The sequence below is a fragment of the Portunus trituberculatus genome, chromosome 44 (assembly GCF_017591435.1).
Source record: "Portunus trituberculatus isolate SZX2019 chromosome 44, ASM1759143v1, whole genome shotgun sequence".
Taxonomy (NCBI): domain Eukaryota; kingdom Metazoa; phylum Arthropoda; class Malacostraca; order Decapoda; family Portunidae; genus Portunus; species Portunus trituberculatus.
In genome coordinates, this window is record NC_059298.1 from 1382501 (window position 1) to 1437500 (window position 55000).

General features: G+C 40.8%; 5 protein-coding genes and 1 long non-coding RNA gene across 10 annotated transcripts in view; 5 read left to right on the forward strand and 1 right to left on the reverse strand.

Annotated features, from left to right (window-relative positions):
• The window catches only part of LOC123518638 (lysosomal cobalamin transporter ABCD4-like), a 15099-nt gene extending 9548 nt beyond the window's left edge, over positions 1 to 5551 (forward strand). For 4 of the 5 annotated variants that reach the window (XM_045279554.1, XM_045279556.1, XM_045279557.1 and 1 more), the window contains 8 exons: positions 457 to 589; positions 1016 to 1144; positions 1287 to 1442; positions 1948 to 2024; positions 2309 to 2445; positions 3414 to 3616; positions 4047 to 4189; positions 5049 to 5551. In XM_045279554.1, the coding sequence (XP_045135489.1) occupies positions 457 to 589; positions 1016 to 1144; positions 1287 to 1442; positions 1948 to 2024; positions 2309 to 2445; positions 3414 to 3616; positions 4047 to 4189; positions 5049 to 5331 (1261 nt within the window). In that variant the 3' untranslated portion in view covers positions 5332 to 5551. The remainder of the gene's footprint in view (positions 1 to 456; positions 590 to 1015; positions 1145 to 1286; positions 1443 to 1947; positions 2025 to 2308; positions 2446 to 3413; positions 3617 to 4046; positions 4190 to 5048) is intronic. The other variant, XM_045279559.1, reaches the window with a different exon arrangement.
• Positions 5552 to 9165: 3614 nt separating this feature from the next.
• On the reverse strand, positions 9166 to 10477 carry LOC123518639 (RNA-binding protein 48-like). The gene has a single exon (XM_045279560.1). It carries the CDS (start codon positions 10128 to 10130, stop codon positions 9336 to 9338), a length of 795 nt encoding a protein of 264 aa, XP_045135495.1. The 5' UTR covers positions 10131 to 10477; the 3' UTR covers positions 9166 to 9335.
• A 3313-nt stretch (positions 10478 to 13790) lies between these two features.
• LOC123518640 (c-Myc-binding protein-like) lies at positions 13791 to 22621 on the forward strand. The gene is made up of 3 exons (XM_045279561.1): positions 13791 to 13928; positions 18684 to 18872; positions 20185 to 22621. The coding sequence occupies exons 1-3, from the start codon at positions 13905 to 13907 to the stop codon at positions 20332 to 20334; spliced, it is 363 nt and encodes a 120-aa protein (XP_045135496.1). The 5' UTR covers positions 13791 to 13904; the 3' UTR covers positions 20335 to 22621.
• A 4750-nt stretch (positions 22622 to 27371) lies between these two features.
• LOC123519076 (fibroin heavy chain-like) lies at positions 27372 to 38246 on the forward strand. The gene is made up of 6 exons (XM_045280263.1): positions 27372 to 28287; positions 33961 to 34018; positions 34904 to 34996; positions 35162 to 36084; positions 36626 to 37311; positions 38121 to 38246. The coding sequence occupies exons 1-6, from the start codon at positions 27372 to 27374 to the stop codon at positions 38244 to 38246; spliced, it is 2802 nt and encodes a 933-aa protein (XP_045136198.1).
• A 1732-nt stretch (positions 38247 to 39978) lies between these two features.
• On the forward strand, positions 39979 to 40653 carry LOC123518641. The gene is made up of 2 exons (XR_006678851.1): positions 39979 to 40146; positions 40302 to 40653. It is a non-coding gene; the product is annotated as an uncharacterized LOC123518641 (long non-coding RNA).
• Positions 40654 to 47812: 7159 nt separating this feature from the next.
• On the forward strand, positions 47813 to 54560 carry LOC123518642 (transmembrane protease serine 12-like). Its single transcript, XM_045279562.1, has 6 exons — positions 47813 to 47996; positions 49204 to 49260; positions 49785 to 50016; positions 51554 to 51681; positions 53404 to 53585; positions 53984 to 54560. Exons 1-6 carry the CDS (start codon positions 47954 to 47956, stop codon positions 54176 to 54178), a joined length of 837 nt encoding a protein of 278 aa, XP_045135497.1. The 5' UTR covers positions 47813 to 47953; the 3' UTR covers positions 54179 to 54560.
• Positions 54561 to 55000: the final 440 nt, after the last annotated feature.

Consider the following 55000-nt stretch of genomic DNA (forward strand, 5'->3'; position numbering starts at 1 on the left):
TGCTATACTTCCACTGTAATATTTTTCATGATCTTAAGTCCTCTTACTTACTTGGAATCTACCAGTAGTCAGCAGATGAAAGAGTTACAGATTAAATATGAAACAGTGGGAGTGAGTTTGTATAGACTACTTAACTAGTGTTGTGACTGTATCAAATAATTAATATAATTACTTCCTAGTTGTACTGGTTGTACAATAGTAATGGTTGTAGTGGTTGTTTGCTTGCTCCTTAGTGAGTTGTGGCCCTCCCAAGACTAAGGAATTGTGAAGAGAATGCTTTTTCTGCACCATTATTACATCTCATCATTCTTTCCATAGATGTCTTACTTTTGAATAATGTGCTGACGGGTTTTTAGTGTGTGTATTTTTATAATTGGTTTTACTTCTTTGAATTGATCTGTCTTGTTCTCATTTCATCACCACTACCAAAGGTCATGCTCCTTTCCCTCCCCACAGGTTCAAACACATGCAGGTGCGGGTGGATGCCGAGTCCATTGCTTTCCAGGCATCTAGTGCTGTGGAATCCTTCAAGACCAACAACTCTCTGGACAGACTGATATTAGCACAGCAAAACTTGTTTGACAGGCAGGTGTGTGTGACTCTACATTCATATTTTTATAGGATTGATTCAAGCTCATAATGTCCCCTTTTTGTAAACCATCACATTTTTCTTTAAATTTTATGTAATGTTTTGTTAGTTTACAGTATCCTTGCTTATTACTCTATTGAGAAAATGTCCACTGTGTCTTCTGTGTCTTCTCAATGTTCCATCTCTGTATTGATGCAGGTCTGCAGGTCTTCCATACCCATTTTTCGTTTTCTTTTTGTATACCATAATCTGTGTATATGTATTAATGTGTATAGATTTGTGCTGATGCTAGATCAATTTATAAATCTTGATAGCCTGATAATTACAAAGACATAATTTGTTATATGTGTCTGTTGTAATGATTGAAACATGGTAATGCATTACAATGTTGAAGCCTCAAACTATAGGAATACTTTCATCTTGCAGATATTGTTGAACCTGATTGGCAAGTTTTTTGATTATCTGGGCTCCATAGTGTCTTACTTGGCAATTGCTGTACCTATCTTAGGTGGGCAATTTGGTTCAGATGAGGATGTCTCTCCCATCATCAGTGCAGTGAGTGATCAGATATCCATTGTCAATAAACTTAACTTTGTAAGTCATGGATCATTATGAATGTTGTGAGTGTGAGAGAGTGTTTATACACTCCTGCTTGTGTAAAACCAGGCAGAACAGGCTAATCAGAGTTTTGTTCCAGTATTCGTTTGTGTGCATGTACTTGGTATTCAGCCTCACCTCCCTGATGGACCTCAGTAACCAGGTTGTCCTTCTGTCTGGAGTAACCCACCGTGTTGCCCAGCTGGCAGAACATCTGATGCAACTGCAGTGTGACTGGGACACTTCTAGCATACAGGTGATGTGCTTTGTTAGCTATTCTTTTAGATCAGCAGTTACTTTAAGAAAAGGCCTCTTCATATTCTTACAAGGCATTAAAAACCATAAGGGCAAATGTGTGAAGACATAGTTATAAGGCTTTAAAATTTCATAACAGCATCTTTTCATTATAAATTGCATTATGTAATCATGTTATGTACTAGATAATGTTTTATATATTTTATAAAATGTTTACATTGTATGACATGATGAAACAGCATTGCAAAACTTTTGTTTCTTGCATATTGCTGCAGTACATAAAGAAGTTTTAGGTAAAGAGCATTTCAGTATTATTGCTAAAAGTATCTAGACTTTGGATTGTATTAAGTAAAAAAAGAGTTAGCTGTAAAAAGAACAGTCAAAATTGAGTATGTGGATGTAACTTTGATCATATTTTTCAACATTTTATTATAGTGTTAACCTTCCCAACACTTTGTGAAATTTTCAGATAAAAGGTTCTCAACTATATCATATCTCCCACACAGGCATGTTCCTCCTTCACTAACATCATCCACAGCATGCGCCGCCATCCGGGTTGCAGATCCTCAACTAGTGAGGCAAGGTGAGGCACTACTTTGATCTACACAACTTGTTCATATATAACTTGTTAAGTCAGAAGGTACTGTGTAATTATTCTTTGTGTAGGTAGATCATTTTCATGCAAAGATATAATGGGACTATTAATGTGATAAGTCAGATTTTGTCATCCATGAATAAGAATTGTTTTGAGACTATGACTAACTTCAGATTATGGTAATATGATGTTTATATACCACAGGAATAGTCTGTATGTATAACTGTTCAGCTTTAATGTGCAGAAAAATATTATGTTATGTGACTGCACAGCAAGCATCTGTTGGAGTCACCTGAGAATGAAAGTGAAGTCACCACAATTGATGGGGATCAGACATCGCTGAGTGTTGCCTTCATCTTGCGTGATGTTGACATCTGTCCCCCAGGGTCCAATCAGCCTCTTGTGACTAGTGAGTATTAGAAGGGAATATAAGAAACATATATAGTACTAAGTCTTCATTCTCTATGAAAATTACATTAAGAATATATCTATGAAATTGAGCAAAAGATTATTAGAACAGTTCATCAGTGTAGTATTTCATTTATAAATATAATCTATCCTGATATCTCTTTTTTGAAAGGCTCATGAGAATAGGTAGACAAGAAAGAGTTTCCACTTGCTCTTGTCCATGAGCTTTAGATTTGCACACTCCATCCCCCTCAGTCTACTGCACCTTCCATCTTTTTCAAGTACATTCTAATAATTTGTCTCCCTATTTTGTACATGTCTTGCGTACACTAGAGAGGCGGTGGTGTTGTGGATAAGGTGGTGAGCATGGGATTGGGCAGACATCCATGTGTAGGTTCAAATCCCACCGTGTGCCGTCTTGAAACTATGTTATTTGTCAAGTGGTTTAAAGTTATCTACATGTCACCATGATACCCAGGTTCTAGGTGGTTACACCATAGATGCACTTGGGTGGTGATATGGGCCTTGATATGGGTACCACTATAAATAAAATTGCCTGCGCCGCTAATGGGTGGAAGCTAAATAGTGCTTCCCATACTGTTCAAGTATATCTACAGGCACTATAAGCCATAACATAAAGAAAATATAAAAAAAAAACACAGCATCCTCATTTCTCTTATTTCTTCACACTTACTGAAACCAGCAGAGTGCTGCATTTTATATACTCTTTTCTTTTCTTAATCTAAATTCTTTTGAATGTAGATTAAGTAATTACAAATAAATGTTGTTCCATGAACCTAGTCTTTTGAAATATACATCTATAGATGGCTGTGTAACTCACTGAGTGGCTATTTTAGAATTATCGGAGAATTTTATGCTGTACTGGGGAATTTTTTCTTATGGTGTACAATATTTTAATGAAATGGGAAGTAATGATGAGCATCTTATATTTCTTCATCCTTTGGTCAGACTTGGATCTGGATGTAGTGAGGGGAGAGAACCTGCTCATCATGGGTCCTAGCTCTTCAGGCAAGTCCAGTCTACTGCGGGTCTTGCGTGGTCTATGGCCAGCCACCCGAGGAACAGTTGCCCACGATTTCCCTCCTGGACCCAAGACTGTTCTATTCCTACCACAGAAGCCTCTCCTCACCAATGGCTCTTTGATAGAGCAGGTGAGTGACTGCCCCTCCATCAATATGATGTTGCATAAAGATGGACAGGCATTCTTATTTGTGAAAGACACAGTTCATTGATTAAGAAAAAAAGTTTTCTAATGCTGTGAAACAATGTCTAATAGAGTAGTTCTTTGTTCAATATTGTGTTTATGGCACTAACATTGTTCCATACTCTGAAATTATTTATTTTGTTCTCATATATATGAAATTAAACTTATATGAAGGATTGTTGGTATAGATCTAATAATATGAATGTTCCATAATATGTGATGTGCAAACTGAAAATCAATAAATGGTGTATTACTTCAGGATATCAGTATTGATAGTTTATGTGTGGATTACTGGAAAACTCTTGATTCATTTACCTTTAGTGACTGATATGTGTGCATGAATTACTAAAAAGATCTCTTCATATATTATCCATCAGGTGATCTACCCACTGAGGCTGGATCCACATCATCCCTTGACAAGGGAAGCCTGTGATGAGATTACAGAACTATTGAATACACTTCACCTGCAGGGACTTCTCAGTCGTACAGGAGACCTTTACACTGACCCCAACTGGAACTGGTGAGGATTTCTTGTCTTAATCCACTGCTTAGTATATATATATATATATATATATATATATATATATATATATATATATATATATATATATATATATATATATATATATATATATATATATATATATATATATATATATATATATATATATATATATATATATATATATATATATATATATATATATATATATATATATATATATATATATATATATATATATATATATATATATATATATATATATGATAGACTGAATACTTCTGTAAAAATTGAGACATATTTGGGGATTATGAATTTTTTATGCCTTTATTAAGATGCATATTATATCAAAGCAATAGAATTCAATTGAAAGGTATGGTATTGAAGAGAGAGAGAGATAAAGATTTTGGTTATGAATGTTTTGGCATGCTGAAATTATTGCAGAATAAACTACATTGGGCAGTCTGAAAACTAGATATCAGGTAAAAAGATGTTACTTTCTCCTGGGAAGTTACTTCTCAAATCTTTAATAGTAAAGCATATTAAGAAATAGGAAATGAGTCTTCAGAGTAATTGAAAAGGAAATATAAAAGTTACGAGATTTAAAGTAAGTTTTATTCTGTGAGAACTCACGTGTATTAGCCATGGGCTACTCTCTCTCTCTCTCTCTCTCTCTCTCTCTCTCTCTCTCTCTCTCTCTCTCTCTCTCTCTCTCTCTCTCTCTCTCTATATATATATATATATATATATATATATATATATATATATATATATATATATATATATATATATATATATATATATATTTGTGAGTAGTGATGAATTATTTGGTAAGCATGAAGGTGAAGGTAAGAGACTAAGTATTTCTTTGTGGCAGGAATGATGCATTGTCGCCCGGGGAAATGCAACGAGTGTCTTTTCTTCGGCTTTTGTACCACTGTCCACAGTTTGCTCTGCTAGATGAGGCTACCAGTGCTTTGAGCTTGGATGTTGAGGAACAGCTGTACAATGCCTGCTTGGCTCGTAATATTACTCTGGTCAGTGTGGGCCACAGGCACTCACTTTTCAAGTATCACACCACCCTGCTCACCCTGGATGGCACTGGGGGATGGAGTAAAGAACCCATCACAAAGTGTGCTGCTGATGAATCTGTTCAGTGATTATTTCATAGATTTTTCTTTTAATAATCAGGATGTATGTATTGATTAATCTCAAGAACATAATTATCACACACAGGTGCTATGTCACTACTCACAGCCTTTGTAGGATGTGCCTTAGTAGTACCAAAAGAATGATTTAACAAGCTCCTCAACAGGATCCTTTTAGCTTACAACATGTGCTGTATGGGCACATGGTGCCATATGAATAGTGTAGTGTATACATAGTAAATAGATGTGATTTTACTCATAAGGGAGACACTTGTGTATGTGACAATAAGAATGAATATGTACATGTGGCTGCACTTAGTGGACCATGTCAGTATGGTGTGTAGATGTAATGATTGGTCAGGTCAGTTCCTTCATGTATATTTAAACTTGCCTAAATGTATTTGCATTAATTATTTATTAATTTTCTCCCTCAGAGTTAAACTTTTCAACTAGTAAATTTCTGTAGTATTAACAGGTTGATATGTAGAAATTTAAGATGAATATGTTTGCTAGTGGTTCTTTTTATTCTTCTTTTACTTATTAAAAAAAAAAAAAAAAAAAATATATATATATATATATATATATATATATATATATATATATATATATATATATATATATATATATATATATATATATATATATATATATATATATATATATATATATATATATATATATATATATATATATATATATATATATATATATATATATATATATATATATATAATATATATATTGATATATTCTTACTTTGATAGAGTGATGAAGGGGATCAAGCCAAGAAGTACTTACTTGAAACAGAATTTATCGGTCACAACTTAAGATCTATTACATTATGTATTATTAATTAAATTAAAGTTACTGTGATGTAATATTTGTACAGGAAATGACAAACTAATTTGCATCTGAAATTTACTTTTTGTTCTTGTGAGACTGTATGCAGAGATCCAGCACCATATGATGATAGTCAGTTATGTAGTACAGCAGCTGTCTTATCCTGACTAGTTCTTCTGAGGGAGATCTCTTATGTTATATTGACAAATAATTTGAGACAAACCTGCTTTTCAGATGGAATTATATTTTTTAGAATCTGTATTGCCAAAGACACGTTCATACCTGTGAAGATTTTTATGTATATTTAAGCATAAACCAGAATGTTTGAATATGTCATTCTGTTTTCAGATATTTTGCTCATCCAAAACTAGTCTATCCTGAAGAATAACTTTGTTTTCACATTTATAAGTAACTTGAAATGCCAGTGATGCTTATGATTTCATGCAATTTTTAGTTTAATTTGTAAACATGAGTAATACTGAATGGTGCACTATGAAGGCTTTTATTGTTGTTGCTTTATTTCTTTATCTTACTTAATACATTATTTATTTATCAATAGTGGAAGTAACTGTACAGAGCTGGTGCAGGGAGCTACTTTTTCATGGACCAAGGTCAAGACTTTATGAAAATGCACAAATAGATATATTATAGACTGTGTTAGCTCTTCTGTAAGTCATTCCACAAATCATTTCATATATTTTCAATCACTTTATATATATATATATATATATATATATATATATATATATATATATATATATATATATATATATATATATATATATATATATATATATAAAGTTCATAACTCATGTATAGACACTTTTTGTGTGTATGTAACTGAACCAGTGTAAATAGTGAACCTTTCTACATGAAATATATTTTACTATATATTTTTACATTTCAAGGAAGATGATTTTTAGACTAAACTTTTATTAATCTATTTATCTATTTTTTGTGACAAATACCCAAGATATCCATTTGTATTAATTCAATTGCATTGTACAAAAAAAAATATAAATGTGTTTATGTCTTGTCAAAATTGACAATAAAATTTAGGTAATTTGAAAGAAGGAACAAATATGTAATGGCAGGTTGAATATTGATGCACAGAATTATGAAGGAACAGTTTCATGTGTGATTTCTAAGCTCTGGATTGGCTTGGAGGGCTTCATTCTATCTTTAATTTGTCATTTTATCAAATTTACTTTATTTTTAAGAACTTTTATGAAATTATTTACCTATTTATTGATTTTATTATTGTTAGTCAGGGGTTCACCAGAAAAGGCAGGCACTGTCCAGGGATTCAAACCCAGGACCTTCCACTTGTGGGGTGGATGTGCTACCCATTACACCACAGTCGTCTCCTGGTGACAACCCTCACATCTCCCCCCTAAGGCCTCCAGGCAGGCCAGTCTGAGGAATGTGAATCACTTAATAGGTGGATCATACTCATTGTGCCATATAGCAAGGGTGAGTGATACCAGTATGTGCTTGTTGTCTTTACTGAGGTTTCATCTCAACTGACAATACTGGATGCAGCGTGCTGCCTGTCCGGTTGCCCAACATATCCTACATTTATTTATTTATATTTTTTTTTACAGTTTCTGAAACATTTTGAGTAGGTGTATCTCTTCTGCATGTTTTTGTGTGTGTACCTTGTTCATCATGGAGATGGAGATCAATAGTTTGAGGAGTTTAAGAAATTTGTAGTTGTAGTTTCCAGTATTCATGCTTAATGTTCAAAAACCTCTGAAGACAGAAAAATCAATCTCTTCAGTGATTCCACTGAACTGAACGAAGATACAGTATAAATGAGGATGAGATTATTTGTAGTTTCATTAAAGTATTTCAGAACAGGAGGTATCAAAAAGATTTAAAAACGGAGGAATGAGTGATAGATGTGAATACAAAATGTTTAGAATAAGGAATCATGTACACACATTAATGTAAGTGAAAGTGGATTTTAATTGAGATAATTTTATGTTGTCAAGAACAGTGGGACGGCAGTACTGCACAGCTAGTATATACTGCCAAGTTTAGCAGAAGATATACAGCATTGTTCTTCCTTTTTCAAATAAAAAAACATTCAATAAACCACACAATTTATATGAAATATTTCAATTTCAGTATTAAATAAATTAAAGCAAAGAGTGAAAGTATGAGCAATGAGACAGAGATTGAGATCACCATGTGTGTGTTGAGTGTAAATATGACCTCAATGCAGGACAGATGCAGCCAATGCTCAGAGTGTACCAAGTTAGTCTGGTTTGACTATAGAGAATATATAAAGAATATCAGCTGTGAATTTCAGTGACCAGGTCCATCATAGTGAGGCAAGATGTGTGGCTTAATCTGTGTGTCACTTGGAGGAAGCTCTCTGTTCTGCAGATGAATCATGTAGTCTGATGAGTTTTGAATAAACTATTTTTTCAGAACACCTTTACTCTGGCCTAGTGTTATTTATTCAATCATTTTCCTGACATGACTACTAGAATATGATGCTTTGGGTTCCCAGCAAATAAAACCAATAGTCCTCTGGGGCACACTGTATAGTGTAGTGGTTAGCACACTCAATGCACAACTGAGAAGGCCTGGATTTGAGCCTGGCATGGTGAGGCAAATGGGCAATCTTAATGTGTAGCCTTGTTCACCTAGCTGCAAGTAGGTACGGAATGTAATTCAAGGGGTTGTGGCCTTGCTTTCCTGATATGTGAGAGGAGAGAAAACTACAAGGTGCATCCCCCAGATGGCAGATGGAAGAATACTCTGTAGAAATTAATTGCAGTCTCGAATAACCAATGAGACCGTGGAAAGGGAGTGGTGACCCTACCACATAACTAACCAAGAACAACAATGGATGTGGCACAGAGTGTTGCCTTCCATTGTTGGCAACGTCACCTTGCAGTCGGTTGGTTGGTAGTCCTCTGAGTTGAATTTCTTTCCAACATAATAATGCTGTAATAACAATTTCACTTTCTCATATTGGAATAATAATAAAGTAAAAACTCTACTTTATTTATTTTACATTCACAAGGTAATATGTTGTACAGTACATTATTATTGATATGACAATAAATTTTTGTTCCCAAAAAGTTTGATTTTTTTCTTAGTTGTCATACATGATTCAATAGATCTTTTGTCTCTCTTAACAAAATTTCCACACACATCTGGGATTACATCACATGATTTAGGAGTTCCCTTTTACAACCACTCTCCAGATTTGCATTACTCAGAGATGTTGCAGCAACAGTATCATCTACTGCAAGATTCTCAGAGAAAACCTTACTACTGTGTGATATTTCCCCTGAGTCTGTACTATTGTCATCCTTTCCCTCATTACACCCTCCGTTGTCGGTCAGGTGAGAATCCTCCACTCGGGGATGGAGTCTGTCCATGTGTTCTTGCCTAAGGTCTGTCCTGAGTTGGTTCATGTATCGCATGGCTGTGGATGGCATCACTCTTCTCTTCCGGATGTGGTTCACAGCAGCAGGGTCTTGCTGGTGCCTAGTGAGAGCTGCTATACTCTTCCGCCTCTCCTGCAGCTTTTCTCTCGTCTCATCCACAGTCTCTAATTCTGGGGCATAGCACACATGGAGGACTTGACCATAGAAAGATTTCCCATCAAGCTGTCTTTTGGCAAATCTTGCGTTTTTTAGCCTCCTGTACTTGATTAAATACACTTCCACGTAGTCCTCATGTGGGTACTCTTGCAGCAAGTGAGTGTACTCGAGATCACCGTAACGTTGGCACAACATTTCCATCTCCTGGCCGATCTTGATGGCTGGGACACCGTTGACGATGAGGTACTTTGACTCATCATTAACAGTGTAAACTCGCACAGCAGTCAACTTTCGCCCCTGCCTGTATCGGGCTCGGGTGACGCACAACTCAAGTTGATCGTGGTGGGGAAGTTTCTTCACGGGGATGTCTAGTGTTTGAAGGTCCATGGCGTTGTCTCTGCTATCCATTATATACTCCAAGTTGTGTGACTGCCTTCAACAAACATCCTTAAGGATTACAGTGATCGGTACTCCTGACTAAGATCGTTGTCCTGAGGCAGGAGTGTGTAAAAAAGTTGTCACCACAAGGAAGCGTAAAGGACTGAATATATTTCTCCGTCTCTCCTGCAGCTTCTCTCTTGTATCCACAACTATAGGGGATTCCTTTCAAATCACTATGTTCTGAGGCAGCGATACAGAACAGTTCAGATCAAGGAAGCTTAAAAGGACTTGATTAGTTAGTACAACGTCTCAACGTGTTCCGCTGCGCTTGGTTTTAACTTCCAAGTTGTTTGTTTACATCCATCAGCTGGTGGACCGTGGAAGATTGCCACATATGTTAATCAAGGAGGTTGTTACTCAACTTCGTTGTATATTATAATGTTGGGGTTTTATCACATTTTTTTCGTGTCTTATATCTTTTCATCATTTGAATTTTCTTTTTTATATTTCTTGTGTTACATAGTCCTATTGACTTGTATACCTAACGTAGGTGCTACATACTTACGATAGTTATTATTGTTTGTTATACCAATCCCCACGGCGATAACCTGACAGTCATATTTTTACATTTCTCCTGAAATTCCATATGTAGCGTAGATATTGATACCAAATCTATCCAACATTGAAACAAACCATTCAGATTTTTTAATATATATTTTATCTATTATCATTATTTTTAATGTTAATGATTTTAATTCATGACTGATTTGTAAGTAGGTAATTTTGTTTGCTTAAGATTTTATTGAAAGCATTGGCTTGTTTCCGATGTTTCCATTGTTACCCGCAAATTGCTGTTTCGCTCCGCCCCGTTACCCGCCTTTTTTCTACCTACCGTCGTTACCCGTTGATTCCTCGGGGAGCTATTTAGTAGGATAGGTAGGTAGTAGGTATAGACAGAGAGACCCTGGGTATAGGAAGTTTGCAGCCCGAATTATTTTTCTGCCCATCATGTTTGTATATAGGTAGTAATAGTAGTACACATTCATTACTTTATATCTACTACTACAAACCCACAACCAAACTACAATCTACAGTGCATGAGATGCAACCTCCAAATTCTTTTATTTATATTTATATATTTGTTTTGTATATTTATGCATTTTATTAATTTGTGTGACAGGAAGGCAAAAGTGTGGCTCCAGGGGGCAGTCTCTGCTGAAGAGAATTTTGACTTGGGTACACCGCAGGGGGGTGTACTCAGCCCCATGCTTTTCAATATACTTATGGATAAAATTGCCAGATATCCTTTTCCCCAGGGCACAAAAGTAATTGTCAATGCTGACGACATCTTGCTACAGTGCAATGCTCCTCGGACCCTTACCTCGGCCTTAAGCCATCTTGAGTCCCTGTGTACTGACATGGGCCTTGTCATCAATGAAACTAAAACTAAATTTCAAGCAACTCCCAGTTTGCAGACCACCAAGCATAAATTCCATAAAAATCAGTCGTGTGCGGTGCTATAAATACTTGGGAGCTCAACTCGATTTTACTAAGGATTCTCACTGTATTACCTATGTTCGCAATCAATGTTTGTTACGGCTTGCTCCCCTACGAGTGCTAGCTCACAGGGGCTATGGTGTGGGTATCCCAGTGCTTAGGATGTTCTACATTTCTGTTATCAGGGCTTTAATAGACTATGCTGCTCCAGTCTTGTTTCGGTATAGTCCAACACAGCTGAAACCCCTTGAGTACATTCAGAATGAGAGCATGAGAGTAATCTTAGGCTGCCCCAAGACTGCAAAGCTTGAAGTTCTCCGAGCAGAATTGGACCTCCCACCATTGTTTGTCGAATACAGGAAATCACCTGCCGTGCACTGTGTCGGATGGCATGTAATGGTGCCAGCCAACCCTTGCGTTCCCTTGCCCACCTTCATGCTAACCCCAGGGCCCCTGCTAACTCTTACTTGAGACAGCTTTTAACATCACTAACCAAATTTGATGTCCTTGACTCCTACCTCAATGTTGTTACCACCTCTGGTTCCCCTCTTGGAGACCTCACAAAGTCAGTGTAGATATAGAAAAACTTGCTGCTCCTAAATATAACTGGTTCCCACATGAACTTAAAGATCTTTTTATGCATAAATTGTCTAACTACTCAAGGGTGCAGGCTGTACATGTTTACTGTGATGGTTCAGTGGATGGCAGCAAATCTGGATGTGGCCTGTTCATCCGCAACTACACCTCTCCCTCTGAATACACTGACACTGAGGTGTCCAAGAGGCTTCCTGACAACCTGTCCTCTACAAGGGCAGAACTATATGCCATGCTAGAAGGTTTACAAATTGTCCTTCCTTTGGGGAAAGATGTTTACTTTTTTGTTGATAGTCAGGGTGCCTTATATTCATTGTTGTCTCCTTCCCCTGCTGATTGTGATCTCATCAACAAGTGTCTTGGTGTCATTGATCTCTTGGAGAGATAATCTCAGAGTATGTTTCACCTGGGTGCCTTCTCATGTTGGCATTTCCCATAATGAAAAAGCTGATGTTCTTGCCCGTCACTCCTTACTGAGGACATTGCTGACTGTCCTGTTGAACACACTTATAATAACATCAAGGGTCAGCTTAAACGTCATGTTTGCAGCACCATTGCTCATAACCTTGACACTTGTTATGGGAAAGGCAGTCCCAGTTCAATCCATTATGTACATGTCTCCCACACCAGCAGTGTCACCTATGACAGGAAAAGTGTCGCCCATGACCTTCTTGCTATGCGTCTCAGGCTGGGTTACAGGTACTATTGGGAGGTCAGTGGGGCTGCTGCTGTGCCCTATAAGCTGTGTCACAGTCTTGCAGGGCACACACTTGCCCACTATGTCATGGAGTGTCCCTTGCTGGTGCATTTCCGCCCACAGGGTAACTGGGACCTGCCACCAATGATAAGCTGGTTCTTCAACAATGACATCATCCCTGCCATCCTCAAGGATTTCTCACTTTTTGCTCCACCTTTGTAAATAATGTAAATATACTTAAGGTTATTTATTTTTGTACTGCAAAACATTAGTTTTCTATGAACATTTGTTTGGGGAATGGGTGGCAGGCTCCTCCCATCTCCATTGGTGTACTTTTTTTTCAACAATAAACTTATCAAATCATATATATGTTCATTTGATAATGATTATCTATCTAGATACGTAGTTTTGGGTACCTAGGTGTTATTACTATTATTATTATTATTACTATTATTGTATAGACACTCGGACAAGTTGGAGGAGGAGGTGGAAAGAAACACAGGTTTATTCCCGACTATAGTTTCGCTTGTGGTTCTCCTGAAGCCACAAGTGAAACTAAAAAAAAAAAAAAAAAAAAAAAAAAAAAAAGTCGGGAATAAACTCAACTTAAACCTATATTTCTTTCCACCTCTTCCTTCATTACTATTATTATTTTATTTATTTATTATTTTTTTTACAACCAATCCTGTAGGTACCGCAGTATACCTTCCTATCACAGATTTTCAGATAGTTGTTTTCTTTATTCACAAAATGTTTTGGTAGATATAAATTCCTCAAAAAGTGACAAAATCACAATACATGTAGGCAGGAAAGAACAGATGAGATAACACGGAGTGAATGGGTGAAAATAATGTTTAGAAAGAGATAGATATACCAAATTACCAAATGGGGCTCAAATATGTGGTTGTAACACTTTTTTTTTTCATAAGTTCTGTTTTTCCATCAACATTATTTTTCTTTATTAGGCAGGTCCCTGACTGATCGTCCCATCACAACACAGCACCGCCGCCAGCATGGACAGGACGAGTAGCATCAAGGTTCGTGCCTCCCGTGCTCTGCCTCCTTCTGCCTTATCGGTTCCAAGGCTCGGTGGTAATAGCAGCACCAATAGCAGTCGCAGTTAGAGTAATAACAGTGATAGTTGTGGTAGTAGTAATAGCCAGTTATATAAGTTACAGAGAAGTGCAGAGTCGGTAGGTGGTGAGGTGGTTCATATTTGCTTTAATTCAAATAAATGTGATCGGGGCGAGGCGCGTCTCGGTGATCGGGTCATTTATAGTTTCTGCGTTCGTGTTAGCCGTTAGGGTAAGTTAGTGTCCTGTACGATGTACTGTTGTCGTAGCGTTACGTGTCTGTTAGTAGACAACATGGCAGGCAGGGAAATAATAAAATTCAGTTTCGGCCTGTAAATCAAAATGAGAAATGTGCTTCATCCTTGGCTAGTAATTTACGGACACAGACTTTATATCGTGGAATATGGAGATACCGTGGCCTTTTCCCTCGAAGTTGATGCTTAAATATTACTAAGTGTCCTCCTCAGTCTCTCTGACATGAAAGAGTGCATCACTGAAAAGTAAGCATCTTTCCAAGACACTTTTCTTCTTTACACATTTTCCTGCAAATTACTCCTTTAGTATTAGTGCTACTGAATAAGTTTTACCCCTGTCCTCATTCATGATATCAACGAAAAAAAAAAAATAAAATAAATAAATAAATAAATAAAAAATAAAACCTGTAGCAGGGAGGGCTATGAAGACCAAGAAAGTTGTGGGATAAAAACACACTAATACTTAACTGATGATGTACGTAAAGATTAAACCATTGATGCATTCCCTACTACTTATGTCTAGATATTTACCTATACTTAAACCTCTAATAGAATTAAGGTTGCAGAGTATCGTGCAATGGTAAATTTTTACTTTCTTGAGCGTCTCAAATTGGGTGACAGAAATACTATTTTCTGGGAGATTTTGGTGATTTGAATGTATCTGTTTACTGTTTCTGTTTGAAAATGGCTTTTTTTTTTCTTTTACAGGGAACATGGTAAATATTGATAAGATTAATAAGAAAATTCATTAGGGCATTATAATATATTTCTGAAGCATATTGTTATCTCCACCCAAGTTGCCACTACTGGAGACTGGGAAAGAGGGGAGCAGCTGGAAGACTATGGTGCTTAGTGAGAGAGGTAGGAGCAGGCTGGGAGACAAGAAAACACCAGGCAGACTTAACTGTACTTCACTCTTGCCATAACACACTCACATTCACTACAGGAGTGCTCAAAGAACACCAGGACATAGGCAGAAGGTCCACATTACACTCACCACGTCACCACCAAGGCAGACACAGAATACACATCATACAGGTCCATTATTAGTGAGGAACATGTTTGAGGTCACAGCAAAGCACTCATTGAGCCTCACACTGGCCTCATGGGGGGGAGAGCAGTTTGAGTAGGACTAGGTAGACAAGTGAGAGAAGGAGAGGTAGGTGAGCTCCAAGGCAGAGCTGGAGGTAACCTGCCCTGGTGCTGGCCGCATCTCGGTTAAGAGTAGGTAGGAGGTGTGCCTCTCAGTATTTACTAACCTTATACATACTTGTTTTTCATTGCTTTAATAAGTTTCATAAAATTTGAAAATATTGCAGGATATTCCTCTACCTTAATTCTATCTAACATGTGTGTACTAACCTTGAGAGATGAATCTATGGTTATTTCCCTATTATCCTCTAATTCTTACAAAACTTTATTCTTTTTAAAATTTTGAAGACAAAATCAAGAAATTATCGATGAAATCAATTATTTGAATGAATCCAAGGTAAATCTATGCATGCTATTGTTGTCCTTTGCCAGGACAAACATACTTAGGGACCTGGTGCGAAAGTTGTATTTTAGGGTGAAGAAGGCCAATATAAGGTCAAAATTGGACATTTATTAAAAATAATAAATAAATAAAAAAAATTTAAGGATAGTATGCCTTATTTTGATATTGGGGAATATTTCTAGCCTAACCTAATAATGGATGCCTTCACTTGGAACCACCGTCTTAGAACCCTGCATTAAGGACACTAATTTAACTTGTTCTAACAAGAAAGGGAGATACATTGCCCCCCTCACCACCAAAATCCCCTTTAAGGATAGTAATCAAACCTAACCTTACCTAAATAAGCATTTTTGCCCCCTTGCACCCTCCCTTAAGGACACAATAACCTGAGAACCTTAGTAGGAAATGGAACATAAGCAGTGTGATGCTACAAACAATGACTAGCCACAGTATGCTGGCACAGTTTTACTATTGAGAATGTCATGAATTGATATTGACAGCAGATCAAACGGGGAAGATTCACAGGTGTGGTTCCAGATTACCACATTTGTCTGTTACCCGGAGAGCAATGTTTGTCTTCTGATGACCATGTTGCTGCCAAGGTAACCAGCATGGACAGATACGAGACACACAAACACACTCTCTCTCTCTCTCTCTCTCTCTCTCTCTCTCTCTCTCTCTCTCTCTCTCTCTCTCTCTCTCTCTCTCTCTCACACACACACACACACACACACACACACACACACACACACACACACACACACACACACACACACACACACACACACACACACACACACACACACACACACACACACACACACACACACATGATACACAGCCCGGTAGCTCAGTGGTTAGAGCGCTGGCTTCACAAGCCAGAGGACCGGGGTTCGATTCCCCGGCCGGGTGGAGATATTTGGGTGTGTCTCCTTCCACGTGTAGCCCCTGTCTACCTAGCAGTGAGTAGGTATGGGATGTAAATCGAGGAGTTGTGACCTTGTTGTCCCGGTGTGTGGTGTGTGCCTGGTCTCAGGCCTATCCGAAGATCGGAAACAATGAGCTCTGAGCTCGTTCCGTAGGGTAATGTCTGGCTGTCTCGTCAGAGACTGCAGCAGATCAAACAGTGAATTACACACACACACACACACTACGTAGTGTAGTGGTTAGCACGCTCAACTCACATTGAGAGGGCCGGGTTCGAGTCCCGGTAAACGGTGAGGCAAATGGGCAAGCCTCTTAATGTGAAGCCCCTGTTCACCTAGCAGTAAATAGGTACGGGATGTAACTTGAGGGGTTGTGGCCTCGCTTTCCCGGTGTAAGTTGTATGTGATGTGGTCTCAGTCCTACCTGAAGATCGGTCTATGAGCTCATAGTTCACTCCGTAAAGGGGAAGACTGGCTGGGTGACCAGCAGGCGACCGAGGTGAATTACACACACACACACACACACACACACGTAGTGTAGTGGTTAGCACGCTCGACTCACAATCGAGAGGGCCGGGTTCGAATCCTGGTAAGCGGCGAGGCAAATGGGCAAGTCTCTGAGTGTGTAGCCCCTGTTCACCTAGCAGTAAATAGGTATGGGATGTAACTCGAGGGGTTTTGGCCTTGCTTTCCCGGTGTGTGTTGTGTGTTATGTGGTCTCAGTCCTACCCGAAGATCGGTCTATGAGCTCTGAGCTCGCTCCATAATGGGGAAGACTGGCTGGGTGACCAGCAGGCGACCGAGGTGAATCACACACACACACACACACACACACACACACACACACACACACACACACACACACACACACACACACACACACACATGGTAGAATAGGTGATAAAAGTGAGGGACGTACATTTATTGGGAAAAGACAGATGTATCTCCTGTCTTGTATTACTATACTATAAGTAGGTAAACACTAGAGATGTACTGATACCAAAATTTTGGCCGATTCCGATACTGATACCGATACCACCGATATCGATACTACTACTTATAGTGATTACTGCACTGGACACCAGGATGAGTTGGTGGACAGCGAGCGTTATCAGATGGGAGGCTTTGTTTTGGGGGATGCTGTAAGTCCTTCTGAGAACATTTGTGAAATAGGAGCAATTCTAGAAGCTTTTTGAAACCATTTGCAAAGGTAAATTAATCAGTAATTGGAATGAATATCTTCTCAGTCTTCTGATTCTTGTCAGTTGTTTTAAATTCTTACTTCTTACTCCTTTAGCGACCATTTGGTCTTGTGCATTTTCATTATTAATTTTATTGACGATATTTTGGTGATCAAAAATATTTTCAAAATTATTAAAATTGTAAAACAGACACAAAATATTAGCAAAAGAAACTCATTTTGTTGTGTATGTTTCTCTTTAATTAAATCTGACATCCTTTGATATTAATTCATTAGACATTAGTAGACCAATTCAGAAAAATGAGCTTTCATCTAATCTTTTCAATTAAATAGAAAAAAGTTTAGTTTATTCTAATTTTTTAGGTTGTGGCTTATTACCACAGAAAACAGTATTCTATGACATACGGTAATCACCATGGAAACTTAATACGCCGTATTATATTAATTTGGTATCATCAATATCTTATATCAAATATATCACTAAGTAGTAAATTCCTTTTAGGTATCGGAAGTATCGGCATAAAATAAGCCGATACCGATACCGATACCAAAAAACTGGGCCGATACCGCCGATTCCGATATCGATACCGATGCATTGGTACATCTCTAGTAAACACACACACATACACACAAGCACTTATTATATCACTCCTTCAAAATATTCTTTATTACTAGTATTAACAGGTCATATATACAAACAAAATTGACATGGCTCAAAAACAAAATCGTATATATACATAATAGACACTTCCATAAGATTTATGTATGTATGTATATATACTATTTCACTAATTGATTAGTTGAGCAATTTGAGAAACAAACTTTAATTCTTTTGCATTGCAGAGCATGGATTCTGAACGTGAGAAGTTCCGCACTTACATTGAGAAAACAGGAGTGATGTCTGCACTCACTGATGCTTTGGTGCATCTGTATGAGGAGCAGGAGAGGCCTACAGATGCCCTTGGCCACATCAAGAAGACCTTGGGCTCTTTCACTCCCTCTGTCCAACACTGCCACATGCTGGAGGAAAAGGTGACTGGTTGAGAGAGAGAGAGAGAGAGAGAGAAAGTTTTATCTGATAAATGTTTAGCTGTAGAGTTCACTTTTTTGCTGTATGTTTGTTTTAGTCTGAGTTTTCTGTGACTTGGTGTGTTCTTCATAAGGAGTTTCTAAGAAATGCTGGTAGTATTATATTGTGAAGTTTATTAAGTTTTTAGATTTCTTTCATTTCATTGTTTATTTATTCATTTATTTAACTTTTTTCTTTGTATGTGTGTGTAAGAAGCACTAATTAAAAGCAACAAAAAATATTTAACGCCCACTCCAGGGCACTAAGGAAGGGTATCTTGTAGGTGTTGGTACGCCAGGTTATTGACACTCGTTTAATGTTCTTATGGTGCTTTACTTTGTTACCCATATGGTGAACGTAAGGTGAACGTAGAAGTGAACGGTCCAACTGTAAAAGTACCCTTAATTAATTTAAATACCGTAACAAATTAATAATTATGCTTGTAACTTTACTCAGTTCACAATTAATTTTACATGAAGGCATTAGGGGAACTACTAATTATTATCAAATCACTATGCAGATGCCATACCACAATCAAACAAGAAAACACAAAAAACTGACAAAAAAAAGGATTAACTTGTACATGAGAGATAACATAATGTTATACATAATGCATAATAAGAGAACATTAGTAACAGCATTTTCACTTTCCTAAATAAAACTATCACAAATACAATAGGCGAACACTTACCAATCTCTAGCACTTTTAAGGTATAAATTCACAGCTGCTGTACTGCAGACAGACTGCTGGCTTAACCTACCTGCATGAGCTTTGGTTCGCTGTTCACAGTGCTCCATTCACTCTGCTTATATCTAAACGAGCTAGTAGTTAACACTAAGTAGTTACAAAATGGAACAATATAGAGTTAATTTGCTCGATAACCACCACCAAACACCGTCTTACAAACATCTAAAAAAGACAAAGGATGCTTATGAAATCTTGACTAACATCTTGTTCCTCTTGTGATGCCATGTCTATAGGTTATGAACTATTTCCACATGCAGACACAGGTTGGCTCATGCATATTCCTAGTTTAATCACTTGGTTACTGCAGTTTTCCTTAATACAAAATTGTGCAAGTTAAAAATGAGTCAAGCTAGATAAAAATTGTAATGTGAGCAGGATCTACAACACATTAAACTCATATCAGTCAGTTCTTTAATTAGTTCTTGATTGGCATTGCTATATAATGTGGTGATGATTTTGCATTGTTATTCAGACGTTTTCCTCATCAATGACTTCTTATTCCAAAATTGTTGCCATTGCTGCTGCAGGTGAAGGAGCAGGAAGCCATTATTGAATCCCAGCGCACACAGATCAACGAGCTCATGGGGGAGGTTGCAAACCTGCGAGAACTGCTGGCACATGTAGAGGGCCGGGGGGAGGCCACTAAGACTCCCAGTGAGACCCCTCGCACTTCCTGAGTTCTGAGGTGTGTCTTGCAGCACTTACTGGCCCAACATCATTGTCAGAAACAGAAGAGAGAGTGTCTAGCCTTAAGAATGTCTTCTTTGCTCTACTACTACTACTACTACTACTTACCTTTTTACACCAGATAGAACAAGTCTATCCATATCAAATTTTTTTTTTTTATTACATCTTGTAAGTTATTCTTTTCACCAGAGTGTTGGTAGTGTAAGATGTTGGAGTTGATGGTGAAGGTACTGCAACATACTTTTCATTTTATATTTTTCCTAATACTATATATATTGTAGAAGCCTCTTTTTCTCTCAAGAGGTGAACTGACTGTCATGTCCTCCACACATGTATGTTGTCTCTCTATGTTTCATTATAGGTAAACTTAAGCTCAGCCTGACCAGACAGATAGTTACAGCATAGACAATTTTCCTTGTCCAAACAAGAATTAAGAAGATAAACACTTTAACATGTTCAAACTTATTAACACCTGCCTCTTTTTGTTTCCATTGTTGAATGCTGTACTTTTCTTATTCACTGCAGTGTTAGTCAGCCACCACCATCCCTCATGTTATACTTCAATGTCATTCAGTCAGTTAGTCTGCAGCACAAGTAGAGTGCAGTCATAAAAACCATGTCATCAAGAGGTTTCAGTCAGTCTAGCAATAGTTGATTGAGGAATAAGATAAATGTAGAATACCTCAGTATTGAGAGCTCTTGATGTGTTATGTGTGCACATGAAAGCTTACACACACACACACACACACACACACACACACACACACACACACACACACACACACACACACACACACACACACACACACACACACACACACACACACACACACACACACACACACACACACACACACACACACTTTAAAAGCTGTACACTGCCTCAAGAAAAGTCAGAGATGATGTAGTTTTCCATTGTATCTTGTCACTGTTGCCAGTCTTATTTAGGCCAGCAAAACTTAAAGGCTCCACTAATCTGCAAAGGAATGTGGCAGTTCCAGTGGGTTTTGATAGAATACATGTCCTAAGAGGCACCCAGAGCCAGAGTGATATAAGGGCTGAAAATTAACAACAGAAAAATATTTGTCAAAATTTTGCAAGTTTCAAAATCAATACATCAATGGATTGAGATGGAAAGTAATGTTTGGTTTCAAAATATTCAGCAATTTATGCTCTTTACAACTATGTAGTTGAATTACAGTGCATTTTGAAATTAAAATAAAATTATAGTTTGTTAAAGATATCACCCAGCTACATTGAAATTGTATCTGTCATCCACACATTGTTCATTTTCTTCATTTTATCAAAGTTGTTTTATTTTTTATGTACTAATGGGAATCACAATCATTAAAAAGTCTTTTTTTTATAAACTCATCAATTTTATGAAGCAAAACAAAAGTGACATACTTGTACATTTTAAGCCAAACACAAATGAAAAGAATGATACAAACCTAAAGATTAAACTGGAAGAAACTGAAATAAAAGAACTAATAGACATTATGACAAGACTATTGTAAAGGATTATAGAATGAAAAGAATAATAAAACCATCAGATGCTTCCAAAGCTCATGTAGGCTATTGTGTGATCCATTCTGATGTCCACATTCTCCCATCATGGTAGGAAGGATGGGGAAGACTTTGCAACAAAAATAATAGTTATGGCCACAAGTCACTTATGTCACTCAGGCTCTTGGTGCCTCATGTTTCGAAAATTAAGATAAAATTCCTTACCAACAGTATGTGATATTTTGCTCAGTGTCTGTTACAGAGCTGAAGGAAAGGTTAGTAATGGTTTCCTTCATTATTACTTTTTTTTTCCCCCCCATGAAAAAAAATCTTTAAAAACATTAAATGTGTTTTTTGCCTTCAGTTTTCCATTCCAAAAAATTCATTATATATTTTTATATCATTTATTTATCAATTAATATATGTTCTTCACTTACTATTGACTAGAATAACTAGACAAAAGTAATCCTAACTAACTAGATAAAAGAAATCGTTACATTGTTTCCTGAAATATATACAGTACATGTATTTTGCAAGTTTCTTAGGAAAGTATCTTATTTTATAATATTTATTTCATTTGCATTTATATTGAATTTTGTTAATTTGTTTCTATGCTTATGTTCCTGATTTTTTTTTCTTAGTCATGGTGTTCATGGATATAATTTGTGCAATCCCAGCAGACTTATGAACCTACACCCTGCACCATTAGAAAGATGGAGTCATATTTTTATATGCCACAAAAAAATAGTAATAAAAGTTCTCCAGTGCTGATTTATTTATTTGATTTATTACTCATAAATGGCCTGAGGGTAATCAAAGAAGAGAAGGAATACTGAGACAAAGAAGCTACATTTCTGATACATGTGAATTCTGAATGGAAATCATATGAGGGTGAGTGACAGCTGTTGAATTGTGACAAGGATGTTCAGAAGTAAGGCAGAACCTAATTGTTCATATATTGTAAAAGAAGGCTATTATTGCTGAAAATGTGTTATGCTCTAAGAGGTGAAGATAAAGAAAAGCCTGGCTGTCAGTAGCATTTTTATCCAACTAATGTCCAGCTTGGTGGCAATCCCACAAATGTCCAGCTTAGCAGCAATGTGAGAGTTGGTCTCAAGCCAGGCAGGAAGACAGTCATTGCCCAGCAGCTGCCAGAGGCCAAGACTCTTAATCCTAATGATTTCATTACATAACAATCTTTCAATCATCTTTGCTGTTATATTTGCCTTTCAAGGGAAAGGCTCTTCTGGTAGTGGTGCTTGTGTGAGTGTCTCTGGTGAGGTGTGTCTATCCTCAGATTTCACATCTGGACTCAATTCACAATGTTGCTAGTTCTTACAGATATTCATGAGTGAGGAGTACATTCTCAATCTTGCATGCATTCATCTTATGAAGACCCATGTGTTAAGCTTTACCTGGTTTCTTGACCATCATAACCATCCTGGCACATCAATATGCAGCCTCCCTGACAGGCAAGCACTGGATGACTCCTCTTTTGACATCAAAACTGAGCTCCTACTTGATTTTGTTTCCCAATATCTGGAGACTGAATTGTCAATGTGGCATATATATAGCATTGTGTTGGGAACCAGATAGATCTATTGAGAATATCTTCCTGTTAAAAGTTGATGCAGATAAGTTTTCAAGTAGTCAGACCTACAGCCTTGGTGCATTCTCCTTTACCTGGCAGAAATAACATGGCTGAAGTGTTTATGGTATGACTTGAGTTGCTCTGCCAACATATTATGTTATATGGCCATGGTGGTGTGGGGCAGAGGGAGAGAGAAGATTGCATGCACCAATCCAAGGTCCTTGCATGCAGTGAAGGATGGATACAGTTGTTTTGCTGGCTCGAGCATCCTACCTGGACTTGCCCTAGGAGGTGATGAGATTGTACAAGCATTTAGGATGGGCAGCTGAATGGTCATCTCTTGGTGCCCTATGATGAACCTGACCTTTATCTATTTTTATGTATCCCACAAGAAGTTATGTAGGCACATAATACCTATATAACTTCAGATTTTTCTGTAGTTTCTGAATATGGCATGGAAAACCTTGTATTGTTATGACAATCTTTTCACCAATCTGTGCAACACAATCTTTTACACAACAACCCCTATTCATTAGCACTTAATTGTTCCCATCCTATACTATGTTGAGTATACCAGGGCTTTTTTTTCTTTTATTATTAGTATTGTTCTAACGGTAAATTTCACATCTTATTACTTGCTAAATCAGTCTCCATGATGTTAACCATTCTGCATCATATCTTGATTGTTTCCTACCTCTCAGCTGCTAACTGAACATTTGTCCTTGTATGAAGAATAATTTACATGGATGGGGGACCTTACTCATAAAAGTTTACTAAATAGGGAGTAAAAACTCTTGATCCTCATACCTTATTAATTGTCTTTCTTTAAATAATTGTTGTCTTAGAACCTATGAAAAGACAGTAAGGAATACTTTAAGAAGCCATCAAACCTACATGTGGTAATCCTGTATGAAACATTCGTTGGTTTTAGTCCCGGTGTCCATCACATTTGATGCTCTCCGGACATATTTATGTATGTATTTCCATCTATCATCCTCATCCATAAATTTGTCTAATGACCACATGAGATCTTCATTACTGAGTGTTTCATTAATCTGCTAATCTATTTGAGAACCAGTTCTTTCTCTTTAGATTTTTATGTAGCGTGAACCCATTTATTATCCTATCCAGATCCTAAAAATGTTACATATTTTAAATCGTTCTTAAATCTTCAATATGACTTGTGAAATAACTATCAGATCTCCTCTTCACATACTAAACTCTAAGGAATGTAAAATCCAAACATTCCTATTTTGACCATTCACGTCAAGAAAACAATAGGAGACAACGTAATAAATAACAGCCAGATATCGTTGTGATGTGGTGCAGCCGCAGCACCTGACAACTCTCCTGTTCCAGGCAGTCAGGCAGTGCAGTTGACCTTCACACTTTCCTAGGTGCGAGTCACTGTGTATTCAGAGGCCCTGCAAGGTTCAGCTGATCCCCAAAAAGCCTTGGTCTATCACGCACAGTAACAACTATTAATGAAATTTCAATTACAATAAAAAACAATCGATTGTAACTTTTTGTAATATGGTTATTAACTTTTCTTCTTTTCCTCTTCCTACTCTTTTCTTCTTCAACCTCCTCCTCTTACTCCATCTTTCGACTCAAGGAAAAAAAAAGTGACAAAACTATTAAGAATTAGAACATGGTGGACACCAAATGGAGACTCAGTACAGCCTTAAGCACGCCGGGGAATTCACAGTCCTCTCCCTCAGCTGCCCTTCGCCGCCATCCGCCTGCCAGACTTGTTTGCTTGTACAGTACATACCTGTTGAGCACTTACGAGGTCCTGCTTTGGAGCAATGCAACTTGAGTCTTGTTTGGACACTAAAAAAGTGTTAGAATATTGAAACTTAAGACAAAAAGTAATAATCTGCCTCTCCACTTGCACTCACGTTCTGAGCGAATAAAGGAAGATTTTACACGGGGCATTTCTTCCACCCGCAGCACCTCGGTTTCGCTACTTTCGCAAGAAAATATTCACAAGGTGGAGAACAGACGTTGGCTCGGTAGCAGGTGGCCGCTGCATCAAAACATTAACAATCAATATGGAGTTCTCTGAGGAACTAGTTCCTTTAGTTTGAACTATGCTGTGATTGAAGAGAGAGAGAGAGAGAGAGAAACTAATGTGGCCTATAGCTCCTTAATAAGGGGTGTAGCCTATAACTTATTACATTATATATATATATATATATATATATATATATATATATATATATATATATATATATATATATATATATATATGACCATAATCAATATGGACTCCTTGGATAAGCTGATTGGTTTTCAAAGAAAAGAAAAAAATCGATTGTGGGCAGACTTTCTCAATCACTGTAAACTAAACAAACTAATTCCGCGTCTGTTTTTAATTTTGTAGATAAATTTGAAGATTTTATTGATTGTATAGAATAGTAGTCAATGGTTATTACTAAAACACTTTCCAACAATATTCCTCCTATTTTCAAGTTTATATTGATAGTTGATTGTTTTCATTTGATCCTAGAAAATTGCCGGGAAAGCAGGCGATTACCGACATTGTTGTTCCCCATGCTGCTCCGGCAATTCAACAAATTGCGGCTGCACTTCGCTCCTGGATGGCAGCCGCGTATTGTCCCATACTATACCACATTTAAGAGGGAGAATGCATTCGTTTTAGTTTCTAAATAAAAGACGAATCTCAACTATCTTTATAGACTGACTTTGAGTGGCGAGATTTACATTGTTCTCCACACCCACAAAAATCACGAGGGAGCAAAAACAAATGGCCGAGTCACTTGGTTAAATAAAACGTGGTGAACTCCACCGATAATGTTGACCGACGCATCCGCCCTCATCTGACCCCTACCACCCATCCCGCTGGCCTCCCTCACGGTCCTCACCTCCCTCTACCCATCTTCGTGACCTACCTCTTTCCCATCCCCGTTCTCGTCTTTTCCACCACCCATCCTGCCATCACTCTCTCTTTCCCAGACTTATCGACGCTTCCAAGAATCATATGAGCCAGATAAATAAATTTTATGTTGCTGACTTTACTCTTTACGGCGAAATCACGGGGGTTCCCAAGGACTTGCCGTATCGCGACCAAGGAGGCGTCTCACCTTCAATAACTGAAAGGATGTGCAATTGTAATCAATGTAATGTATATTTGAATAATTGCCGTGATGGAGAAGAATGAGACCGGTAATGATTTATTCCTTCTTATAGTTGATAATTAGACGTATTATTTAGATGGGAATACTCCAGAACGGTACAGTGGAGACATAATAGATAAATGTAAGCGTCTCAGGACGTTAGGCGTACAGTAAAATGAGCAGCATCAGATGCCATCATGCAATAATACACAATTTTTGCGATAGTACATAAACTAGTGATTTTGTTTCTATGGTATTAACCTTCAATTTAGTTATATTTCATCCTCTCATTATAAAATGTATAAAAATGGGAGTTCGATGAAACATGAGGCGAGTGCAAGTGCACGAAGCCGCTTAATCCAGTACCACATCCGTCTTGCCAGTGACTTCCAGGAACCATCAGTCAATCTTGCTGTCTCATGCCTCCTTAATTAAACATAACAGGGTGCAACTGGCAAGCACCAAGCAAACAAGAGCGACGGTGTTGGGATATTAAAGGCCGGTTGCCCGCGACTAGGGCAGTCCTGGAGCAGCTGTGGCAGCTCCTCCCACACACACAGCCCTCATCATCCCTTACCCTAGCTCTGTACACTTGTCTTGGGGATCCAGAAGACAAAACTTTGCCGTGAGTACCGACACAAGTTCACTTCTGCCTTCAATGCTGAGTCTTTGTGAACCTAAAGGATGGCAAAACAGTCACATGATATGAAAGTTTTAGAATGAGGAATCATATAGGCGTTAGTGGTCCTGGTTAATAGCTGGGTTTCATCTTCTTCCCATAAAGGAGGCCATGGGTAGGAGGACTTGTCTCCTGCTGGTGGTGGTGGCGGTGGTGTCAGTGACTGGAGTTCTTTCTGCCGCGCTCCATCACGCCAATGAGGACGACACTGAAGCCGAGCATCTCTTGAGACAAAAGCGAGAGGCCCATCGCAGTGCCGTTGCCATTGCTAGCATTGGTGGAAGCGGCGGATGTTCCACCTGCGGCAGTAGTGGCAGTGGAGGATATGGCAGAGGAAGCAGCTTTGGAGGTGGAGGCTTTGGAGGAGGTGGAGGCTTCGGAGGACTTGGAGGCTTTGGAGGAGGCTTTGGAGGTCACAATGGTGGAGGCTGTTCAGGGGGACTCTGTGGTGGAGGAGGAAACTACGGCGGAGACAGCTGTGGAAGTGGTGAATGCGGTGGAGGCTGTGGAAGTGGAGGCTGTAGTCGCAGCGGCGGCAGCGGATTCGGCGGTGCGTGGAGCAGTGCCTCATCCTTTAGCAGCTCAGGATACAGGGGACGCCGCTCTCCACAGTCTGAACCAGCGGCGGGCGAGGGACAGCCATCGCAGGAGGATGTGTCAGTGGAAGAGGAAGTCGGCGGCAGGACGGTGCGTGAGGCCAAGAGAAGAATACCTATCGGCTCAGGCTCTTGGAGTGGGTCCGCCTCGATCAGCGGCTCTGGATCAGGCTCTTCTGAATCAGGATCTGGTTCTATTAGCGGATCATGGGGCGGGTCAGGAAGCGGATCAGGGAGTGGCTCGGCATCAGGGAGTGGATCGTGGGGTGGATCAGGCAGTGGATCCGCCAGTGGTTCAATATCAGGGAGTGGATCAGGATCAGGGTCTGGCTCAGGCTCAGGCTCCATTAGTGGGTCGTGGGGCGGGTCAGGTGGTGGATCAGGCAGCGGGTCGGTATCAGGCAGTGGATCGTGGGGTGGATCTGGCTCAGGTGGAGGAGGAGGTGGATGTGGTAGTAGTGGAGGATGTGGTGGAGCAGGAGGAGATGGGGCAGGAGGTGGAGCAGGTGGAGGAGGTGGAGCAGGCGGTGGATCGGGAGGAGGATATGGAGGAGGATCAGGCGGAGGAGTAGGAGGTGGAGTAGGTGGAGGAGCTGGAGGTGGATCAGGTGGAGGAGCTGGAGGTGGATTAGGTGGAGGAGCAGGAGGTGGATCAGGTGGAGGAGCAGGTGGAGGAGCAGGAGGTGGAGCAGGTGGAGGAGCAGGAGGCGGAGCTGGTGGAGGATTTGGAGGAGGTGGAGGAGGAAGTGGTGGCTCAGGTGGAGGATTTGGAGGAGGTGGAGGAGGAAGTGGTGGTTCAGGTGGAGGAGCTGGAGGCGGATCAGGTGGAGGAGCTGGAGGTGGATCAGGTGAAGGAGCTGGAGGTGGATCAGGTGGAGGAGCTGGAGGTGGATCAGGCGGAGGAGCTGGAGGCGGAGCAGGTGGAGGATTCGGAGGAGGTGGAGGAGGAATTGGTGGATCAGGTGGAGGAGCTGGAGGTGGATCAGGTGGAGGGTCAGGTGATGGAGCAGGTGGAGGATTTGGAGGAGGTGGAGAAGGAACTGGTGGTTCAGGTGGAGGAGCTGGAGGTGGCTCAGGTGGAGGAGCTGGAGGCGGATCAGGTGGAGGAGCAGGAGGTGGATCAGGTGGAGGAGCTGGAGGTGGATCAGGTGGAGAATATGGAGGAGGTGGAGGAGGAAGTGGTAGCTCAGGTGGAGGAGCTGGAGGCGGATCAGGTGGAGGAGCTGGAGGTGGATCAGGTGGAGGAGCTGCAGGTGGATTAGGTGGAGGAGCTGGAGGTGGATCAGGTGGAGGAGCTGGAGGCGGAGCAGGTGGAGGATTTGGAGGAGGTGGAGGAGGAAGTAGTGGCTCAGGTGGAGGAGCTGGAGGTGGATCAGGTGGAGGATTTGGAGGAGGTGGAGGAGGAAGTGGTGGCTCAGGTGGAGGAGCTGGAGGCGGAGCAGGCGCAGGATTCGGAGGAGGAGGAGGAGTTGGAGGTGGATCAGGTGGAGGAGCTGGAGGTGGGTCAGGTGGAGGAGCTGGAGGTGGATCAGGTGTAGGAGCTGGAGATGGAGCAGGTGGAGGAGCTGGAGGCGGATCAGGTGGAGGAGCAGGAGGTGGATCAGGTGGTGGAGCAGGCGGAGGATTTGGAGTGGGTGGAGGAGGTGGAGGAGCAGGTGGTGGATCAGGTGGTGGAGCAGGTGGTGGAGCAGGCGGAGGATTTGGAGGGGGTGGAGGAGGAGGATTCGGCGGTGGGTTTGGTGGTGGTGGTGGAGGTGGAGGATATGGGCGTTAGAGGGACATTATAGGATGAACAACTGGTGGATCACAACGGGCGGTGGATGTGGAGTAGCAACGGAAACTCCACACCTGCCACAGTCTAATTCACACGCGATCCACTCCCCTTCTCCCTTCCATCATGTACTACTACTACTACTACTACTACTACTACTACTTTCACAATCTTGCAATATACACAACAATTACATGCATGCCTACAAACATAAAGTCTATTTCTAAGCTAAGAGCATTAAAAAATAGATTTGCTTTCATCGAATATTGCTAGAATTAAACACACACACACACACACACACACACACACACACACACACACACATCTTGGTCTCCCATAACAGAATTACTTACACGTCGCAGGAACTCAACGCCCGCACGCCTCAGTGCCTCTCATCTGTTTATTGTTTACTCAGGAAAGAAAACAGAACACAAAGAGAAGAAGCTTGTGTTAACGTTTTCTTTCCTTTTCCTTGTCAATGCAGATTTCATGAAACACTTAAGAATAGGTATTTTACATGTGAAAAGTCGCTAAGTATTTATAGTATACCTATATGATAGAAAGACATCAAAGTTACGCATAAAAACCTAAAAAAAGACTTTCTCCACAATTTATACGGTAGCTTATTGCTCCATTTAAGTTTTGGGAGGTATAAGTTAGTGTTTATCCTTTATTTCATGAGATAATACAGATGGTCACATAACAGTAGATATATCAGAACAGTGAGAACTAGTTGAGAGCATCTTATCCACCCTTTGAATAATTCGGTGCCCACTTGGCTTTAGACACATGCCAATAAAACTTAACATCACCTGGCAGTTGTTTCATTATCCCATATCTACAGTTTTGCGTTGAGACTTCACTTATTTCACTAGACTTCCTCAATAAACAGGCCTTCGTTTAAAAATGTTTTCGTGTGTGTGTGTGTGTGTGTGTGTGTGTGTGTGTGTTTTCATTATCCTATTGGTATTTTTGGGATGATTCCTGATAACCAACGAGAAAACCAACGAAAACTTGACTAATTGTCTCATCTACTCCTTATAAGGGCATGAAGCGTTTCAGAATGTCTTGTCAAACCAAGAACACTGAGTACAATCAAAAGGACATCGAAAACAACATCTTCACAAGAATTTGCACGCGAATAATCATTTCAATAATAATGATTAAAAAAATGATAATAAAGGAAATTACGTAAGAAGTTCGGTGTGGCCTTGAACGAGGTATGCCAAGCGTGAGTTTAAATCCAAGTCCATAGATGGCTGTGGTATTTTATTTACCCTTGCGCAGTCCATCCACCCACCCAGTAGCAGGTGTAGCTCAGTGACCTTCACGGTATTCGCTTGTGAGCCTGCAGCGTCTGATGTGCCTGTTCCCATTTTCCTCTGCCTCCTCTTCCATTCCTTTTTTTATTCCTTTTCTCCTCTCCCTTGTCTTCTTTTTCTTGTATACTGCGTCTCTGACCAATTCTTCTTCTTCTTCTCCCCAGGACTCGTCTTTCTTCGCGTCATGTAAGTAAACATCCTCTCCTCCACATAAATCTCGGGTGTTCATGTTTTTAAAAGGAAAGCCACTTGGCAGCTGTGCAAGAACCGGAGACGTAATGAGGAGGATGAATCCTTCATGTTTACTCAAGTGTTGTAAAGATTTATTTTCACTGAACCGGCTTTAATGGAAGTTAAAGCTGTTTTTATGTTCAATGATAATTAAACGAGGATATGATAGCATTATCAATAATAGAATAAAAGTACTAATGAAGCTCAATTGATATTTTGTGTAGGTTTCATACTTGTCAAATACGTATCAAGCGTTAGACTCATGCATTTTATCTCCGTCTCAATCTCATACGCAGATCGCCTCTAAAAATTCACGTATTTTTAGAAATATTTCCCAAATATTCTTTTTATTATGATATTTTCCGAGAGAAATAATTGTAAAACCGAATTTTTAAGATTATAAAACGTCCGCTTTCCTTGAGTTTGTAAGCCTTCACCTGATTGGTAGATTACAGCCAACCAGCAATCGCTATACATAATTCTATCCCGTGCTTTGTTGCTGAGGCGTCGCCTTGGACCTAACCAGGGGCTGCGCTCCCTAGACCACTGCTTCTCACTCTTTGGGACTTCCAGGGATTGACAGCTCTGAGGTTCTAAAGTTTTGTACTCGTGAGACTGAAACATTAGACCCTTAGAGCAAGGCACCTTGGACAGGCTTATCTAAGAAACTGTATGATAATAATCTTTCTTTCTTCGTAAGATTTTCAAGTTCCTACAATGATTTGGTCTAATGGAACAAAAATCTGTTAGGGAGACCGGACAAGGGTAAGAAGAGAATAAAGTGAGAAAAAGGTATAAAATAAATTTGATTGAATAAAATAAAACTAATTGCTCCTGATGCGTCTCTAAAAAAGAAGCGGGTGGAGGATCTGAGAGAGAGATCAATGTGTTTTCTGAATTAGACATATGCAGGTTTCTCGTATTATGTAGACGTCCTAAAAAGGAAATATATATGTAATCGATAGAATAACAGATAGGCATTAAATCGAGTTAAAAAGTCGAGTTCAGTAGGTAACCCTTGGGCCCCTCCAACAGGGAGTAGCCGCTTCTCTCCTCCCACCGACTGGGTTACATTGGATTTGGTTAGTAATCCTTGGTCGTTAGTAATGCTGCTGACCTATAACACAACAACGCTCGTGGCAGTCGTCATCGCCGACGCTCCCGCTACCGTCAAAGATGTAACTTATGTATTTTCAGAGATTCTTTATGTGATGTTGTTGGTTTCTGACCTCTTCAGCAACGCATGTTACTCGATTTAATGCTCCCTATACCCTAAAACGCCGATTTTCCACAGGTTCCCTATATCGTTGGGGATGAGAGCTAGGCAAAAACTGAAAAAGTCATAATTTGAAAACTGTTCATTTGCGACAAAAATTATGCAGAACATCAATCAAATCACTACGTGTCTCACCAAAAAAGAGAGAGAAAAAAAAAAAAAAAAAAAAAACATAAGCCACATCTGAAAATCGTTGGTCTGCTAAAACTACAGATTGACCTTTTCATTAGGATGGAAAGACGTTTTACGGATGCTTTCCGGCAACTATTCCACTGTTGTTTGCCCATTGATCATCGCAGCACAATACAGACAGTCCACGGAGCATTAACCTGGCTGTACTTTGCTCCAGAGAGAGAGAGAGAGAGAGAGAGTGTGTGTGTGTGTGTGTGTGTATTACCAAACGTGGTCACTTGAACAACGGTAGTGCGGAAGACTGGTCATTGGAGGGCAAGAGTGTTCAAGGTCTTCTACCGTGTATGCTATATGTTTGTTCTCTTCTATGTACTCTATATATGCTTACGAGACTCTTGTTGTTGTTGTTGTTGTTGTTGTTGTTGTTGTTGTTGTTGTTGTTGTTGTTGTTGTTGTCGTTGTTGTTGGTGGTGGTGGTAGTGGCGATGGTGCTTTTTGTTTTGTTTTTCCACATTCACTTCCCTCTTTTTTTTGAGTTTTAGCTTACTTAATTCTTTCATTCAAACAGTCATTAGTTCTGTCTTTTTTTCTTCTATATTTTTTACATTGTCTCCTCCTCCTCCTCTTCCTCCTCCTCCTCCTCCTCCTCCTCCTTCTTCTTCACCACCACCACCACCACCATCTTACGTCAAGGGGAAGATCTAAGGGAGCTACTGCTGACGTAACATATAAGAGTTGGTGTCTTACTACTAAAAAAAAAAAAAGAAAAAAAAACCAGGTATATTAAACAAACACTCATAATTTTCCACTGGCGGGCATACGCTGACAATCATTTTACATGTGAGGAAGCAGTTGATAGTAGGAACAACGTGTGCAGGAGTCATGATAAGGAGGAATGGGAGCTTCTGAGGTGAACAAAGTACTAACCGAGTGGTGCCCGAGGTTATGTAAAGATTATATATGCTTATGGAGATTTTAGCGGGAGGCGGAGGGAAGGAATGTTAGACGATACTCAGGAGTCTGCCTCGCCACGCACCCTGTTGGTCACTCCCGTCCCTCACTTCGACCTTCGCTGCGCCATTGTTCTAGGAAGGAAGCCCAGGAGCATATTGGTGTGGGGATAGTCTAGACAGGAAGCGATGGTGTCAGAGAGAGAGAGAGAGAGAGAGAGAGAGAGAGAGAGAGAGAGAGAGAGTTTCCGTAAATTGTAGGAACATTTAAACAAACATCGCTATATTTTTATCCGGGCTATGGTTGAGCAACACACTTAGCGAGCCGCGGTACACTGGTTAGCGCAATTGGCTCACTGAACACTGGATGGGTACAAGGTGTGAGGCAAGAGCTTAGTAACCCAGCATTCCCTCCCGTCAAGAATCCTCAAGCCAGCCCGGTGTGGTGTATAGTATAATCGATATCTTCCCAAGCATTAAGTAGGAGACACTTATGTAGACTGATGATGAGTAGCACTTCAGGGTGTCGAGTGTCGCTTACGATTATAAGAAATTAAGATAAGTGAGTGCTTTTAAGATGATAAACTCCTCGTATCTTTTTTTTTTTATTCTGCAGAAAATTTCCATAGATAAGATAAGAAAATATCATCATTGTCATCATTATTATCATTGTCCTCACTATCTTCATCGTCCTCATGTAAACACATCCTACGTTATATCTTAAAGCGAATCTTTCAGCCAGCCAACCAGCCAAGCAGTCTGTCAGTTAGTCAGTCAGTCAGTCTGTTTGTTAGCCATTCACCCAAGTAATCAGTCAGTCAGTCAGTCAATCAGTTAGTCTATCAGTCAGTTCGCCGTACGATCATTCATTCTGCCAGTCAGCTGACTATACATTCGTCAGTCAGTAAATCATTAATTCAGTTAGCCATACGCTCTGCCAATGAATCAGTCAAGCCAGCCAGCCTTTCAGTCAATCAGTCAGTTGGTTAGCTATACAGTACACTCCATCGATCAGTCAGTCAATTAGCCATACACTCAGTCAATAAGTTCATTCAGTCAGTCCATGAATTAGCTGGCGATGCATCACAATAGGTCTGGCCTGGATCGCCTCACTGACCGGCCCTGCAGCGCTGACCTCTGATGGCCTCCGTACAAAGAGACCTATTACCAGACACCGGACTTTCCATGGTCAGACCTCGCTCGTTCCCCCTGTTCTCGGAACGCCCCCAGAGTTACTATCCTTCAAACATGCCGACTCACCCTTGTTGCCTAAATAAATACCCAATGCAATCAGTCAGTCGGATGGTAAATTATGCAGCATTTCCTGGAGGATATTTAAGGAGTGTGTTGTGTGGCCCTGGGCAGTCAGGGTGCATCCTCGGCCCTGCACGGTAGTCGACACACGCCTGATCTCTCACGCCACACGCCGCTGTCCTGTTCTGATCCACTTATCGCTTTGTAAGTGTCTGGATCAGATAATTTTGCTCGTAGATGTAATGTCTACAATGCTACAACCCTCCACAGGTCTCATAAATGTGTGATGATCATGACAACTTGCTGATACAATGGGGATAGTGCGGTCACCATATATGATAAAGTGTTCACAAAATTGGTTGCTTTCAGGCGTGAAGCAGCTATGCACAGGTGTGCTGTGCTGCTGCTGCTGCTGGCGGCGACGGCGGTGCTGGCCGAGGTCCACCGCCACCAGCGAAGTCTAGGCCACCATGACTATGTTGGCCACGACCATACTGACCACGATCAAGCAGCTTCTTCCCGTGTAAGAAGACACGGCGTTCACGGCAATCACAACCACGGTCACAACCATGGCGGCGGCTCGCTCACTAACAAACCAGGTGTTGGTGGCGACAACCCAGGTGGAAATTTCGGCGGCGGCTCGCTCACCAACAAGCCTGGCGTCGGCGGCAACTTTGGCGGCAATCCAGGCGGAAACTTCGGGGGCGGCTCGCTCACCAATAAGCCCGGGGTCGGCGGCAACCAAGGCGGAAACCTCGGCGGCGGCTCGCTCACCAATAAGCCTGGCGTCGGCGGCAACCTCGGTGGCAACCAAGGCGGAAACTTCGGCGGCGGTTCACTCACTAATAAGCCTGGAGTCGGATTCAGGCAAATTCATCGGCGGGCAGCCAGAGGAGCGGCAGCGGTAGCTAAGGAAGAAGCCAGCCTGTCGCGAGCCACCAGGGAGGCGAGTCGGAAGCCGTGCCTCCTGTGTAACCTTGGCAGCGGCGGCGGCGGCGGCGGCGGAAGTGGCAGCGGTTCCTGGAGCGGTTCATTCAGCGTCAGTGGTTCTAAAGGGTCCGGGTCCGGTTCCATTAGTGGTTCACTCGGTGGCTCTAAGGGGTCAGGAGGATCAGGGTCCGTCAGTGGCTCCTTCGGTGGCTCTAAGGGCTCAGGCTCAGGCTCAGCGAGTGGATCTTTTAGTGGATCGGGCTCCGGCTCAGGCTCAGGATCAGGATCAGCGAGTGGATCGTTCAGTGGATCGGGCTCTGGCTCAGGCTCAGGCTCAGGATCCATCAGCGGTTCATTTGGAGGTGGTGGTGGTGGTGGTAGTGGTTGCGGTGGTGGAGGTGGTGGTGGCTGCGGTGGTGGTGGTCATGGTGGTGGTGGAGGCATAGGTGGTGGTGGTGGTGGTGGTGGAGGCATAGGTGGTGGTGGTGGTGGAGGCATAGGTGGTGGTGGTGGTGCAGGTCATGGCGGTGGTGGAGGCATAGGTGGTGGTAGTGGTGGAGGCATAGGTGGTGGTGCTGGTGGAGGTCATGGTGGCGGTGGAGGCATAGGTGGTGGTGGTGGTGGAGGTCATGGCGGTGGTGGAGGCATAGGTGGTGGTGGTGGTGGAGGTCATGGCGGTGGTGGAGGCATAGGTGGTGGTGGTGGTGGAGGTCATGGCGGTGGTGGAGGCATAGGTGGTGGTGGTGGGGGTCACGGTGGTGGTGGTAGTGGAGGTCACGGTGGTGGTGGTGGTGGAGGTCATGGTGGTGGTGGTGGTGGAGGCCACGGTGGTGGTGGTGGATCAGGTGGAGGCATAGGTGGTGGTGGTGGTGGTGGTAGTGGTGGTGGAGGTCACGGTGGTAGTGGTGGATCAGGTGGTGGATCAGGTGGAGGTTTTGGTGGTGGTGGTGGATCAGGAGGTGGAGGCTTTGGTGGAGGTGGTTCAGGAGGTGGAGGCTTCGGAGGTGGTGGATCGTCAGGCGGTGGATCTGGAGGCGGATTCGGTGGTGGTGGTGGATCAGGAGGTGGATCAGGAGGCTTCGGAGGTGGTGGATCCGGAGGTGGATTCGGTGGTGGAGGTGGATCTGGAGGCGGCTTCGGAGGTGGCTCAGGAGGCGGTGGATCAGGAAGCGGTGGCGGCTTCGGAGGTGGATCGGGAGGCGGCGGCGGCTTCGGAGGTGGATCGGGAGGTGGCGGCGGCTTCGGAGGTGGATCAGGAGGCGGCGGCAGGAGGCGGCGGCGGCTTTGGCGGTGGATCAGGAGGCGGCGGCGGCTTTGGCGGTGGATCAGGAGGCGGCAGCGGCTTTGGAGGTGGATCAGGAGGCGGTGGCGGCTTTGGCGGCGGAGGTGGAGGAGGCGGCGGCTTTAGTGGAGGCGGAGGAAGCGGAGGTCGGGGTTGCCTGACCAACAAACCCGGAGTGTTGTGTCCTGGGGGAGGAGTGCAGGTCGGGGGCAGTGGGGGTGGCTATGGTGGAGGTGACGGAGGCGCGTGGGCCACAGGGGGCGCCTATACCTCTGACGGTAGCGGCGTAAAGGGCCTGCGAGTGAACGTAAGGAGCGGTAATGCTTAAAGGGGTTAACTTCATTCTTCTGCACAAGAATAAGAGTTGCAAAGGTGTTGCTGAGGGGTTTCCTTGAAATGGTGGCGGAATACGAAGCTGTGTGTGTGTGTGTGTGTGTGTGTGTGTGTGTGTGTGTGTGTGTGTGTGTGTGTGTGTGTGTAAGTGTGTCCTTGTCCGCCACTTTATTGCCTTCACGTCTCACTCAGTTAAGATTAAACCTTAATAAAATTTCATTCAGAACCTACATTTTCTCCAGCTGAAGTGTTTGCTCTTTACGTATGTTTTTCCTGTTCTAGATTTGTCCTATTGCTTGTGTGCTTGTGTCCAATAAAAATTAAGTATTTATCCAAGGTACTTTTCAATTTACCTGAGCCTCTGTGTGTAATATATAATGTCTGTTGACACCTCCAGTGATGCTCAAGATTCGTGTGGGATCATCTGTTGTTATTTATCATCATTATCATTATCATTATTTTATTTATTTATTTGTTCCTTTTGTTCTTGCTGCTGCTGCTGCTCTTGTTATTTTTTTCTTTTGCTCTTCTTCCTTTTTCTTCATCATTCCTAAACAGCATCATTTTTCTGTTATTGTAGCTATTATCATTATTATCATTTGGCGCTTGATAATCGCCAGAGAGGACGAGAAGTGGTAACAAACGGGGAAATACCTCTAACTGACTAGTGACTGATACTTATTGCTTTATTCTTAGCAATATGACAAGTATGGCGCAGATAATAAGCCAGAATATTCCTGATATTCCCGTTGTGCCATTTCATTTATGTGATTCAGTTGCTAGCTGCTCATAAGACTGGTGTGGCAGCAAGAGCATCGCTTCTCTGCTCACCCCTCCGCTCCTCAGCAAGCGGAGAATGGTCATGGCGATGCACAATGCAAGGCCATCAGGCGCACACAAGTTATTTAAACTTACAATATCTGCGCTTTAATTTTCATAGTTACATGTTCAACAACAATATCGACAACATTTTTAATGGGGTGGTGAGCCAAGTGATTGTCTGGACAAATGATGGTGCCCATAACGCTATACAATGTCCTTTCAGTATTTCTCTGATGCTTCATTACCTGTTCCTTCTCTACAATTCTGACAGACTAGTCTTTATTCATCTTTTTGTTTATTTATTCTAGTTATTTGTTTTATTTGAATTATATTTTTATTTTATTTATCTACGCGCCGCGACTGGCTACGCATTCATGGACGGCCTCCCCTAAGTAAGCATATGCTTCTGTAAAACGACAACTAAAGTGAAGATCTTGCTTCCATCCTGGGATCAAAATAATCAGCTTCGCGTTACTGCCAGGAAAGATTATTAAGCCTCTTTGGATGACAGCCCCTTTAGCACCAACTGTATGATATATATATATATATATATATATATATATATATATATATATATATATATATATATATATATATATATATATATATATATATATATATATATATATATATATATATATATATATATATATATATATATATATATATATATATATATATATATACACACACACACACACACACACACACACACACACACACACCGAGAGGGTCCGGGTTCGAGTCCCGGAAAGCGGTGAGGCAAATGGGCAAGTCTCTTAATGTGTAGCCCCTGTTCGCCTAGCAGCAAATAGGTACGGGATGTAACTCGAGGGATTGTGGCCTCGCTTTCCCGGTGTGTGGAGTGTGTTGTGGTCTCAGTCCTACCCGAAGATCGGTCTATGAGCTCAGAGCTCGCTCCGTAATGGGGAAGGCTGGCTGGGTGACCAGCAGACGACCGTGGTGGTGAATTAACACACAGGAAGGGAAAAGCTCTGGGTGGTCTTCGGTACAGCTCACACAGCGCTGCTCTACTCATCCCGCACTGCCTCCCCAACAATGGCAACAAATAACGCCTAATTCTACTCTTTATAACACCTTGTTTTCGGTTGAATCTTTTTCGTATGCTTTGCGCTGTAATTAAAAGAAAACTCTTTTCTCGCTGAGAGAGAGAGAGAGAGAGAGAGAGAGAGAGAGAGAGAGAGAGAGAGAGAGAGACGGAGATACCTCAGTGGGTAACCGCATGGGATCGGACAGATGTATGTACACACCACGTATCTCCCTGTTACTTTGGCATTTGTCGAGTGATTTAAAGTTACCTACATGTCACCATGATACCCAGGTTTTAGGTGGTTACACCAAAGATGCATTTGGGTGGTGATATGGACCCTAATATGGATACCACTATAAATGAAATTGCCTGCGCCACTAATGGGTGGGAGCTTAACTGCGCTTCCAATACTCTTCAAGTTACCTCCAGGTGCTATAGATCAGGACATAAAAAAAAAAAAAAAGGCAAATCAGACATATTCCCCGAGCGGAGGCTACAGGGAGATTTGCCTCACCAGACCGGAACATAATGCAACAACCTTGGCGTTGGAAGTCATGATTTAAGTTAACTCTTCTGTCTCATCAGACGTGACATTGTGCAACCACCTGTCTGTTTTTTTGTATTTCTAAATACTTATGACATGACCTATTCTAAGAGGTACCAAGACACTTCTGTAATTTTGGATAATGTTTTTGAATGTATTCTATAGGGCTCTATTCTTCAGTGAGATATCCACGTTTTATGTAGCGCTTGGCCAGAGCACCTCTTAAGGAAAACAATGGTAAGCTGTAAGCAAGCATGTGTGAATGCTGGGGTATTAGAGAGCGGATGTGCGCAACGAGTGCATTCCTGCTGCAGCTCCTACACGTGCACACAGCCCTCATCCCTCACTCTCCATACACTTGACTCGGGCCTTCCTGAAAACAAAACCCTGCCGTGAGTACTGGCACAAGTTCACTTCTGCTTTCAATGCTGAGCTTTGTGAACCTGAAGGATGGCAAAAAAATCACATGACACGAAAGTTTTTAGGATGAGGAACCATAGCCGTTATTGGTCCTGGTTAATAGCTGGTTTTTATCTTCCCCAAAAAGGAAACCATGGGTAGGAACACTTGTGTCCTGCTGGTGGTGGTGTCAGTGACTGTTGTTCTTTCTTCGGCTCTCCATCAAGCCAACGAGGACGACACTGAAGCCGAGCACTTCCTGAGACAAAATCGAGAGGCCCATCGCAGTGATGTTACTACATTCACTCGCAATGGTGTAAACGACAACAGCGGCACCGGCAGTGCGTGGCGCAGAGCCTCGTTCTTCAGTGGCTCGGGATACAGTGGGCGGCGATAAAAGGTAGCTCTCTGGAGATGCTGTTTAAATGTTTGCTCTCTAAAATTATTCTTGTTCGAGAGTTGACCTGTCGCTTATGCTCAATAAAGAAAATTCACGTGAAGTCCTTTTCAATTCACCTGGGCTATTGTATTATGTGTGGTCTGGTTACACTCGTAATGCTGGTAACTCGCTTGCTGTTATCTGTTGTTATTGTTGTTTTGTGTTGCTGTTGTTTATTTTATTATTATTATTATTATTATTATTATTATTATTATTATTATGCCTTCCTGGGAAATTTCCATAGTTCATTATTTTTTTTTCATTTCATTCATTTATTCATTTTTTATATTGTAGGGGAACTGGTCAAGGGCAACAAAAATTGCTATAAAAAGATAGACAAAGGCCTACTCGGGTACCGATCCCAGTGCAGGGGTCAAAAGCATTAACTAAATGTACTGGATAAATGTCTTGAAGCCTCCTTGAATGAGTTCAAGTCATAGAAAGGAAGAAATACAGATGCAGGCAGGGAATTCCAGAGTTTAACAGAAAAGGGATGAATGACTGAGAGTATTGGTTAACCCTTGCATAAGATAGGTGGACAGAATAGGGGTAAGATGAAAAAGAAAATTAAAGCTTTATGTAGCGAGGCCGCGGGAGTTAGCAAGTTAGCAAGATCAGAAGAGCAGTTGTCATGAAAAATAACGAAATTAGCTACAGAAGATAACAAGAGATGCAACATTGTGACGGTGAGAAAGAGACTTAACACAGTCAGTCAAGAGAAGCGTTAAACTTTTGACACTTAAGACCTTTTTTTTTTCATTTATTCATATGTGTGTGTGTGTGTGTGTGTGTGTGTGTGTGTGTGTGTGTGTGTGTGTGTGTGTGTGTGTGTGTGTGTGTGTGTGTGTGTGCTTCCTCACCTGTATACTGTACATCTGCATACAATCAATAAGGGCGAGAGGAACAGGTGTGGCTATGGAGGAGGAGGAGGAGGAGGAGGACAAGTGGGAATGTTTGCAGGAGTGAAGGAAATGTGGGATGGTGGGGACGAGGCTTCTAATATTGTATTCTTCGTTTGTGTTTCTTATATATGGAACTTGTGATTGTGTTGATGATGTGGGAATAATGACTGTTTCTCTCTCTCTCTCTCTCTCTCTCTCTCTCTCTCTCTCTCTCTCTCTCTCTCTCTCTCTCTCTCTCTTACCACTGACATTATACTATCAATTACTTTATTCATTCTATCACTTTGGAATCTATCTAGAAATAAATATCGTAGCATGGGTGTGTCGGTACAGCTAACTCACCGCCACTCAGTTCTCACCGCAATGCCTTCAAACAACACATAATTTTATTCTTGACAACATTATGCCTTCTTCTTCGTCGTCTTTTTGCGGCATTTGGATCGGTAAAAAAAAAGGTGCTTTCTCTCCGTGCACAAAGAGAGAGAGAGAGAGAGAGAGAGAGAGAGAGAGAGAACACCAGATACAAGATGACACCTTTTTTATTTACTCCATGTGGGCTTTTCACGGGAATTTATGGGCTAAAGGGGATACTTTTTTGGGGGTACCTCCTATCTCAAAGCCAACCCGCTAGGAAACCGTTACCCCGAGTGAGAAAGCCCAATCTACACTCGGACCGTGGACAGGATTCGAACCCATGCACTTGGAGACCTCTCGTACCCCAAAGCCCGCATGGTTCCACTGTACCACTGCGGTCCCTTTGGACGCAGAACCCGTGATCTATGTGGTTAAAAAATGCAATGTCCGCTATAAAGCCAATAATAGAATATGCTCTTTACAATTGTACCTACACAGAATATCGCAAAGAAAGTATGTGTATGAAACAATGAAGTTAAAATATCCATTGACTTGAATGTTTGCAATTTATGTATCTACGTGTCATTATCAGTAAACCGATTAACTTTATTTCTTATTTATTTTAGTTTCTCATGTAGGTAGTTTTGATAGAAAGATGGGCTACACACACACACACACACACACACACACACACACACACACACACACAGAGAGAGAGAGAGAGAGAGAGAGAGAGAGAGAGAGAGAGAGAATTTTCCAGTATGTTCCTGTATAAAATAGTGTAAAAAAGATATTTGAACATCCTGAAGCTGTGTAGGACTAGCATATATCGGTTTTAATGTTTGCAATCTATTTATTTATTATCATCATTATCAAAAAGTCAATTGGCGTTATTTTTTGCATATAAATATTTTTCGTCAGAGAGAGAGAGAGAGAGAGAGAGAGAGAGAGAGAGAGAGACTACCATACAACATGAATAATAAATAGATCACTAAACTTCACTTAACTTTCCACCACTGTATTGCAATCAGCCATGAAGGAAGGACAGTTTGCGTCGAGGTCACGTGTGCAGCTATGCAGGCAATGGAAAAAAAGAGGCCTTCGTTTGCCTCTCATGCCATTAAGAAATCAAACTTTCCCTTGCCGTGGTAGTGTGAGTCATGTTGCAGCCAGCCGTGGAGAAAGGACTTTGTGAGGCGAGGTTACGTGAGGGCAGGCAATGGGAAAAGGAGGCCTGTGTTTACTTCTCATATCCTCCACCTACTGGTAAACTTTCCATTGAAATCCCCGTTAATACACGTCATGGGTTTCAGGGAAGTTAAGGTTTGTTTTTCTTCCTTATTTGCCATCTGTTTGTATCTTCCTTAACTGGCAGCTTACGTCAGTGGTTGTATTTTCGCTTCTTATTCAGCGTTTTAGCAGCGAGGAAAAGACTAGAAGGCGCAATAGTCTTATGTATGCAGGGGAACTACGCTTTATCATCACACGTCTCGCTTGTCTCATTTCTGCATAGATTATCTCGAAGCCTCATGTCCTGAATATTCCCATGAGTCACTATATAGCACGCCATTTTTTGTTTACTTTATCGGTGTGGCTTGTGTCGGAAGTTTGTCAGAAAGAAAACTCCTCAGGAGTAAATTTATGTGGGGTGTGTGAATATGTTGCGTAGTGGCCACCCAGGATATGTGGACACTTCCTACGCATTTAGTTGGCTGTGGTTGTGGAAACGCATGGGAGGAGTCTGTACCACCTGTATTTGTAATCCCTACACACACACACACACACACACACACACACACACACACACACACACACACACAGACAGACATAGAGCGTCCAGCAAATCAGGAAGTTCTCTTAGATGCGTGTCATCAAGTGCTGCATTCAATTTTTACGGAAAAAATTATCATGACGAGTAATAACAAAAGACAGTCGCTTGTTTTGGCTATCATGTGCAACGCTCGCCCATCACCACGTCGGGTGAAGGATGGAAGTGACGCAGCAGGATGCAAGGGCGAGTCGCACGGGACACGCATCAGTAAAATTCTCGGAACCGCGGCAGTGAAGACAAACATGAAGGGAGAAGGGGAAGGTTCCAGCCTGTTTTAAGTGCCGGGCAGTGCCGCTGACAGCCAGTTGGTGTGCGGCTATCGTCTCCTCCTTGCAGACTCTATAACAGAAGAGCGCTGTAGTTTCATTCACGCGACACGCCCCACGGACCATGGTGAAGTAAGTGTGTTTGCCTTCACGTCCAAATTCCACGTAATATCAATTGCAAGAGTTATTATGTTCTTAGTTTTAGCCGCAAATCCTTACAGATAAAAATATTGAAAGTATTAGAGCGTGCTTAAATTCATGTCTCTCTCACTCTTCAGGTTCATCATGGGCAGGTGGGCATCAGCGCCCCTCTTGCTGGTGCTTCTGCTGGCGACAGGTGTTCCCCAGGGAGGAGCCATGAGTCTGCCAAGGCGCAGCGAGAGGAGCAGCTCCCTCACCAACAAGCCAGGCGTCGATGGCTCCCACAGCGGCGGATCACTCACCAACAAGCCAGGCGTCGATGGCTCCCACAGCGGCGGATCACTCACCAACAAGCCAGGCGTCGATGGCTCCCACAGCGGTGGATCACTCACCAACAAGCCAGGCGTCGATGGCTCCCACAGCGGCGGATCACTCACCAACAAGCCAGGCGTCGATGGCTCCCACAGCGGCGGATCACTCACCAACAAGCCAGGCGTCGGGGCTCACTGGGCACTTCGCCAGGCGTCGGGGCTTGGGCATTCGAATAGGATCGAAAACAAAAACAAATTGGAGGAAGTGGATTCGGGTTCGGAGGTGCTGATAGTGTTCAAGTTGGAGGAGGTGGAGGAGGCTTTGGTGGAGGTGACGGTGTTCAGGTTGGTGGCAGTGGAGGAGGCTTTGGTGGTGGTGACGGTGTTCAGGTTGGTGGCAGTGGAGGAGGCTTTGGTGGCGGTGACGGTGTTCAGGTTGGAGGAGGTGGAGGAGGCTTTGGTGGCGGTGACGGTGCTCAGGTTGGAGGAGGTGGGGGAGGCTTTGGTGGCGGTGACGGTGTTCAGGTTGGTGGCAGTGGAGGAGGCTTTGGTGGCGGTGACGGTGCTCAGGTTGGAGGAGGTGGAGGAGGCTTTGGAGGCGGTGACGGTGCTCAGGTTGGAGGAGGTGGAGGAGGCTTTGGAGGCGGTGATGGCGGTCAGGTTGGTGGCAGTGGAGGAGGCTCTGGAGGCGGTGACGGTGCTCAGGTTGGAGGAGGTGGAGGAGGCTTTGGAGGCGGTGATGGCGGTCAGGTTGGTGGCAGTGGAGGAGGCTCTGGAGGCGGTGACGGTGCTCAGGTTGGAGGAGGTGGAGGAGGCTTTGGAGGCGGGGACGGTGGTCAGGTTGGTGGCAGTGGAGGAGGCTCTGGAGGCGGTGACGGGTGTTCTCAAGGCTCAGGTGATGGGAAAAAGGGTAAAGGATTTGGAGGTGGTTTCGGAGGTGGATGGGGAGGAGGTGCAGGTGGTGGTGGTGGATGGGGAGGAGGTGGTGGATGGGGAGGAGGTGGAGGAGGAGACTGTGGAGGAGGAACCACTACCAGTCGACCCACTTTGCCACCTATTCCATCTGTCACTCCCGTGTTTTAGAATGATGCCACGCTAGGATACTTAGAGTTGGCTGTTCATTCCTTAATCTTAGTCTCAATCTTTGCTCCCGTTTCTCTCGGTGGTTATGAGTCCGACGCAGGTCACCGAAGTTTATTTTTTTTTTTTTTTTTTTAGTGAGAGAGGTAGCGTTTTCTTGTAACCCAGCAGGAATATATCATCTTAACTACTTTGCTGAGAGGATTATTTGGCATATTTTCTAGATACCTCAGGCACAAGTATCCATTCAGGTTCTTTTTCGTCATGGGATGCTAATTGTGAAATTCCTCAGAGTATCATTGGATGCACAGTAACTCATTGACTTATTCGTATATGGACCATCTTACAATGTGTATGTATTATGTATATTGCAACTTCCTTGGTGTATTATAAGCAAACAAAGAGTGTAGTTTCCAGTAGAGAGTTTCAGTTCCCTTCCACATTCTCTTCTCAAACGCTGTAGGTTGGGCTTCCTCACTCGAGGCAACGGTTTCCTAGCGGGTGGGCTTTAAGATAGGAGATACCCAAAAAAGTATCCCCTTTAGCCCGTAAATTCCCGTAAAAAGCCCACATGGTATAAAAAAAAAGTCTTTAACACTGAACACCAACTTTGCGTTTTTGGTTAGCTAAGTCGGATTCTTATCAAGGTTTCGAAATTTTTGGGTTCAAACTTGACTGGGATGAAGCAGCGCAGTTTTTATTTATTTATTTTTTTTTTTAGTTTTATAGTTATGTTTTTTTTTTTCTTCTTTTTTTCGTCTGAGACTGTTACTTGAGGCTAATAAATTGAATGCACAGATGTGTTGCTCTTCATGGTCCTCTCAACTTACTGACTAACTGACTGACTTGTAATATTGTCTGAGATCTGTTGATTCTCATACCTGGAGGTTTATTAGCCCTGATTGTCTAAATGCAAGTGAATAGTTCATTGACGGATGACTTGGTGTGTGTGTGTGTGTGTGTGTGTGTGTGTGTGTAGAGAGAGAGAGAGAGAGAGAGAGAGAGAGAGAGAGCATTGATCCTTTCTTCCTAGGAGACTGAAGAATGGAGGTGTGCCTGTGAACGTGAGACAGAAAATAGGAATGCAAGTGGACGTCTCAGTATGATGGCGCACTTCCTCCACGGCGGGCGTTTCCTTTGTAAATACTGCCTTAAATTATCGTTATTACCATTTTCGTCTCATGGTATCCACTGATTGCCTCGTTCAATGATTTCTCGCTCGCTTTCAATTTGTTAATGATCACTCTTTTTTCATATAACTCTTTGTTTGTGTGTAGGGAAATTTTTAGATACATTTGATAATTTACTGAGTGTAACGAAATCTTTACCTCACGTATTAGTCCCTGTCATGAGATTTACATATATATATGGTGAGTCAAAATGTAAACAATGCTTAAGATGAAAGAAAAAAAAAAAAAGCAAGGAAGGAAGAAAGGAAGCAAAAATGGTTGTTTATTTTGTTTCTTTAATTAATATGTTTTTTTTTTAAGTAAGAGGGAAATCCGGCCAAGGGCAACAAAAATTGTGGTAAAAAAGAATAAAAAAAAGGCCCACTGAGGTGCCGGTCCCTAAACAGGTTAAACAGATTATAGTTGGGGAGGAACTCCCAGGATGATAAAAGGAGTCATCTTTTTATTTATTATTATTTTTTTTTTCTTTTGCGTGAAGAAGGTATATGTATAGGTAGTTTTGTGTGAAGGAAGAAAGTTGTCTTGAAGAGGGCAGGCTGTGACTACCCCATTGTGCTGTGAGACAAAAAAAAAAAAAACGTTCAGTGAGGTCACAGCTAGTTTTAATGCAAGTTCACAGCACCCCCTGAACTAGTACTATTAGATCTCACTGAGAGTAATGTTGTTTTCATAAGAAGGATTCTGGACAAAGGTGAAGATACACAAGAAAACGCCTATCAAAGATTCCATTCCCTAAAGAAAATTCCTGTAAAAATATAATATAGTAGACGATTAGAATAAATAAATAAAAGAATTAACAAAATAAATGAAATAATGAATGAATTGCTAAAATAAATCGATAAATTAAATGATTAAATGAATAGATGAATTATATAAATAAACAAATAAATACATCTAAAATTACGAAAAGGGTTTTGAAATTTGCTGAAAACGTTCAAGCTTGGATTTAACTTTAGTATTATTTTTTTTTCTTGGTTTGGGAGGTTTACATTCCCTTTTTAGTTTTATTAAAAAAAATCTGTTATCGGATTATCGTGAAATCTTTATCGTATTATCCTTATCGTCCTTCAAGATTCGGGGAATTTGATTAACGTTATCGAAGTTAATTCTCGTATTATCGGTGTGCGGATCTGATAGCATACTTCAGTGTTATAATTTCCCTCGTGAATCTGACACAACACCTTTAGTCCGGCCATACTGTAATGTCAGTAGGGAGTTCGTGTTCCAAGGCATCGCTATAACAGACCAGCTGGCCGCTTCCCTTCCTCAGCTGAAGAACGTCCACCATGAAGTTCTCAGTGTTGTTTATAGTGTATGAGATCCTTCTCCGTAAGTGGTGTAGCCTGTAATAAGAAACACTGCTTTCTCACCACGACTATTTGCAAAAGGCCACAGAGACGATGAACAGTGTTATTTCCAGTCTTTTTACTGTTAATAATTTAAAAATATTAGTAAGCTATCACTAGAACCGTAGAAAAAAAAAATCCCAAGTAACGTCAACGATAGAGCCTTTTGAAAGTAGTGGAGGTGAGGCGCAGAAATGCTTCAGAATATAATAGTCCTATATCTCTTGTTTGTAGGGAACTGGGGGAGGGAGAGAGAGGGTACACTTTCCAGCAAGACTCATAATTAGTTTATTACTAATAGAGAGAAAATTTGAAATTTCACGGTCTCGTAGTAGTACTAATCCTGTATTGTCTCGTCTTTCAACCACAGAAGAACTGCAGCCGGAAAGCAACGTGATATGATAGTCCACTTTCACTCTTGTCCTATGTCGTCCCTCCCATTCATTTGTCTGACTCTTCTACCCACTGTTGTCATTGCACAAGAGCTTCCGTCATTATCATTATAACCACAGTCTTACAACCACACACTTCCCGAGTCATCATGTTAAAGTGCATTAATGTATGTGTGTGTGTGTGTGTGTGTGTGCGTGTGTGTGTGTGTGTGTGTGAGAGAGAGAGAGAGAGAGAGAGAGAGAGAGAGAGAGAGAGAGAGAGAGAGAGAGAGAGAGAGAGAGATTGTCACCATTCCTTTCATTCCTCATTAAAGTTTGTGTTGATGTGTTGAGGATGCTAGCGGGCAGTGACGGAACACCTGGTGGCGTCACAGTATTAGTGTTAGTAGCGCGGATCGCACAGAGATGATAGACAGAATAGGCTTACACTGATACATACTGTAGGCCGTGAAGTGTCGCTAATGCCTGCCACGACAGGAACTGCAAATGGAAAAAAGGAAATGTGATAGACAACCCATCCATGCACGTGATGTGTTACTTAGACGTGAATTTACAGGAACCGCAGTGCAGCTATCTTAACACAGATTATTGACCACACACACACACACACACACACACACAGAGAGAGAGAGAGAGAGAGAGAGAGAGAGAGAGAGAGAGAGAGAGAGACACACACTGTTTGATTAGTGATGGATGGAAGATGGAGGTGTATGCTCTGAATAACCAAAACAATAAGGATGTATCTGATTTTTTCTTATTATATGTCGCGTTGATGGCTGGCATGGGGCGGCCTTGCAGTAGCGGCAGCAGAAGCGAAAAGACTCTCCGTGGCCGGAAGTCAAGATGCAAACAAAGGTGAGAGTATCAATACAAGTAAAGATTAATTCTATCCTTCCTCCTCTTGATTATACAGGTGTTTTTGGGGCCTCACTCTAGCAAACACAGGTATTTTCTTCTGGTTGCTTCATTGTTACGTCTTTCACCTCGTTATTCTTGAAAAAATATTGTCAATGATAATGGCGACGATAATCACACTTGACAATGAAGTTTGCGTTACCCGAAAAGAAACAAAAAGAGACGGATGTAATTTTGCAATACACCAAGCAGGAGCAACCACCACGCACGGGTCTCATGTCATGTCATGTGTGACTATTGTGCCTTCTCAAAACAAATGAAATAGTTTGGCGTGGCTTTAGAGCTTGAGAACTTCAAGCCACTGACAGCAAATGTGGTGAAATATTTCAACCTTCCTAGTTTAATTCTTTCTCAGTAAATTCGTGAGAATTTTCTGAGAAAAAGAAAAAAAAAAACTCATTGCAAATATCTTACTGTTATTAGCATTTAGTGTTCACTAATTGAGAAAGTGATTGACTGTGCAGGTCAGTTTCCGTGGTTGGTGACCCTGGAGCTGAACAACACTCAGAGGAGCTGGCACAAGTGTGACGGTGTTCTGTTGACCAAACAGTGGGTGCTCACTGCCGCCCACTGCGTCGACAATGAGAAACCAGAGTATCTGCAGGTGGTTAGCGGCGAGCATCGCAGAGACCTGAACGAGGGCACTGAGCAAAAACATAAAGTCAACAACATCCTTAAATATCCTCAATTTATTCAGTAAGCCAGCGACCTGTATTTTCCATATTATTTTTTTATATTGTCATGATGATTCATTGTTTAAGCCTTTCGGATCTTATCTCGGCTGACAGGCTCTATAAGCCTACCGGAAGCTACTTCGGCTTTCGGGAATTTTCATTATCTCAATGATTGTTCATGAAAAGAATTTGTATTAACGTAATAATAATAATAACATTGATAATAATGCTAATGAAGATAATAATAATAGTAATGATAATAATAATAGTAATAATAGTAATAATAATAATAATAATAATAATAATAATAATAATAATAATAATAATAATAATAGTAGTAATAATAATAATAATAATAATTAATAATAATAATAATGATAACATGTCCTGCGAACCAAAGTAATCATTATTGTGGCCTTTGAAAATACTAGTCTTGGCAAAAGGCCAAAGCGTTAGTTAAGGATGGGAGGCCCAGTAGTTATTACTGCTGCACCTCACGCCCACACCACCCTGCCACTGGCTCCCCTCGCCCCCCACGCCTTGCTCTTCAGACATTATAATAGTGCCACGCAGAGGAACTTTCTTTTCCATTAAGCTTATCTCCGCTCTGTGTTTTCCTTGCTTTATCTGTAGCAAAAATGAGAAAGACATAATACATTATTGTGTAACTACTACGTTAAAACTAAATTGTTGTTAATTAAAGTTTACCAGTTTGGTTTGCACGTCTGTTAACTCTGTTGGATGGAATTCCCCGTGGTCTCTTACAACATTTTGCTCACTTGTTTTTGTGCCACAGTGTTCTGTGTTTTCAATAGTATTGCAGCCAATAAAACTCTCTCTCTCTCTCTCTCTCTCTCTCTCTCTCTCTCTCTCTCTCTCTCTCTCTCTCTCTCTCTCTCTCTCTCTCTCTCTCTCTGTGTGTGTGTGTGTGTGTGTGTGTGTGTGTGTGTGTGTGTGTGTGTGTGTGTGTGTGTGTGTGTGTGGCTATATAAACAACTGAAACAAAGTATATATATATATATATATATATATATATATATATATATATATATATATATATATATATATATATATATATATATATATATATATATATATATATATATATATATATATATATATATATATATATATATATATATATATATATATATATATATATATATATATATATATATATATATATATATATATATATATATATATATATATATATATATATATATATATATATATATATATATATATATATATATATATATATATATATATATATATATATATATATATATATATATATATATATATATATATATATATATATATATATATATATATATATATATATATATATATATATATATATATATATATATATATATATATATATATATATATATATATATATATATATATATATATATATATATATATATATATATATATATATATATATATATATATATATATATATATATATATATATATATATATATATATATATATATATATATATATACACTTCATCTATTTATTTTTCTATTATTTTTCTCCCTAAGCACTCACTGGGTAGGTTACATGACGCCCTATATCCACGACGTGGCCCTGGTGCATCTTTCCCAGGAAGTCAAGCTCGACAAGTACACCCAGCGGATAATTCTTGATCCCGGCACCTTCCCCATCGTTGGTAATGTCTCGAGCTGCCCGATGCCTGCCTGCCAGCCTGGAATTACTGTTGTTGTTTGTTACTGTTATTATTGGTGGTGGTGGTGGTGGTGGCGTTGTTGTTGTTGTTGTTGTTGTTGTTGTAATCGTTGTTGTTGTTGTTGTTGTTGTTGTTGTTGAAATCGTTGTTGTTGTTGTTGTTGTTGTTGTTGTTGTTGTTGGTGCATCATTATCAGTACCATAATCATCATCATCTTCCTAATACTAGTACCACCACAACCATCACTAGTCTTCCTTCAGCCAGCCCTTCAATCCCTGAGACAAAATACATTTTTCGCATCTTCATCTTATTTTTTATAGCAAAATCAAACTTGATCTTCACAAATCTCACCTATCGCCAGTGCCTGCAGATCATTCAATGCTTCAAGAATTTCCATGCAAACTGATTAGCGCTAAATTAACAAGGAAATAGGAACTGATGGAACATATTCTCATATATATCTTCTCTAAAGAATTCCCTACACTGCAAAATATGCATTGGGATATATAAATATATATATATATATATATATATATATATATATATATATATATATATATATATATATATATATATATATATATATATATATATAAGTTCATCTGAACAGTTGTAAGGATTGTTGGAGCAGACTGCATTATCTTTTCTTTCCTTTTTTAAGTGTTCTTGTTCTAATTTTGTCGATACGAGGCATTCTTTTTTCTACGAGGCGCCTTTTTCATGTGCAAGATTCATGAGGTTTGTCTGATATATTCATAAAAAAAGTCATGTACTGTCTCTCTGTTTTTTTTGTTTATTTGTCAGAAGTGCTCGCATCTCCTCTTCTCTGTGGGGCCCAAAGGCTTGTCGAGTGGTGTGGAATTTGGTCAGACCGCATCTAGATTATGCAGTACAGTTCTGCTGGTCTCTACATTATAGGAAGGATATAGGTCTTCTAGAAACATGTAAAAGGAGAATATTTAAAAGGATACAGGGGGATGAGGGATATCCCCTACGAAGCTGGATTGAAGATACTAAATTTGCCTTCCTTAGAGAGAGAGAGACGTAGGTTAAGAGAGGGACTGATAGAAGTATTTGAGTGTTATGGGGGTTATAACAGAGGGGGAGATTAACAAATTTCTTAGAACTAGTAGCTTGGATAGAACCAGAAATTATGGGTTCAAGCTTGAGGAATTTAGGTTTAGGAAAGAAATGGGAAGGGGTTCTCAAATAGAGTGGTTGATGAATGGAACTGACTCGGCAATCATAATGTTAGTGCTGAGTCAGTAGGGAGCTTTGAAAGAAGTTTATGGGTAAGGATGACAGAAGGAATTAGATAGCTTTGTTTACACAGGGACTGCCACGTGTATGCCTGGCGCCCTCTTACAACTTCCCTCATTATTTTATGTTATCTTAATGAGTGTGAATGTGAAGGTTGTCTGCCTTGCCATGGCTACACTCCTTTTTAGTGAGACAGCTTTGGTACTCGTATAATGTAATCATCTCTTTGATTTTCTGTTTGTTTCTTTATGTTAAGTGTCTATTAGTCTATGTCTATTTTTTGTTTATTATCTTTCGTTTCTCTCTCTCTCTCTCTCTCTCTCTCTCTCTCTCTCTCTCTCTCTCTACTTATCTATATACTTGCGCGCTTAGTTATCTTTTATTGTGTCTATATTTACTCACCTTTCACTTTTCTGTATTCATCTTCCCTACCCGCCTGGCCAGGTACGAGGTGTCTTGAGGCCGGCTGGGGGACGACCAAGGATGGAGGGAATATGTCCGATGTCCTGCGATTCACTGAAGTACCGGTCCGACCTCTTGAGGAATGTGAGAGAGTTTACAATATGTACATCCACGAAAACTCCATCTGTGCCGGCAGCGTGCACTCCGGCATCGGCTTCTGCACGGTTAGTTACTTACTGGCAGTGTTCTTTCATTAATGCTTCTCTCTCTTCTACTATATGTCAGCCGTTTTCTCTTCAATCTGAAACACACACTCTCTCTCTCTCTCTCTCTCTCTCTCTCTCTCTCTCTCTCTCTCTCTCTGTGTGTGTGTGTGTGTGTGTGTGTGTGTGTGTGTGTGTGTGTGTGCAGCCATATAAACAACTGAAACAAAGTACAACCATAGGTGTAAAACTATTGACAATTATCAGAAAACTATTTCCTTATTATCACAGTGACTTGCAAAGTAAAATGGGATAGCATGATTAGAGAGAGAGAAAAAAAAAAAAAAAAAAACGTCATTGGTATTTCCATGACCTAGTCCTCTCGGTTAATTCATTTGCCCGCTCTGCTCTCCGGCCAGGGTGACAATGGTGGGGGTCTGTTTTGCTACGACCCGAACAAGCAAGAGTACGTGCTGAGCGCCGTGCTTTCGTGGCGCGAGGGGTGTGCTGGACTCAACAAACCTGCAGTGTACATGGACGTGCTTCCCTACTTGCCGTGGTTCGTCAACATTATCGGCGATGACATCTTTTGGCCTGAAAAAGAAGGGATCTAAAATGTAGAATATAGAAGAAACAGACTTCCCATTTCAGTTCTTGATAGTTGAGAATGAGTGTAAAATAATATAGGGACGTGATTAGCCTACTGATCCTTAATTTTCGTAATGTTAAGTCACTCATGGAAGGAAATAGGTTTCATTCAGGGTCTGTCACGTGTTGGCGCGTCATAACTATTAGTCATTTATTTACTTTATGTTCTTATCTTTAAGTATTTTATCTACTTGTCGACCGTAAAATTTTGCTATTATTTTGAAGTCTGTTACCATTATTATCATTATTATTATTATTATTATTATTATTAGTAGTAGTAGTAGTAGTAGTAGTAGTAGTAGTAGTAGTATATAGTAATAGTAGTGGTAGTAGTAGTAGTAGTAGTAGTATCAATATTATTGTTACTATTACTATCATTATTATTGTTACTATTACTATTATCATTATTATTATTTTTATTATTATTATTATCATTATTATTATTATTATTATTATTATTATTATTATTATTATTATTATTATTATTATTATTATTATTGCTATTATTATTATCATCATTAATATATTTATTACTATTGTTATTATCATATCTAGCGTAATGTGCAACTAAGTGGCAAAAACAATAAATAGACTAGCTAATTCGTTAGTTGGATAACGAAAAAAATGGAATGAAAAAATTTTCATTTTATCCTTCATGAAACATGTCCGTTGGTGACAGCGATAAGTAAGCGGCTTAACCCAGCCTGGAGCTTTGTGCAACAACTGAGCCTGGTATGTGTTGAGTCATATCAGAAACTGTCAGAAACTAGTGAAGGGGTCGGGGCGTG

Coding starts and splice junctions, on each gene's coding strand:
- LOC123518639 (XM_045279560.1), bottom strand. CDS start 10,130: ATGGATAGCAGAGACAACGCCATGGACCTTCAAACACTAGACATCCCC.
- LOC123518640 (XM_045279561.1), top strand. CDS start 13,905: ATGGACAGGACGAGTAGCATCAAG. Junction 13,929..18,683: donor ACAGGACGAGTAGCATCAAG/GTTCGTGCCTCC, acceptor TTTGCATTGCAG/AGCATGGATTCTGAACGTGA. Junction 18,873..20,184: donor GCCACATGCTGGAGGAAAAG/GTGACTGGTTGA, acceptor TTGCTGCTGCAG/GTGAAGGAGCAGGAAGCCAT.
- LOC123519076 (XM_045280263.1), top strand. CDS start 27,372: ATGGGTAGGAGGACTTGTCTCCTGCTGGTGGTGGTGGCGGTGGTGTCA. Junction 28,288..33,960: donor GTGGGGTGGATCTGGCTCAG/GTGGAGGAGGAG, acceptor CCTCCCGTCAAG/AATCCTCAAGCCAGCCCGGT. Junction 34,997..35,161: donor TCTGATCCACTTATCGCTTT/GTAAGTGTCTGG, acceptor GGTTGCTTTCAG/GCGTGAAGCAGCTATGCACA.
- LOC123518642 (XM_045279562.1), top strand. CDS start 47,954: ATGAAGTTCTCAGTGTTGTTTATAGTGTATGAGATCCTTCTCC. Junction 47,997..49,203: donor AGTGTATGAGATCCTTCTCC/GTAAGTGGTGTA, acceptor GCGGCCTTGCAG/TAGCGGCAGCAGAAGCGAAA. Junction 51,682..53,403: donor CGGCACCTTCCCCATCGTTG/GTAATGTCTCGA, acceptor CCGCCTGGCCAG/GTACGAGGTGTCTTGAGGCC.